Consider the following 72,089-nt stretch of genomic DNA (forward strand, 5'->3'; position numbering starts at 1 on the left):
TCTGAAAGGGTTCACTCCACTCTGCAATGACACTAAGTTACAACTCAACATCCTGACTTCTCTCTTCTTGATTTTGCCTTTAAAGCACACCATCTTCTCATCATAAATCACTGGAGAAGTCACCAGAACGATAGAGGAAGACAAGGCCATGTGGTATTGAGGAAAAAAATAAGAAAATCATACTTTCCAAAGACAAGTAGCAGAACGTAACCAAGAAATTTATGAAGTTTTTTTCCATTCTTTTATGGTAAAAAGAAATAAAGAATGACCATCTGTACAACACTTCTCATGCATATTTTTACAGCTACAAAACGGGCACTATAATACCCCCGTAGTTATAGATTAGAGATTTACCTACCTAAAATACAACATTAGCTCACATATGAGTGTTTAAGGCAATAAACAACTACATCATTCATTTCTAGTTCACAATTATGAGTGATTAACTTTCTGTCTCTAAATGCCCATAAACTCTAAACTATTGGAATTGAAAACAATGTATCATTGATTTGAGCAGCCTTTTAGAGTATAGGGATAATGCTTTGAGGCATTTTTAATTATCTAAACTCCAATAAGAGCTAGTGAGGGCTTTTCAAAAAATAGGGCATGATGCAAAAGATACAAGGTACCTAAGAAAATGTGATTCACTTTGGACAAATTTAGATTCCATAGCAAAAAGTGTATCAGTGATACTAAGAATTGGGTCCTGTGTCTCAGAGGAGACTAGACAGAACTTTCAAGAAAAGCAGATGAGCACTCTTTGCAGGAATTTTTATATGTAAGTAAATGCAGGCATCTTCATGGTTACAATTTTATTATCTGCATATGTCCAGGACTATTGGAAGTCATAAACTCACATCCAATGACACTACATCAAGCATGCATATGTGTTACCTTTTCACCTCGTATCCATTTGTGTGTTAAACAGCTGACATGATGGGCTTTTTTTCCCTCACACCTATAAGCCCAAGTCATTGTCCTGTCAGAGCATAATGATTTTGGTATTTTGGAGTGCTCACCACAGGACTTTTCCACTGTGTAATGGATCAGCAGTCTTATCCGTGGTCAGACTTAATGCTTGGGGGAGGGGAAGGAAGAAAAGGAAGCTGGGTCCAAGACAAAGAAAGGAAAGAGGAAATTTTCCACCTTGATTGGTGGACCTGAATCCTCAGCAACAGCTCCTCCGGACGTCCTGGGTGAGCTATTTAGCTTCTTCTCTGATATTTCAGAGCCTGAAGACTCATCAAAATGGCAAATATGTTTAAGTGGGCCTCTCACCCCTCAAATTTCTGAGAGTTGAGCCCTACAGGAAACTGATATGCTGTATACCTACCCTCAGATTCCACGGCAGTGTTTCCCTAAGCCCACTTTTGTCTGGTTCCTAATCCATCGGGTGTTAACGTTAATCTGATATTTCTGAAGTGCTTACTGGTGTTTGTCCGTGAGAGGGGCTGAGGAAAAGCAGACTGATGGATTGGCTGTGGGTTTGACAGGAATTCCAATTTTGAAAACACCAACCTCCTTATCCGAAAGTGCCAAATAACCATCATATGTTTCCCTAATACAAGAACCATATATAAAGGATTTTAAAAGACGGTGACACTAATTTCCATGTGTGCTGCACCATTTTAGCACTCCCGTAAACCCGTAGTAGCTATAACAGAAATACGACTGCGTGGGGCATATTTCATACTTCTGCATGCAGCTCTAATGAATAGAAACTTTAACGTGATCTTAGTGTCTGCCTCCAACTAGGCGAAGTATTTAATAGATATACAGCGCACATTCTACCTTTAATATTCCGAGGGATAATGTAGTGCTGGTTGTGTTTTATAGGCTCAGGACTAGTGTGAAAAGGGGACGTGCTGTTCTTAGGATGAAGGTTTCTGCTCCAATTACAGCCTGACCATACACATTTACAAGAGTTGTCCAACTCAGCAGAGCTCCATATATTGCACCAAACATGGTAATTTTACCAAAGCAGATTTTTATTTGACCCCCATTCTAAAAAATTTCCAGATGACAGTCCCCACTCCAAGTCTTTAATCAAGCTGGCCTAAGAGGCCTCCTTAGGGACTGCGTTAGCATCTCCATGTTGAAGTATGTTAAAGGTAAAGCCTCTGAGTTTTTATTTTTCTCAGAAATGAAGCTGGTAGATTGAACACAAAGATGCTCATATTAAAGTAAATTTTATGTGAGCGAGGCTGAAGTATTTATATAACAGTGAAGTATGTATGTGAAAGAATATCAAAGGAAATCAAAGGTATGCTATTCTATTAAATGTAAAATATGCATTGCAAAAGTATTATATCATTTATCAAAAAGGTAGAACAGTCAAGTAAGTCAAAAGGAGAACTATGTGGCTAGGAAAGTTACTGAGTGGTAGGATGCTTGCTCGGGATACATGAAGTCCTGGGTTAGATTCCCTGTTCCAATAAAGAAAGGCAGAGGAGGAAGAGAGGGAGGAATATGATTACAAGTAACTTTTTTTTTTAGATTTATACATATAATTCTATATAACTCATGTATGTATGTATATATGTATGTATGTATGTAATGAGTACAATAGAATATACAAGGCCTAAGCTGAAATACTTGGTTTTATTTTTTTAGTCTTTTTCCTTTTTATCTGTACCAGGGATCGAACTCATGACTGCCTGCTTGCAAGGCAGACGCTTATACCGCTGAGCTAAATCCCCAGCCCCTAATACTTGGTTTTAGATAGTGATTTTGGGCTACACAACAGTGTAAAAGTACTATAAAAGTACTAATGCCACTGACCTGTACAATTAAAATGCATAAAATATTAAGTTTTATGTCTATTTTACTACAATCTAAAAAAATACCATTTTCAAAATAAAATGAGATTATAAAGATTGAGCTACTATACTTGTTTATTAAGCTATTATTTTACCAGTCTCAATCAACACAACTCAAGAGGCTCATTTTGGTGTTTTGTCTTTTTATTTTGTTTTGTTTTTTGTTTTTGTGCTAAGAATAGAACTTGAGGCCTGCACAAACCAGGCAAGTAAAAAATTCTGTACCCCTGAATGGCATCCCCAGCCCAAAAGCATCAACTTTAATGGCCATCAAATATTCCACTTTGTGCACAGATATTTTAGATTATGGATCGTCACTCTAGCTACACATACTAATTACTTGCAAAGCTTATAAAATACTGGTGACCAGGTCATACTTTACAAAGGTCTGATTCAGCTGGTCTACAGAGGGATTTGGATATCGATATTTTTTTAAAGCTTCCCAAATGAATCTAATAGTCAATGTTGGCAAACATTCATTTACATTACCTTTTCTTAGGTGAGTCATTTCTTCCTTCTTACAATGATATGCAATCCTGAAAAGATTAAGTTTCAAAGGATCTTATAGCACACTTTCATAATTATATATCCATTGCTGAGTGTGAGGTCCATATATTTTACATAGCATCTAACCCAGGAGAGTTGTGGGAGTAAAATAGGACACTAGGATTCACTGTACAGAACAACAGGTGTATATGCCAGGCTTATCTCTGGTGAGTGGGATCATATCATTTGCTAGTTCTTACTATCCGAAAACACCATAACAATTAAATCAGTTCTCAAAGTACCTGTAGCCCAAAATCTGCCATGACACTGAAAAGTATATTTAGTTTTACAACTGTCTTTAACAATTATTGTACTATGTACCAGCTATTCCAGATATCAGAGGTAACTATAAGGTGTTATCATTTTCATGAATGTCAGAGATTGCAGACATTAATTGTGCATATTTCTGCTTTTATAAATTAATCAATTATGTTTTTCTCATTGTTCTAGTGTATATATTTCAAGTATTTTTTTAGTTTATACTTTATTCTAAAATTTGTTTATGGGGTTTCCATGGAGCAACACTTTTGTGTAGTAATACCTGTCTATGCTTGCTTTAATACTTCGGAGTTTTAATAGAATACTTCATCATTAATTCATGATTATTATATTTGATGTAAAGAAAGATAAGAGATTTATCTTAATGATCCAAATAAGTAAGCAATTACCCAGCAGCATTTGCTTAAAAATTAGCCAGGCATGGTGGCACATACCTATAATCCTAGCACTCTGGGAGGCTGAACCAGGAGGATCACAAGTTCAAGTTCACCCTGGCCATTTAGCAACTTAGGATCTCTGCTTTAAACTATTTTTTAAAAATGAAAAAAGAATAGGAATATAAGTCTGTGTGAAGACTGAGTTCAACTCCTAGTATGACTAAAAAGAAAGAAAGGAAGAAAATAGTTTTTTTTTTTTAATTACTTACCCCACTAATCTGAAATGCTGTCTTTAGTATGCAACATGATCTCACAGATGTGTAGATTTGAGTCTGAGACTTCTATCCTTTGTCTTTTCTCATAAATTTATCTCATTAATTTAACTATGTGATGTTAAACTATGTTTTAGTACCTGATTGTGCAAACCTTCCCATTGTCTTTTACCTTTTAAATATTTTATTGATTAGTTTTGTGTTTTAAATTAATTTATTCAGGTAAATTTCAGGTTCACATTGTCAAGTTCCCACAATAATCCAACTGACATTTGATTGTTATCTTGTAATAGATACAAGGTGGATTAACAACTTTATAAGATTGATGTCCACCCAAGAATTTAGCATGTTTTCCCATCTATTTAAGTATTCTTATATATAGCATTTATTTTTAATTTTCTAATTCAAGGTTCTCCTTAATCTACATATTTCTAGATTCATTTTTAAGTATTTATTTTCTTGCACATAACTATGTATGCATATGCATGTAAAAGGGGTTTTAAAAAGTTGCATTCTCTAAGTGATTATTTTATCCTACTTAATTTTTCCAGTCCTTTCTGGGAGTATACTTCCATTCACATAAGTCACGTATCAGCAATCTGTATAGACATATCCTCCTAGTTTGAATTATTTTGCCTTATTTTCATTAAAATTAAAAAAATCTGCAGCAACCATCTGGATCACTTGAGCCTCAGCCTCTGCTCTGTCCATTACTTTAGTCAGAGATATCACCAAGACCTTTCTTTGCCTGCACACTGAGCTGGGTGTAGAGTTGTGAAGGAGGAACTGAGGGATGGCACCCAGCTGTGGTTCCAATCAGCTCTGGCTCCTCTGAGAACAAGCCGAGGCTGGAGGAGGCACAGGATTTAACCAGGTAAAAAGGAGGAGAGGAAAGGTTGTGGAAGGGACAGCAGGAGAGAGCTGTGAGCATAACCAGACGGGGAGTGGGATCGTGGCTGTGGGGTACTCAGGACACACAAGGTTTTTAGAGCTGTGAAAGCAGTAAGGAGTTTACATAACAGACATTCAGTGTGAGAACAAAGTTAAGAAGAAAACGAGAGTTTTTAGGGACCATAAAAGCAGATTTCTAGAGTATCCACCTGAATTCACAAGGTGAACTGAAAGATGACTCCATTAGACAGGAAGGAAGCTATAGACAGAAACCAAGTTACGGGTTAATGAGGCCTTCAGTAGACAAAACCAACAGGGTGTGTGTATTTTCTTGTGGACTATGAGAATGACTTCCAGGGTTCTGGGCTTGAGCCTCAAGCTCCTTGGAGGTGTCCTCTGTGAGAACACCCAGAGGGTAGTGAGAGTGAAGGGACAATCTGTGTTTCCACTTTGGAGTTTGACAGGCCGAGGTCCCTGTGAGATGCTAAGTAAATGCATCGGGTGGACAGCTGATACATGAGGACTGGACTCGTGAGAGGCTGAGTGGAAAAATAGGTTTAGGCTTGTGCTAGTCATGTTTTCCTCACTATGACAAAATTCCAAAGATAAACAACCTGAACGGAGGAAAGATTTATTCTGGCTCATGATTTCAGAGGTTTGACTCCATGGTCACTTGGTCATGTTGCTTTTGGCCCTGTCACATAGTAGAACTGTGTGGCAGAGGAAAGACATTTACCTCACAGAAGCCTAGAATAAAAAGAGGAAGAGTTTGGGGTCCCAATAATATGTTCAGGAACATACCCTCACTGACCTAACTTCCTTCCGCCAGGTTTCATTTCATAGAGGTTTGCCCCCTCACGATGGCACCACAGACTGCTGACCAAGCCTGTAACCACCCGGCATTTGGAGAACATCCCTGATACAAATTACAGCAAGGGTCACAAGCACATAGATAGTGATTGGGATTATCCAGGTGAACAAAACTGCCTGGCAGCGAAAATCACAGTAAAAGGCCTAGATCCTGAGGGATTTCAAGATGGAGCAATCAGGCTCAAGATGGGTTAAATGGGGAAGAAACTAAACTAGTAAAAACTTTAAAAATTTAGAGATTTGACAACATAAGCAGGGAAGTAGAAGCTTATAAATTTTAATTTGGTGATCTTTACCTACTGTAAAAATCTTAACCATTTTATTACATTGGTAATGTATGTATTTGCAATTTCGCAGCATATTGTTTTAATTCCCCCTGGTGTAACACAAAATCCCAGCTCCAATTGTGGTAGACTCTAGCTGAATCAGCTCAATAAACTCTCCTGTAGGGCTGAGCTAATGGCTCAAAGGCCCTTTCCTGCTCAAAGGCAACCTGTCTTCCTTTGAAATTGTTCATGATCTCGTCCCATATCCCTTTCCTCCCCGAAGAGGGCAGGGCTGGATGTACTTCCTCAGAGTCATCAGCACAGGCAGGAATTAGAGCACACCCGTACCAGCCATCTGGTGCCAGGGACACACTTCATTTTAAGCAAACAAGGCACATCGCAGAAGTTAAAGGATGCATGCCATTATCTAACGGTTTTTGTGTAATGCAATTTGCTTGATAGGTGCAAACTGATGTTGTTTTGGAGTTACCTGCAAAATGAGCGATGACACGTAGATAAATAAAAATCAAACTAGTAGGGAAAAGTAGACAGCATAGTCTGAGATATGGAGCTGCTTCAAGGGCCCTGTGTCATAATGCTATCACAGAGGGACAGGAAGAGACAGGAAACGCCCCAGCGGCTCTCGGCCATCATTTTAGTGACTGCAGTGTTGCATTCTGTTGTTCTTTTATTCAACAAATAGTGGTTGAGTGACTACAGGGTACCAGGCCCTGTTCTGGTACTTGGGGGGACAGGGAATGTAGAGTTGATATTCTAGTGACGGACAGACAAGAAACAAGGAGCAAATGATGTTTTAGCTAAGGAAAATAAAATTGAAGGATGGAAAAGACTAGGGGATACTCTGTTTGGGTTAAGGAAGTTTTCTAAACTTCTGATTAGATCACTTATCTGACAAAAGTCTAGAAGATGGAGTCTATAGTGGCAGGTCCCGCCCAACACAGACTTGGTCCAAATTCCAACCTGACATAGGATCCTAAGCAAACTGTTTGAAATCTCTGAGTCTTGTCAAGCTGTTCAACATCCTTGAGTTTTAGCTTCTTCAGCTGAAAAGCAGAGCTAGAGCACCCAGATTTCAAGATATCTGGGATGATCTTAATCCCAACTCTAAAATCATAGTTTGTAAATTCATAATTTAAATTCTTTATAATTTCTAAATTCACAGAATTTTTAAAATCATAATCTCAGACCCTGACAGTTGCTTTGATGAAAAAAAAGCCACGCCTACCTTACAGATATATTTTGAAATACCAGAACAAAAAAAGTTGAGCTTGAGTAAAAGGCAAAGAAAGAGCAGTCTCTGCAAAGATTTGCACACCAGAAAAAACAAAGGTGACTCTTAACAGCTGACTCTGCTACAAAGATGCCACCAACCCATTTTTGTTGTACTTACGGTAATATCAGTGGTCATCAGAGCATGGCATTCTTGTTCAATCTATCACTGTTTATTAGTGAAGATAGAGACTGAAGTTGCTATGACAGTGACTCAGAATGCAGGAACCTAATCAACACAGGAGTCGATTTCTCCCTTATAACAACTGTCTCAGAATTAGTATTCCAGGACTGGTACGGAAATTCACAGCTTTGACCCCAGCCTTTCTCTAGATGCTCACTCACTCAGCCCTGTGTCACTGCCCTCATCTGCACAGAAGACGGTATTTGGCAGTTGGCGTGGCGGCTAAATTTGACCTCACCTGCAATGCATCGTGACAGCCAAATACCAGGGAGAACTTCATCCCCAGGCTGGCTCCTTGTAAGTTCCTCCAACGTGTAGTTTTGCATTGTTTTTTCAAATAACTGAATTCTTTCCTGCCTTTGAAGTACTTCATATAAACAAAATCGCTTTTTTGGCCAGTAAACTCTTATTTATCATTAAAAGTTTTGTTCAAAATTGCTCCTAGTTGAAATTATCGTTAGTAGGGCTGGTTACTCATGCCTCTGTTTTCAATAGCACTCAGTGTAGTGCAAACTTTGGAGGCTTAATGTACTATATGCTAATTGGTCATTTACCTGTAATCTCTGCAGGTGCATTCGCGCATGTGATTCCCTTGTAACAGGATTCTTGGGCCTCATTCTGATTATCTTCTTCACCCTTGCATGCCCCCTAGTGCCTTCCACTAGTGGCACCCAGTTAGAGGCATTTGTTAAACATGCAAACAAATGAAAACCATTCCATAGTAAATAACTTAGGTTGTGTCTCCAGCTTTTGATTTTCCTCTAAAAAACCTGGGGATGACTGAAGCGTTCTCTGCAAACTTAATGATTCTATGCAATACTGGGTAGGGATAGAGATTCGAATGGAAGAGAGACTGGCAAGTCCTACAATAGAAAGAAAGTGTGCTCAAAGAAACAGGAGTAAACAAGGTGACTTCCTTCCAAAGACAGCACTATTGTTAGGAGCTCACCTTTCTTTACGTGTTGGACTAGCTCTTTCTTCTGCTTGGTTTTGTAAATGCTATTTCTAAACACCAGCACTTCTATTTCATTAGTGAGAGCAAGGTATTAGGGTGGGAGGAGGGGGGAAAAGGGGGAGAGAGTTAATATTATTCAGTCTGGGAACACATTCATGAAAAGATTATCCCCTCTCCCAAGAAACAAAGTTCTTTAATGCAATTTAAAAAGTTAGCACTTCTGAAGTCCTTAAAATTGTTAAAGATGGAAATTATTAGTTAACAATCTAATTTGCTGATTAAAAAATCACAAATGCACATAAAAAGAAAAATTAACACCAAATAACCTCATCTGTGCAACCTTAAAATTCCCTCCACATGGCTCTTGTAAAAGCAGTATTTTGAAATACTTCTGTTGTAAGAAAATTATTTATGCCCTCAAGTTGGAAGAGTGACCTATCTTTCTAGAAAATCAAGATAAAAAACTAGGATTGCCAATTTCGGAAATGTTTTTTTCTTTCCTTTTTTTTTTTTTTTTTTTTTGCAGAGGGTGGGAAAATGCCTCAAGCAACCCAGGCAACTTTCTTTACCCCTGCCTGTCTTTAGAATGTGACATTTACCCGCATTTCCTCAATGCGCGAGCTATTTCATTACCTAAGCACAATTTGTAGATCACAATCTTCCACCTGGAGAAGAAGAAAGACTGCTGGGCGCGGGAGGCCAGGGCCGGAGGGAAGCCTGGAGGAGCCAAAGGGACCCCTCTCCGTCGCCGTCGGCGAATATCAAGGAAGTGTGACAAACCCCCCCTGCAGGAGGAGGACCCACAGGAATCCCCGTGACTGCGCCCCACTTCTTTTGAGCTCAAAAAGATCAAGGAGTTCATGGCGTGTTTACCTATTTGAGAATCTCCAACACACCACCTCCGCAAGTTGTAAAAAAGAAAAACAAACAAACAGAAAAATCCGCTTGCAGCAGGGAACCCCCAGGTTTTACCTGGCTTTAATGCATGCAGCCTTTTCCAATTGTGCCACCCCGGCAGGTGTGTGCCCGCGCTTTTGCGGAACCTCGGTGCTATTTTACCTGCTTGAATCTGTCAAAAACCCATTTGTATGCGCCCGGCTAATGTGCTAGAAATAAAAGCCCCGACCTGTCAAGTAAACTCTGCACCTGTACGAAGCAGTTAAATTGTTCCATCTGCCATTATCCCGGGAGATCAAAGGCCCTCCCGGGAGGGGCCGGGAGGCTCAGTGGAGGGCGCAGCGCTGGTCTGGGGCTGCAGGAGCGCGGCCCGGGCGCGGGGTGCGGGGTGCGGGGTGCAGGCTGCGGGCTCGGGGCTCTGCTACCTGAAGGAGCCTTTGTTTGTCCCCAGCGCGGCGGGAGCGCATTCTTGCACATTAGGAACCACAGGGGAAGACATTCATTCGCTCCTCTTTCTTGGTGACGTAGCCCGGGCATTCATGTGTTTTTAACCTTGAATAATTTTTGTCTCTAAGCTCCAAACAAGTTTCATCCTGTCCACAGGTCAGTTTTGTTACAGAGGCCAATTAGCAGTGCTACCTTCGCCTGCGGCAAAAAGCCAAGTAATGGCGGGGCCAGTCCTGCGGAGGGCTGATGAATAACTCCGGAGGGCTGTAATTTGAAAGGGGGGCCTTTGAAGCATTTACCTTACATGGGACGCCATTGTCACTGCAGGGTGTTTGATCTTAAAATAATTTACTTAATGATCTCACCATGGGAGCAATTGGCAGAGCAAGATTAGGCTGTAAGGCCTAATGGACATGGGAAAAGTTAAAATTGCTCCGAGAAAGGTATGTACTGCGCTCAGATCCGTCCGTGTTGTGTGTTCATTACTTACAGGGGGTGAAAAGCCCGGCTGACTGCCATCAGCTCTGCACAGCTCATCAGAGAAAATCAGCAGATGCAGCTGCTCCTGGGATGTAGGCTGGGCGCCTTCCCCCGTCCTGCACTGCAGCGCTTGTGGGAATTAATGATCTTATTTTGTTTTTACAATTTACCCCCCCAAACACCGCCCCGTCCCAGCCGCTGCCTTTGGGCCTCTGCCTTGACAATGCACACAGGAGCCGCGTGGCATCCCCAGGCCGCGTTTCTGAGCTAGAGTCAGAGCTGGATGAAAATCTGAATCTGTGTCACGCTTTTGGGCCCTTTAGTGAGTAAACAGCACAAGCAGATCCAGGACGATTATTTAACCTCGTTGTCTTGTGCCTCAATATGCCTTTGTCCTCCAGGAAAGAAATGTTTGAAAAGAAAGCCCCAACTGGGTGTGTTGGTAACTCCTGCCTACTTTTCTTTCTTGTACAGGCGCTGGCTGTGCTTACGTGACAGCAGAGAAAGGACTGTCTCAGGGTTGGATTGTACCTGCTTCCCACCACTTTGGAAGCTCTTTGTAATTTGGCTCTTTCAACTGTTCAATATTTGCATATTGCCATCTCTTTTTAAAAGTGCCTGATTTTCTCCAACTGTGGAATTGGAATACCCATCCAATTCTGGGTTCCAACTGGAATAGCCGTATGTAAACATCTAAGTGGGAAAAGAAGCATCCTAGGAACTGTTATAGCTGTTTATGGATTTGATGTTAAGGAAGTGTGAGGAACTATAATATGAATAATGAGTGAACGAGCTTCCTCTGTAACGCAGATTCTGAGTCATACTAGCCTACATATGCAGAGGGGCACCAACGCAGAGAATGTATCTAAATAGATTACAGAGAAGATTTGAACACAGGTTATTTGTGTAAAGCCCAACTCTGAGCTCAGAGTCCATGAATCTGCTGTTCAAAGATCTGTCATCTTTGTCTGTGTCTGATAGGACAGTACAACAAAATAGTAATTCTTGCAAATCAAGTCATTACAAGCATGCATCCCAAGTTGCATGTGCAAATTTGAGGCACTGCATGTGTTGCCTAAAAGTTTGGGGCTTATTTGAAATTTAGCCTCTGCAGTTCGCTTTTGAGTAATCTATTGAGATATGAGACCCTCCTTCTGCCAAAATTGAGATTTTTTTTGAATTGGTCTTTTATCTTTTATCTCTACTGGGAAATTAATATTAAAATGTTTCAATGATTTTTGCTCTAATATATCACATTAAAGGAGCTTTACTAAAGGCTGACTAACGCAAAACGTCAGTGGAGGCTTTGCTCAGATTTTCTACTTCTCTGAGTGTGGCGCTCATGCTGTCTGATAAGTCCACCAATGGCAGCAGATCAGGATTTGCATCTATGTGTCTTAACTGTTTTCAGTTAAATAAAATGCTATTTGCAACTTGTGACAGCAATCATGTAGAGGTTAACGTGACATCATGTATGGAAAATACCTAAGACCAACACAGAAAGTAGAAACTCAGTAAAAGTTCTCTCCCACCCTGTGCTCTGGAAATGACTTTAAACCTCCATACTCCACCATTCTCTTCCATAATTAACCTTTCCCCCCTTTTTCACTAGTGATTCAGGACATTATTGAAAGGGTTTTGGCCCAGGCTGGATACTGTAGCCGGTAAAGCCAAGGAGCTCCTATCTCCCTCCACCCTTAGGTGGAGGAATTACCTCTGGCGCCAAACTAAGACCAATGGGCTACCTGTGCATCCCTAATGCCCCCTTAGGATCCACCCCAGGCCGAGGCTACTTATGTGCCTCACTCCAGGTGTTCCACGGAGAGATCGCTGACCCCAGGGTGGAGATGCCAGGCCCCAGGGGATGGGGGTGTCTCTCCCCGCATTCCCAAAATAAAGGTTATTTATATTTCATACTTCTTATCTTTTCAGCCGCTGCCGGTCCTCCTCCTCCTCCTCTTCCTCCCCTCCACACTTCTATCAATTATTACAGTTGAAGCTATTTTCAGCAGGTAAATTAAAATACTAGATTGTTTATGAACTTCTCAAGTTTCTGGAAAAGTTCAGATCATCCCAGGTTACGCCACAGCCATGAGCGTGAATGCAGGGTCCCCATTTCCTGGATGCCTGGGCTACATACATCTTCCTTTCCACTTTCCATCTTCCCGAACGCTGTCTTTAAAAAGCATTTTTAAACATTCATGGAATTTTGGTTACGTCTGTCATAACTAGTTATTATAACGTGGAAACCAAGAAAAGAACTATGTTGCCTTTATCAAGAGATAAACTATTGTTAGTTAGAAAACAGTAAAAAAGAACAGAAATGAGAGTTGAGTGTTTTAATGTCAAAGCCAACATTTTGAATAGCATCATCATAAATTACTCATCAATTGATCTCCTTTGTCTGTCTCTTTTGCTCTGCTCACTCTCTTTCCTTGTCTCCCTCTCTCACAACCTCTCTTTCCTTTTCTCTCTCACCTTGATCATGTTTTCATTTGCCCCCTTCCTCTCCTCTTTGGAGCCTGTGTCTCTGTCTCAGCCTCTTAATCTCTCCCATTGGGTTTCTCCATATCTGTTGGTTCTTTTTCTTTCTGTCATTCTGAAAATCCAGGTTGAAAGTTAGAAGATCAAAGCTGAGCACGTGACTATTAGCTGTCTTTTGTGTAAATGTGCATGTGATCAACAGTCTGTAGTGATTTGCTTTTCCAAGTTAACGCTATGAATTGGCAAGCTGGCTCTTAGAATCCCTCAATCTCCCAGGGACTTGGGAGGTCAAGGAGCACTTGACCATCACACACACAGCAAATACAGAGCCATCTCCTGAGCTCACACAGGGAGGAGGCAGTCACTCTGAGATGCAGCATTCACGCTAAAGACCGATCAGAAGGAGAGGGGTGAAAAGACTCGGTCGGGGTTGAGGTCAAGTCACTTACACACCTCCTCCGCCCAGCTCTCCTCCCATCTTGTACTGATTGCAGTGCTGGGTGTCAGAGGTAGATCCCCTGGGTTAGAACCATCAGCTCTTCCAGAAGACACATAAATTCCACCTATGTAGTTCTAAAATCACCAAGCTGATCATTCAATTTATATACAGTATCAAGTGTTCATTTCAGAGCTTCTATTTCAGTCCCACTGACCTACCGGCCCTTGACATGTGCTTTGCCGGGGCCCTCCAAGATGTAAGAGTAACTTTTTAGCACTTGCAGAAAAAGCAATTGAAGTTCATTTCTCCCAGATTACCAGGCCCCATCAGAAATGAAAACAACATCAAGCAGGCATCAAGCAATTTTCAAATATCCATCCCTGTCAGTGGAAAGTGCCTGCTACAGCGACCAGTGGATCAGACCAGTCCTGGAGCACCAGTTTCTGTTTCTCAACACGTTATGCTGCATTGTGTGAGGGTCCCCGAGAGCATGTGGATGTCACCAGGAAATGGAGACATCTGGATGGATCGGCATAAGGTTTTAAAATTTTTTTTTCATATCTCAAATTTTTCATATCATTTTTACATAAACCAGTGCCAGTTTCAGAGGGCGACTGTTGGTAGCTTATCCCACATTATCACAGTTTTCAAAAGAGGGGAAGATCTGGACTTCCTAGAAGAAGAGCATCATGTGTCCTTGAAGAGGAGATGCAGAAGGGACCTGCCTAGTGAAATGTGCGATTGCCTTGTTCAGGGTCCTGTTTTCAGATTGCCTCAGACCATGGCGCCCTCTGAGCTGCACCTACTGCTTCCTCCATCCCATAAAGCTCCCCCAGTGGTGTGCGTAGCTCCTATCTTCTGTTCTCTGCTTCGCCCTTCTTTCATTTCTTTCCACTGCTCTCTCTCAATCAAGTTTACAGGAAGTAAATTTCTGTTTGAGCACTTGAAAAAATGGATGCTCTGGCCAGTAGCCCAAGGTCAGTTTAGAGACAGCACAGTATTGTTAAAGTACTGTGACCTATATTTTCAGAAATTTCTTCTCTATGATGATAGGAACTGCTAAGCCAGTCCTTGTGCCTAAAGCTCAGTGTCGGGTGTCTCGGAACTTCACAACCTCCACTACAGATCTGAAAAACAAATAAGATTTGTTACTATGTGCTTTTTAAAAATCAGAAACAAGCTAAACCAGGTGACTCAGATATGTATCCCCACAATTCTGGGAGACTGAGCAGGAAGATTCCAAATTTGAACCCAGCCTGTCAACTTAGTGACTCAGTAAGACAGGCAGGCAGACAGATGATAGGGCAAAGGCTGTATGTAGCTCAGTGTGAGGACATTAGGTTTAAAAAGGTAAAGAAAAAGAACTGCCAAAGACATTAAAATAGCCTGACTCTTTCAGCCATATACCTTTAAATAATCTTCTGTCTCTCCTCCAGCTATCCCTTCTCTCCCACCTCTCTAGGATAAATATCAGTAGTAATGTGGCTTTCATTTATCCCAAGTAGATATTTAATCACAGATAGTGTCTTAGACATGGTGCACAAAGCAAACCACTTACAAGACTTGCAGAAAAGTATACACCAGTGAGAATCGTGCTGTTAAGTTCCATAGTTCCTGGAAAATCTGATTTGGGTGTTGTGGGAAGAAGGGCACTAATATTTTATTGTTTACACGGTAATAGGCAATCGTGTGTGAGATGTGGGATTTGAAAGCTTGTTCGCTCTGATGGTCCAGGTGGGGTAATGCTCTCATCCTCCCCACCCTGAGGTTTGCATCACTGGGGGAAGGCGCCGATGCTTGGCTGCCGTGGATGCTGCAGGGCCACCCTGAGTGCTCGCACAGCTCCAGCCCCTGGTGCCCATCCTCTCCTGCTGCCCACATTGCCTGCTGCCACTCTCAGCCAAATCTCTCTCTGGAAAGTTTTGTTCTCAGATTAAAAGAATGACATCTATTATTGGGCATGGTGGCATACACCTGAAATCCCAGGACTCTGGAGGCTGAGGCAGAAGGGTCATCATGAGTTTGAAGCCAGCTCAGATTATGTAGTGAGTTCAAGTCCAGACTGAAATTAGTGAGACCCTCTCTCAAAAATTTAAAAGAGAGAGAGAGAGAATGACCTTTGTCAAGGTTAGGCCCCTTCTGGGTGAGCAGTTATATTCAAAATCTAGTGAATTGGAGAACCATAAAAACTGTGTACACCTCATTTGGCATTTCCTTTTAAAATGACAAGAAAATGGTTTCTGCTTCTTATGTCTTCACTCCAGAGCACAGAGGTGGTGTCTGGGGAGACCAGGGCAGTGAGGGAAGGGAAGTGACACAGTGGAAGGGGAGGTACCAAGTCCGGGTGGGAATCCTGGCTGACCAGGAAGAATGGCTGGAAACTCCGCAGGTAGGGAGCGTTAGGTTGGCCCTGCCCATCAAGGATGAGAGATGGATTCGGACTCAGCATCCTGCCTCCCAGCCCGCTATTCCTGCCCTCATCACTTCCTTGAGGCTTGGGCCTCTTGCCCCAACTCGAGGTGTCCTGAAGGGCCAGCCTGCCCCAGAGATCCCCATGGACTGGCCAAGGCCTTCATGCTCCCAGATTGTAGTTCTTTTCCTCCATCTGTGCAGCTTTCCTTTTCATCTCTACAAGTACAGCTCCTAAGAGACTCCTCTAAGTGTCCTGCTTGTGAATTCCAACTCTGGAGGCTGCTGAAGACACTCTCATCTGGTAACGTGCCAGAGTTGTAGAGTGCCATTGCTTGCTCCCAACAAATGAAGCTCAGGAAAGTCCAGAGGCTTTCTCTGCCTCTGTTTTGTAGGGGTAATTCCTGGGAGGTATAAAGGTGTCCATAGATGGCTATTCCCAAACACATTTTCCCAGAGACTATTCCTCCGCTTCATTTCACCTTCCATCATCCATTATTATTCCCTGACCACAAAACTTGCTTTTCTCCCTCAAACCTGCTTTTGCAATGCTCCCGTTACAGCAGTGAGGGAAGGGACAGGCAATATATGTCACAACCTAGGCACTTCCGCCTTCACTTTGTCTCTGTACTATAGCACGAAAGGTGGTAGTGACAGAGGGACATCAGACAGACCCTGGCCAGCACCTTCTAATGCTCACACATCTGGTTTTCAAGCAGAATTGCATCAGCACCAAAGCGCCAGTCTCCTTTGCAGAAGGCAAGATCCTCAGGTCAATAACTCTGCAAGCATAGGGAACACTGCGACCTGAACCACTTCCTGCAGACAGTGAGAAGGTCCCTGGACCCTCTCCTCAGATCCACAAGACCCTCAGAATTCTCCTGGACCCCCAGTCCCATGGCCAAGCAGGATGCTCTTCACTTTCTGCCATGAAAGCTCTCTGAGGTCTACTCGGGGCTTACTGTGCCAGCTGCCAAGCCCGGTGTGCCACCTCACCCGGACAGTTGCTGGCACCAGGTGACTCCTTTGCCCAGCCTCAGGACAGGTGTTAAGGAACCGAAGTTTCTTAGGTACTGTGCTCATTTTTGATCTTTGTTTTAATTACACTTCGTGTTCTGAGCTTGACTTTAAATGACCTGTTTTTGAAAAAAAAAAAAAATAGACTTCTCATTTGCTTGATGAATTAGTCATTTATTTTTGTTTTTCCCAAAGCTCATATGACATAGATTTGCCTTACAAGTGTCTTTAATATGCCAAGTCTACTCCCTGGAGTCCAGGTATGCTCCTTTCAGATCACCTCCCATCCTGAGGGAAGGGTACAAAGCATGCACTCAGGAGCAGGATCCCCCTCTGCCAGTTATCTGAGGCAGCTTCCTAAGCTCCACTCATTTGTACAATGGGGGTCTTAGTAGCAGGACTTTTGTAAAGAATTAGCAAGAAGGTTGATGTTGAAGTTGGCATATTAAATGTACTCGACGTGTGGATATTATTTTCCAAATATCATCATCTGTCCTCAATCAGTTACAGCCCAGAAATTTTAAAACAACTGTCTTTTGTGTTGCCTGATTATATTGTGGCAGGGAACAAAGAAAAATCCTTTTTAACATTTGAATATCACCCCCTTTCACAAGCAAATTTTTCTGCCTGTTAAGGAAGGGAACTGGAAGGTAAGTGCCCACTGTTCTTAAATTTGGTGTGAGATATTTCTCAACAGTTTGCAATTTGCTTCAGCGTTTCACCCCAGCTGCTATTAGGCGTTACTGAATGTCTAAGAAAGAGGTTAGTGTTGTGCATAAACCCTGCTTTTAAAAAGCTCGTGCAAAGGGTCAAAGACCAGGCAGGGCTCTCGCTGTAATTCTCATTTCCAGCTGAATCGAATATGGCAACAGGAATGTGGGCCTGAATCACATTATGTTCCGGGAACCTGTAACAGCCTCATAATGACCTGCGGCCCAACAGAAGCAAATTGCAAGTGATTTCCAAAGGATAAACTCTAATTTATAGTAAGCCAGTATTACAACTTAAACAGCTCATTTTGAAAGCCAAACTAAAAAGCTCATCGTCCTTGTGACGCTTTCTAATGCACCCCTTTGCACAGTACCTGGAAGCTGCTGTTTGCTGACAGGTTAAGTGTGTACTGTACACAGAGCGCCAACGCTCCTCTTTGTACCATGCAGCAATCAGGCCCGTTTTAGCAGCATTCTTATTATTTTAAGCTGTCTCCATTGTCTTCTAAACACCATAATTAAAAGCTGAAGAGCTCACAGCAGCCAAACCCAATAAGGTCTCATCCCCTGCAGCTCAACAAGTGACCCTGTGAAGCTGGGCAGCTGAATGAAGCTTTCACCTTTCCGTGGGTGAGGCCTCAAGTGCGTCAAAGTTGTCCCTCTCAGTATCATTTAACAGCTCTGTGTAAGGTGTCTCTGGGTTATAATTCTGTTCTCACTGGCGTCCTTGTTTTATTTGTGAAGCACTCATTTTCCTACGGAGAAGGGCAGGAAAGAAAAGTCATCTGCTGTCAACAGTGTAAAGTAGCCCTTATATGTGGAGTTGTGTTTTGAATATGAGTTGCAAGCCAAAGTGATTCAACTGATTGACAAAAGAAAATGACAGAGGTGATATTAGCCCCTACTCCCAAAAAAACCATATTCCACCCGCCAGATGACTGTATTTTAATGTATTGCTTTGCATGTTTTTTCCATTGGACTCATTTTCTGGAACTTTGCCACATGGTGAGCCCTGTGGGAGATGTAATACATCTAGTTTACCAGTCTTTTTCACCTGAGTATAATGGAGTACTTTTTTATTCCCTCTGTCTCTCTCTCTGAGGGCAGAAGAAAGCAGAGTATTAGAGAAGAAAATTCAAAGAAAAATTATGAAGCATTAGAAAATAAATCTACTCGAATGTTTTACCTGGGACTGTAAATTTCTATTTTGAACCCCCAGGTTTTGCACGATGCTTTGTCTGTTCATGTTGACTCTGAACTTGGGAGCATTTGGTGAGAGAGAAATGAAATGTGCTCTGGCATCCTGTAGCTATTTCAGGAAATGCGTTCCCATGATTAAGCAGACAGGAAGCTGCTTGGTTATGCAGTATTCTCATTTTAGCCAAGCATGTGAAATGTGGAAATAAATCTTGGATTTTTTCTTTATTTTATATTCTGCTGATGAAACACTGTAGTCTGAAAAATGAGCATGTCACAACTGCTTTTAATAAATCTACTTACCTGTCATATGTTTTCAAGATTTCCTGACTGTTCACTAATTACCAAGCTGTATTTCTCTTATTTCTCTAATCTTTAGAACACAATGAAGCGTATCAATCAGCATAAGCCTCTGGGAAGTTGATCATCTCTTCAATCCCCTCTCAGTGGCTGTTGGATGCCACGGCTCCCAGGCCACGACAGTCCCACAGGGCAACATGTCCTCTTCCTGTCCTTACTACATGGAGGCTCAGCTGAGACCTCCTTCCAACACCCCCACCCCAGGCTAAGCTGAGCTTGCTTCTGAAGCCCAAGCCTGATATTCATCAAGCAGAAAGTGGCTGTCAGGGCTATTTTCCTTTCTATGTCCATGTGGTTCAAAATTCGATGTGAGAAGTGTCCCCTGTAAGAATCGAGGCAGGAGGTGGGAGGAGTGACCCACTGACTGAACAAACTCTCTGGACAGAGCTTGGAGACTGCCTTTGTGGCTCTGTAAGTGGTTTAAGCCAAAGAGCCATTCCTGGGGTCCTTTTCTCTAAAACAGAGAACACTTAGCATATGATAAAGTGGTTCCATAATTGCAAATTCTGTCTCAAAACATGGGCACATTCTCTTTCCAGTGCCTAAATCTGGCCCAGGATCAGGCAGAGAGGAGGAAGAGAAAAAGGGAAACTTTGTCCATCCCTTTTGTCCACTGTCATGTCCACTGTCAGTGTGCAGGGTCCCTGGGGCCCCACCCTCAGCCCCAGCTGACCCAACAGCTCGTCCATCACAACCCCAGCTTCTTACCGTTCAGCAGCCCATAGCAGCGCCCAGACACCACAGACAGTCTTTCTGCCTCAAAAATAAAAAGGATAAAAAAAGAATCAAAACCGCCATATCCCAGTTAACTTTAATTTTAAAAATAAATCCGAAGTACCTACTAAACTCAAGGCCTTCCTTTTTGCTCCTCCTTTCTCCACATGTTAATTCCATTTGGATGCTCTCTTCCAGCGGACCTGAAAGCCTCTGCAGCAAAGGCAGAGGCCACAGAGACCTTGTGAAAATGTCATGCACCTCTGCCTAGAAAAAGCCTGTACTCTGAACATTCAGGTGGAGATCTCATGTCACAGTCTGGAAGGAAGGGACATGGCAAAGGCTCCTTTAAAAAAAAAAAAAAAACAATAATAATAATTAAGTTTAATGGTAGACTTTAGATATACAAAATGATCACATTCCTCACAGGCAATTTGTATCACTACATGACACAACTTAATTCTTTTTTTTTTTTTTCATTCCCCTATTTTCTCTTCAACCCCTCTTCCCATCCTTATTTATGAAAATTTTGTTTCATTTTTTTCCTTCTTTTCTCGTAATTTTTTCCCTTCCTCCCTCCACCAAGTTCCCCTTCCAATTTGAATATTTTCTTCCTATTTCACAGTATCTGTTACACATTTTGTTCCTTATTTACACTTTTTGTTTTTTCACACTAGAGAAACAATGAGATGTTCACATGTATGTGTCTGATTTATTTTACCTAAGAGCATGGTTTCAAGGTATATCCATTTATCTAGGAATGTCTCAAATTTATCCTTCTTTATCATAGAGCAGTGCTCTATTACATAAAAAACTCACATTTTGTTTATCAATCAATTGATGGACATTTGACTGCTTTCAATATTTAGCTATTACAAACTGCTGTTATAAATATGAGTATGCGTATACTATTGTGCTATGATGCTTTTAAGTCTTTCGGTAAGATACCAAAAAAAGGAATAGCTGGGTCAAATGGAACCTCTAATCCTAGATTTTTGAGGAATTTCCACACTGATTTTCACAGTGGTTGTACCAGTCTATACTCCCACCCACAGTGCAGAGGAGTTCCTTTTTCCCCACAGTTCTGCCAGCATTTGTTATTGGTTGATTTCTTAATAATAGCCGTGCGTTCTGGGGTAAGACAGAATCTCAGTGTCATTTTAATTTGCCTTTCAACACTATGTGTTGTTTCTTCATCCTGTTAGTGGTTTCTCTTGCTGTGCTAAAACTACTTAAAATGAAATCCCAGTTGTTGATTCTTTGTGATAGTCCCTTTGAAATTAGGGTCTCTCTCTACACCACTGTTTTCAAGAGTTCTGCCTATTCTATCTTGTAGCAGATTTAGTGTTTCTTTTTTAATATTTAGATCTTTGATCCATTTTGATTTTAGTTTAGTGCACCATGAGAGAAATGGGTCTAGTTTTAGTCTTTGGCATTGGAAAACCAGTTTTTCCAGCACTACTTGTTAAAAAGACTATTTTTCTTTCAGTGAAGGTATTTCACACTTTTGTCAAAGATCAGGTGGATAAGTATGTCTGGAGTTGATTCTGAATCTTTTAATCTGTTAACTGACCCTTGTTTTTAAATTTTTATTATTTTTATTTATTGCCAGTACCATGCTGTTTTTATAGTATAATTTCAAGTCGGGGATTGTGATGTCCCCCACCTTGCCTTGGTTGTACAGAACTGCCTCTGCAATGCTAGGTCTCTTCTGGTTCCAAATGAATTTTAGGATTGTTTTCTTTAATTTTGTGAGATATGCTGTTGCAATTTTGATCAGAATTGCATTCAATCTGTGTAGCAATTTTGGAAATATGACCATTTTCACTATATTGGTTCTTCCTACCAAAGAACAAGAAATATTTTTCCATTTTCTGATATCCTCTTCAATATCCTTTTTCAGAACACTATAATTTTTAATGTAAAGGTCTTCTACTCCCTTTTTTAGAGTGATTCCTATTTCATTTCATTTCATTTTTTTTTAGAGGCTATTGTGAAAGGTGTTGTTTCCCTAATTTCTCTCTCAGTGAGTTTGTTATTCGTGTACAGGAATGCTATTGATTTTTTAGTGTTGACTTTGTATCCAGCTATGTTATGAATTTGGATATTAACTCTGGAAGTCTTTTGGTGGTTTTTGGAGTCTTGTATGTAGAATATCATGTCATAGGCAAATAATGATAATTTAACTTCTTTCTTTCATATTTTTATTCCTTTTATTTGTTTTTCTTATCTAATTGCTTTGGCTAATATTTTCAAAACCATGTTGAATAACAGTGGTGATAATCAACATCCTTGTATTGTTCTGGATTTTAAGGTAAAAGCTTTCAGTTTTTGTCCATTTGGTGTATGTTGGCTGTTTTTTTGTATCAGACTGAGACAAAGACCATCTATTCCAATTTTCTGTACGTTTTTATCATGAATGGGTGTTGGAATTTGTCAATTTCTCTGTGTCTATTGAGATGATAATGTGGATTTTGTCTTTGGCTCTTTTGCTAGGGTGTATTGAATTTATTGATTTGCATATGTTGGACCATCCCTGGGATTAATCCTAGTTAGTCATGATATATAGTCTTCTTGATGATTTGAGGAATTTGGTTTGCTAGTATTTTATTGAGGATTTTTGCATCTATGTTCATTAGGGAGACTGGCCTATAGTTTTCTTTCTTTGTTGCGTCCTTCTCTGGATGGGTATTGGAGTGATGCTTGAGTATTGCTTCCCTTTCAATTTCACTAAAAGTTTGAAAAGTAGCAATATTAGGTCTTCTCTAAATTTCTTGTAGAATTTTTGTGGAATCTGTCAAGCTCTGGGCTTTTCTTTGCTGATAGATTTATAATTACTTCTTTAATTTCATTAACTGATATTGGGTTATTTAAAATTTTTATATCTTCTTAATTCAGGCTTGATAATTCATATATATCTAAAACCTCCATATATTTATAAATCTCCATTTCTTCTGCATTTTCCATCTTATTAGAATACAAGTTCTCAAAGCAGGTATAGATAACCTTCTGAATTTCTAAAGGATCTCTGCAATTTCACCCTTTTCATTTCTAATTGCATAGTTTTGAGTACTTTCTTTTTTTTGATAAGGTTAGACAAAGACTTGTCAATTTTATTTAACCTTTCAAAGAACCAACTTTTCAATTCATTGATTCTTTGTATTATTTTCTTAGTCTCTATTGCAGTGATTTCTCTTCTGATCTTATCAATTTACTTCCTCTTATGAGCTTTGGCTTGACCTGCTCTTGTTTTTCTACAGTCTTGAGGTTCAACATTAAGTTGTTTATTTGAGCTCACTCAGTTTCCCTAACATAAGTTTCCTTCTTAGGATTGCTTTTGTTGTATCCCATAACTTCCAATATGTTGTACTGTCATTATTGTTTATTATTATTATTATTAATTATTCTTTAATTTCATTCATGACTCATTCATTGTTCAAGAGAGTGTTATTTGATTTTCATGTGTTTATGAAGTTCTTATAGTTTCTTTTGCCATTAATTTTCTCTTTTTGCCATTAATTTTCAATTTAATTGTATTATGGCCTGATGATATGCATAGGATAATTTCAATTTTAATTTCTTCTCATTTACTTAAGCATGTTCTATGAGCTAGAGTGTGCTCTCGTTTGAAGAACATTCTGTGTATAGCTGAGAAGAAAGTGTATTCTGTTGTGGGATGGAACACTCTGTACACATGTACTAATTCCATTTGTCTGAAAGTTTGGTTCAGTTTTCGTATCTTTTAGTTGATTTGTTTGTCTAGTTGATCTGGCTATTTGTGACAATAGAATGTTGAGTTCTCCCATTACAATCTGTTAGTGCTTATTTGATTTTCCATATGTGTTAATATTTGTTTTATATAGGGCCTGCCTGACAAGTGTGAGGTTGTGAGTTCTACGCCCAGGACCAAACTGTATATATTTGCCTTATATAGTTGAGTACACTTGTATGTGGTGCATGTGTATTTATGATTTTTATCTCTTCCTCTTGGAGTTTTCCCTTAACAAGTATGTAGTGACCTTCTTTGTCTCTCTTAATCAGTTTTGGTCTGAAGTCCACTTTGTCTGCAAATAGAATATCTATGTCTGCTTTTTCTGTGTTCCTATTGAATAGAATATTGTTTTCTACCCTTTGACTTTCAATCTATGAATTTCTTTTCAAATTAAATGTTTCTTGTATGCAGCATACTGTTGGCTCTTGGTGCTCAATCCATTCTGTCCATCTGTTTCTTTTGATCAGTGAACTGAGATCATCTGCATTGAATATAACTGGTATGTATTGACTCATCCTTGTCATGTTATTTTCTTCTTGCTGACTCCCTTTTTGTCCCCCCCCCCATTTAATTGTTTGCCTTTGCAGGTGGATTCATTCTGTTGGTATTCACGCAGTTATAATCTTTGTTATCTCTTAATAAAATGTCCTTCAGTACATTTTAAAGTACCAGTCTAATGTTTATGAATTTCCTGTGGTGCTCTTTTATTTCTCCTTCCATTTTGAAAGATACTTTTATGGAATACATCAATCTGGGTTGAAGGTTGTTTTCTCTTAGGGTTGAAATACTTCACTCCTCGCTCTCCTTGATTTGAGGGTTTGTGTTGAGGAGTTTGCCATGATTCTGATGGTCTTTCCTTTATAAGTGATTTGTTTCTTTTTGCTGACAGCTTTTAATATTCTATTTTTGTGTTGAATTCCTGTAATCATAACTACTATATATCTTGCTGTAGATTATTCTGGATCATGGTTAATCAGAGTTCTGTATGTTTCAATTATCTGTATGTTAAATTCTTTTCTCTGCTAGGGAAGTTTTCTTCATTGATGTCTGTTAACAGGTTTTTTATGTCATTTGCTTTTTCTTCAACTCCAATCAATTTTATGTTACCCTTCTTTGCATCATCTAGCAGCTGTTGGATTGATTTCTTGGGGCCCCTTCCTATTTTTAAGAATCCTTCTTTTTCCTGATCACTAACTGCTATCCTGTCTTCTATTTCTGTGATTCTATCCTCACATTGGCCCATTCAGCTGCATATAGTTTCAGTGGAATTTTTAATTTCATGGATACCTGTTTGAGTCTGTTTCATGGATTCTGTGTCCTTCCTGTGCTGAGCATTCATGATTTCCATCATTTTCCTAAGCTTCTCGATTATTTTTATCAATCTCTGCTCTGGAATCACTAAGCATGTCTTTTCTTATGGTTATGCCTGCAGTTACCTGAGAAATTATTTCTGATTTGAATTTTTCTAGAGCCTAGTTCATTTGCTTTGATGCTACAGGTTTGCCTTTGGTGAGCTCGATGTCTGTGGTTGCATTTTGTATTTGTCTTTTCACTTCATGTTTTTTTGTTCATTTGTTTTTAGTTTTTAGTTTAAATCCTGGGTCGATGCTTGTAAATTGCCTATGGTGAATAGCTTTATTGCTAGTATTTAGCACCTTTAGGAAATGATTGCTTCTCAGAGATGTCTTCCAGGTGTAGCTGGCTTTTGGTATTTTGATCTGATGCAAGATCTTACCTCTTCAATTTATTGGGGATGAGAAGCTGCTGCCTACTTGGCCTAGCCCCTGGCTCTTTGGCACTTGCCTATCATACAGTTTATGACCCTTAGGCAGTCTCATTCAGTATACTAAAAAGAACAATTGGTTAGAACAGTTATAACACTTAAGATAAAGTATAATCAACAATAAGAATATCATCAAACATAGCTTAGAAAATGAGAAACTGAGGTAATAATTTGCCACCTTTAACTAGATTTGTGTTTATATAACAAAATCTTAAAGCAGAAAATTGTATATAGTAAATAACATCTCAATATGGCAATTTTACCCTCAGGAGAGAATTTTTTTTTTTTTTTATCAGTACCAGGGATTGAACTCACAACCATGCATTTGCAAGGCAGGCGCTTATGCCGCTGAGCTAAATCCCCAGTCCCATGGAGAGAAAATTTAAAAGGAAGAAAAAATGGAAAAAAAGGGAAGAGATTACAAGCAAGGCTGGAAGACAAAGATGGATCAAAAAACTTTGGAAAATTGGTACAGAATGAATAAATAAAAACAAGAACAAAACAGAATAACAATAAAAACTAGAAACCATGTTCACACTCATGAAAAAAAAAGAGTGAACAATAAAGAAGAAACAAAACACAACAGCAAACAAATAGGAAGAAATAAAAAGAAAGACAATAAAGAATAAAAGATAATAAGAAAAGATGTCCACAATGTCCACTTCAAGTATATTTCTGCTCCCACTGGTAAACAGTGGGGGCTAACAGGGCCCAGCTCTATGTTAGTCAACCCCAGCAAGCTAGCAGCAGCTCCATGGGGTACAGATGATAATCCTTGTGAGCTCCCTATTTCCACTGAAGTTCAGGCTAGCTTCTGGCTACAGCCATCTCCACTTCCCCTGTGGGCTTGAACTTGGTTGGGAGCCATTAAATGGAACCCACAGCTGCTCAGGGTGCTGCGCTCAGTTGGTGCTTCTCTGAGATGGCTCCTGGCCATCCTCTCTTTGGGACATCTCACCAGGACAACCCACCAGCCATTGAAGTCCACTGTGTTCATCACCCTACTCCCTTTATAAATTTCTCTGCAGAGTCCTCTGGGGTCACCAGCAGTCACCGTGCACCTGCAGTTTTAAGCCCTCTTTCCCACACAGTGAGTCTGGGTACAGAGAGAAAGCACTACCTGTTTTCCCTTCCTCCTTTTTTATTGAGATTTCTCTCTGCATTCTCCCCATGGGCTTCAATTCTTGCTTCATACCCTTCCTGGGTCCCAGGGACCCACTTTCTTCCTGCTCTTCCTCATGCTGGTATATGTCAGCATTTGGACACCATATCTTGGAGGGGCTGTTTCTCTGCTGCTCACCACTCCTCCATTTTCCCAGAAATGTGAAGGCTCCTTCTTGCAGCAAGAACCCTCAGAGAGTCAAACTCAAGCCTGAGATCTACTGTGATCTCAGAGTTTCTCCAATGCATGTCATGGGAATTAATTTCTCTGGTTTGGCAAGAACTCTTGGAGGACCAGTAACCTCTTTCTTTCAGGAGAGGTCAGATAAGGAGACATTTTTAAAGAAAAAAAATTAAAATCAAAACAGTAAAAGGAAATGTGAGGAGGCAGCAAAATCTAGATACAGTAGCAATGAACTGAGAATATGAATTAGTGGTTTCCAAGATTTCTACTGCTAAGGATTCTGTATCTCACTTAAAAAAAAAAACTCCATTTTAAAACAAAACTATACTGCAGACTTTTGTTTCTGGAAAGATGGTCTTTTCTTTTCCTTCCTGTAAATATAATTTTAATTACAAGACATTTGATATTTAAAAACCCCATGAAGAGTCTAAAAGGTAGAGAGAAGGTGATGAGCTGGGGACCTGGGAATACCAGAGCGGGTCGCTTCCTTTGTGTTTCTCATGCCCTCTGAGATCCCCTATGTGCAGCAGAAGATCCAGTCTCCCAGAAACAAATCAGTGAGCACAGACCGAAGCCTTTTCTTTCTCATGAAGCACAAAGATAGGGATAACTTATCAATACAAAAATGCTTAAACATAGGAACTCTACTCCAGCTAAACACCATAAAAAATATGGCCCAGCCCTACCCTCCATCAGCAAAAGCTTAGACCTGTCCCCTGGTAGCTGTCACTAGGCACCCTCAGCACCACTAGAAGGAAAGTCTTCCGGGAGGCCAAGTGGAAGCTGAATCTCATCCATCCTGGTGCAGAACATACCCTCCACCCACTCACCTCTGCCAGAAGCTCCCATGGAGAACACGGTCCTCCAATTCCACCCAGGCACCACACTCCCTGTCTCCCCTGGGTAGTGTCAGCGGTAGAGTGGTGGAGATAAAGAAAACTCACCATCAGCCTGCACTAACATCTCCCTCCCCCACAATACACAGAACTCTGTGGTGATGGAGCTTTCCTCACCTGCATTGTCAGCATATCTGGTCTGTGCTATTACACTAAGGTATCACCACTGAGGGTAACTGAGTAAAGGGTACCCATGTCTTTTTTATTATATTTTTCAACTGTATGTGAATCTACAATTGGGTCAAATTTTGGATTAAAAAATAAACTACATCTTGTAACTCATTTCTCCTACTTTTAATTAATCAAAGACTTATTGGGTCTCCTGCTTTTATAGTGCCAGGAAATGGCCAGACTGTATTAAAATAATAAAATTCCAGGAAAAAGAGAATTTAATTGAGTCAGTGCTGACTTGCCAGGATAAACAAATGAGTTTTCTAGCCTTTTATAATATCAAATATGTCACAGACTTCTCTGTGATCTTTACACATGTTGGAGATTTCTGAAAACCTCAATGGGGAGAGACATTGTGGTGCAGGAGACCTGGCCAGGCACTGGAGCAGGCAGAAGGGAGTGTTGGCTTAGGAAATATAAATAGGGGAACCACCAGAGTTGGAGCTGAATGAAGTGAGCACCAGCAACAGCCAAATATGAGAACGCTGAAGAACTCCAGGTGGGTAAGGAGGAGCCAAGAGGAGTGAGCAGGTCCCTGGAGAAGTCCACAAAGGAAATTCACAATGAAAGAAACATGCAGGACATAGTTAAAAGCAAGAACAAGGGACAAGGAAGAAATCCAGATGTTATGGTCTATATGTAGATGTCCCTCCAAAGCCTCATGAGCTCATAGGTGAGGCTTTTGGGTGGTGGTTATTAGATCATGGGTTATTAGATCAGTGGAGGTGGGTCATTGGCAGCATGGTCCAGAAGGGTATGTGTATCTCCTTCTCCCCTTGATCTATCTCTTTATACATGTTCCCACTACCATACCATAGTCTGTTTGCCCTCTGCCATGCCGTCCTGCCTTGAAGCCTGCTGAATCTGGTCTAAAACCTCTACAAACTGTTAATCAAAATAAGCCTTTCCTTCTTTAACTTGTGAGTCTTGGGTATTTTGTCTCAGGGACAAGAAAGTAACTAACACCAGATTTTTTATGTCAGGGGCATCTGTCCAGGCACATACAAGGTAAAAATGCTCAAGGAGACAATGTTTGAGCAGAAGCTAGGAAGTTACACTCCAGACCTAACAAGTGAGGATGAGAGGTTAAAAAACTGTTTTTACAAGGGACTGGTTAGTGACCACTGTCCTTTGAATAACTACGTTCCCCAAAAAACATATATTAAAACCTAATGCCCAATATAATGGAATCTCAAATAAAGCCTCTTCACTAATGAAATTAATGTCTTTAAACAAGGTGTCCTGGTTACTATTTTCTCATTATTGAGATAAAATACCTGACATCCAAAATTAGGGAAGTAAAGGTTTATTTAGCTTACAGTTTTTGGGAGATTGCAGTCCATATTCAGCCAGCTCCAAGGCAGGGTGGTATGACTGAGGGGCAACCATACATAGGTGCCACAAACAGCAACAGCAAAAGGGCTAAAAGGTTAAAAAAAAACATGCCTTCTTCCCTTCCTTATATTGTATGCTGGCTCCGTCCCTGGGTGGGTGCAGCATTCACACTGTCAATCCCAGCACTAGACAACCAACCAATCACAAATGCTAGATTCAGCCGCCTCCATGACTGCATGAGGCTTGGGGCGCCACCTAGACACAAAACAACACAAGGCCCTACAAGCTGTCTTCTACCATGTGAGGACACAGCAAAAAGATGGCCATTAATATAAACAAGGACGCAGGTCCTCACACACACCAAATCTGCCAAACTTTTGACCTTGGATGTTTTGAGCCTCCAGAACATAAGAATAAGTTTCTGTTGTCTACAAGCCGTGCAGCATGTGGGGTTCTGTGATTGCAGCCTACATAGACTAAGGCGGTGACTAACAGGATGTGAGGTTGGTAGTACCCTGGCTAGGTTGCCTCGGGAAGCTGGACTGAGATTGAGTCTGCAGAACTTCAAGTGTATCATAGTCTCAGTCTAAGAGGATTTCAGTAGTTATTGCCAATCTATGATCCTCCCTCTATTAGACCACACCAAACCCAGTCAACTTTCCTCCAAGATTTCACAAATCCATCCTGTCCCTACCTATTCATTTGTGCTCATTGGTTTTCTTTTTCCTCTGCTTTTCTTCTCTTCTCTTCTCTTCTCTTCTCTTTTGTCTTCTCTTCTCTTCTCTTCTCTTCTCTTCTCTTCTCTTCTCTTCTCTTCTTTTATGGTAGTGGGGATTGAACACAGGGCCTCTCAGCCACTGAGCTATATCCCCAGCCTTTTAAATTTTGAAACAGGGTCTCACTAAATTGCCCAGGCTGGCCTCTAACATCGGTCCTCCTGCCTCAGCCTCTGGAGTAGCCAGAATTACAGGTATGTGCCACCAAACCCAGCCTGTACTTCTATTGTTTTAAGACATTTCTTGCTTCTTTTAAATTGGCCTGTCTGTTACAAGTCTCAGCACAAATCAGATCATGATAGCCCTTTGATTTTAAAAATTCTTTGAGCCTCCAAGATAAAACTCACCCTTTGACTGTTGCTTCTAAAGCCTGAGATTTTGGGCACAGCCTACAGTTTTCAGTCTGTTAGGCATATTTAACCAGTTAGTGTCCGAAACATGTTATCTAATATCTCCTTGTACTTGCACTCCCTGGTCTTCTTTCTGAAAATTTTTTTCCTCTTTTCTCTCTTCTTCACAACCTCTTTGCTAGTTTTTGAATGAATGAATGGTGAAAGATAGCCAGAAACTGTGCTGAGGAAAACTTAATTCTATTGCTAAGTTTTCACTATCACATTGCATAAACAGACTAATCTCAAAGTAGAGAACCCCAAAATAGATATGGATAATATTTACCTGATAGTAATATATACACCAGATGGCCCTCAGAGCCATCATACTAAAAACTGTGAAAATAGAAATAGTGAGAACTACCAGTGAAAACAGCTCAGACTAAGAAGAGTGTCCTTCCTAGTACATACTCTTCAGGTGCCAAAGAAATGAAGTGTTGACCAGTGAATCCAGAAGAAATGCCCTGGTTTTCACTCATAGAGTCGTATGAAACAGAAGGCGATTAGGACTAGAGATTTGCAAACTCCAAAACACCTTTCCAAATTATTAGACGTAAATTGGTCCCTTCCTTCCTCTTCTTCCTACCGTTCTGAGTTGAAAGATGTTTCAAATTCTTCTACAGCCTTGACATCATGTGATTCTGAAATCTACTCTAACTCCAAGCCCACAGTGTGTTTAAAAATTCTAATCCAGGCTTCAACTCCAGAGCCTTCCCAGGCTCAGGTGCTGCTATTTGGAAATGAAGGTGAGGGAGGTTCCCAGCTGCTCCAGCTTTTGTTTTTTCCAGGCCATTGGAGCTGCTCCTGCCAGGTCACAAAGGCCTCCCACCCCTGCCGAATCTGTGGTCTATTTTTACCTGCCTGACCCCCTGCACCCTGCACCTTTTGACATGTGACCACCCTATATTTCCAGAAACTTTCTTATTCTCTTTTTAATTCCTCATCAAATTCCCAACTCTTTAACACTGAAGCACTCTTTTAGAATTTCTTCTCTTTATCCGTCCTGAGTGACACATTCAGTCTTGGGGTTCTGAGAACTGTGTACATGCAAGGATCCCAAATGTGTCTTGATCCCCAGGGATATGCCTGAGCCACCTTGCCTGGTGCACAATCATTGCATTTCTTTCCAACCCTTCAACAACAGGAACTTCACACTGGCAAGTAGAAATAAGCCAGGCAATTTTACACCACCACCAGAGAGACGTCTTGGCCTTTCCTACTGACCTCACATGTGTGTATCCGAATGCCTACTGAATAACTCGCTTTTGGAGATCTAACTCAACATGACTCCTGTCTGCCACACCCCAGTCACACTCCCAGGATTTCTCCTCCAGTAAATAGCAAACCCATCTTTCTGCTGTTCAGTATCCATCTATCAATATCCATCCATCTACCCATCTATCAATATCCATTTTCTACTGCTATATAAAAAAATATATAATATATATTATATACAAATAATAGATGAAAGTATATAAAATCTATGAGGCTATCTGGATACATAGAAATAAAATGTATATGGGGTATACATATTATACCTATATATTATGTATACATATATACCCCTGTATACTGGATTTTGGAGATATAGGTATATCAATATATAGTCACAATCTTTGCACAAAGTACATTTCAGGATGTGTGGATTTTGGTGTTACCCAGGCTCTCCTGGAGTTCAAGGAAGAGAGGAAAAGAGGAGCTGTGTATCCTGCTAGACCGTACCCCTCTAGTCATAACTGCTTGATGCTCTCTTTTACTCAGTCTCCCTCTCTGTGGTCTGACTTAATGCTCACAGTAATAGGAATCCTGCTCTCTGTCTCTCTATATACTAGACTCCATCACAGGCCTGGTTTATGTTATTTTTTCAGAAGCAAATCAACAGCATGGATCATTTTTACCATTGACTTTCTCTCTCACCTATTTTTAACCACATGGGAACATGTATATGAATTATTTTTTTGTAGCTAAAAACTATTTTTTGGAGGATTTTTGAATTGTTTGTTTGGGACAGGGGCTTGCTGTGGAGTCCAGGCTGGCCTTGAACTCACTATGTGGTTAGAGGTCGCTTCAAACTCACAGCCAATCCTCTTGCCTCACCCTCTCAGTGCTGAGATTGTAAGCATGCACCAGCACACTTGTCTTTAAAACTTAACTATTAAATTTTCTTTTAATTGGAACATAAAAAATCATATGTATTAGTGGGGAAAATTGTGATGTTCTGACATATGTATACATTGTACAATGTTTAAACTAGGTGAAATGTATCTCTCTCTCAAATGTTTATTATTTGTGGAGAAAAGATTCAAAATCCTTTTTTCTGCTTTTTAAAATAACATAATTGTTTCTTATAGTCACTTCATTATAAAGAAACATACCGGAGTGTCTTTCTCCTAGCTATAACTTACGTCCACTGGTCAAATGTACCTCATTACACTCTACAAATGTTTTTATAGTACCCCAAGCTCATGCCTCATCAGGGTAAAGATGGACCTCCCCTCAACCTAACAAACCTTGAGCTCCCCCAGGCTTTCCTGTGTGGTTGGATAGCTGGGAGTCCTCAAGAATTCAGCATAAGGACCAGAAGCCAAGCTGTCACCTCAAGACAAGACCTCACTTTCTAAAATGGAGCTTGCGAATTGTATAATCTGGAAAGAAAGCTATCACATGTAAATGATTTTGAAGCATTTGGGGGAAGTTTTAAAGGCACTCTAGCCATCCCTTGCTATCTGATCAATGAAGTCAACTCTAATTTTATTTGTACCTTTCAGAGTTCACATTATACTGTTACATGTCCTACAAATGTCACTGACTCTTAGCTCCCAGTCAGAATAAATTCAAACCAATAATAGAGCAACTATCACCCCAGAATGTATTAACAGCATCAAATAGAACTTCAGAAATATCAGCCATTAATTCTCTTAAATTATCACTTCCCCCATACATTAGCATTCTAGAAGATTGCACTGCCTCCATCTGTCCAAAAAAGGACAGAGCAGGGCCCTTCCCCTGGAACACACACTAAAAGCCAAGGGGAGGGGGTACTGTTTTCCATTTTTAACAATTCTAGTTAGCTAGCCTTTGAATGGTTGAAGTGCAGCTGGGTCAACTCTCTTTAATGTAACTCACTATCCCTCAATAGTCAAGGACAAGATAAACAGATGGCTGAAGAATGGGGTGGAGGTTGCAGGGAGAAGGGGAGAGAAACAGTGCACACTGGAAAAAGAAAAACAACTTCGTTCTTGGTTTAGCAAGTTGTATGTACAGAACCCTGCTGGAAAAGTTCACAAGAGTTATACTTTCAGAAACACTGTTAAGATTGGATTACATCTTTAAAATAATTGTTCACTTAAATGGACTAGCACAGAGGAGAAACCTATATTGACTTTCTGTTTACCCAGAAGGGGGAGGAAAGTACCAAACAAGCTTTTCTTTAACTACAATGGCAATCTTCTAATAGCAGCACGGACTCACTCCAAAATACAGGATTCAGAGGCTGATAATCATCTTTCTGCTCAGGTTATTGCATGCAATTTTTCACATTCATTCAGCTTTCTTCATATAGCTCTTAGCAAGTAACTCCCTTAACAATAAAAGCTTTTATGGAGCCCATTACACTGGAGAGCAACCACTCCTCATTTTTTTTCCTTCTTCTTTTTCTTTTTCTTCATCTTTTTATTGGCTCCTTAGAGTATTTACAGCTGCTTTTGTTCTCACTGCAAACTCATACATCTGAATGTGTGTGGTCATCTTTGTTTTTATTATTGGAAAGTAAATGGATAAATGTTTGTATGTATATGTTTGGGTAGCTTCATTTTTGCACATGTGGTTCTATTTTTTATCATCTCACACTACCTCAGCTTCTTAGTTTTTAGCCACAGAAGGTTCCCTCCTGGACAGTTTTTAGCTGCATCACATAAACCTTTCTGGGCTGCCACCCCACTTCCTGATAAACAGGTTCTCTGAAGGAGCCAGTCTGAGGAAGAATGAGCTTCAGGAACAAAAGCTCTGCTCCCCAGGCACAGAACGAGCAGATTAAGTTACCTGGTAAAGAGTTTCACAGGAACAAACTTACATAAAAGGTCAAGAAGAGCAGTTCAGCCCAAATCAAGACAGAATAAGGGAGCTTGATTCACACCTGGGCCCCATGGACGCGGGCATTCTGTGCTTGTGAAATTCTGTTTACTGCTACATGAAAGGACCACCTTGGGCGTTTCACCAATGGTACCAAAATCTTCAAACGTTTATCGAACATTCCAGCCTTGCCGTGCCATAAACAATTCTTCCTGCTAGTAAGCCTATTCTTAGTAAGATGACAACGTAAGTTGCTGCTCTGTCTCTGCTACAATGCCTAGGGATCTCAGATGCCTTGAACATTAGTTTCTGTACCTGCAAAACTGGAACAAAACCTAATTTATTGCACATATAAAGAACTTAAAAATAGCCTCAGCCCAAAATAAAAGACCCAATCAAAAGTGGTCAAGTGAAATGAATAGATACATCACAGCAGTACAAATGGCCAATAAATGCATGAAGTGCTCAACATCTCTGGCCTTAAGAAAATACAAATTAAAACAACACTGAGATTACATCTGACTCAAGAAATAATGGCCATCATCAATAACAATAATCCCAATAACAAGAAATGCTGAAGAGCTGTATGGGGTGGGGGAGGCGCCCTTCTACACTGTGGGTGGAAATATAAACTAGTACAAATGCTCAGAAATTGGTATGGAGAATTCTCAAAAAACAAACTAGAAATTCCACTTGAGCCAGCTATTCCCTTTCTAGGTGTCTTTCCAAAACAGTTAAAGATGCCAATTATAGCAACACAATTCATAATAGCTAAATCAACATATGAATGGATAAAGAAAATGAAGTGTTTATACACAATAGACTATGACTCTGCAATAAAGAAAGAGAAACTTGGGTCGTTTGTAGGAAAATGGATGCACCTTGAGACTATCATGTTTAAGTGAACTAAATAAGGCACACAAGTTTAAATACCACTGTTTGTATTACATGAAAAACTCAAAGTATAAATACAGACCAAAGTAACAGATATATAATAGGAAGTAAGGAGATAGATCTTTCTCAAATGGGAAGGGAACGAAGGAAGGGGGGGTTAAAGGGATAAAAAGGAATTAAAATTTTATGCAAGCAAAAAAAAATTTTATACAAGCACCAACTCCACACACAAGGAATATAAACATTATACACTACAAACATGTATTAATAAAGAAAACAATCTTTAAAAATTGGAGTGATCTTTAAAAATTAATAGCATTTACATCCAAAGTTGTGAGTAGTAAATATTCTAGAACCCAGGGTAGCTCACAGTAAAAACTGAAGACGTTGGATCTTTTTAGCCACTTCCTAGAACGTAAGCTCAATGCAAGCGCAGGTTTATTTACTGCTATAATGTAGCAGTTGCCAATAAATACTTGCTGGGGCAATTTCTCACCAGGTCAGTGAATGAACATGTTTCTTACAGGAATCAGCTGCCAGGGGCCTCCCTGGATGTCTGGTTCCTGTTCTATGTCCCATTCACTGAGCATTTAACCAGATGAAGATTGGAAATGCTTCACCTTCGGATTTTGCTCCTATGTCAACAGCTCTCAAAACCACCCTGAAAACAACACAAGTGGTCCAAAACTCACAAACTTAATGTCTCTGATCCTCACTGAAAAATTAGTGCCCTTGCCTTTCACTTTAACACATCTCCTACTCATTACATTTGAAATCCTTTCTCCATCACTTTGTAGCTAGTTGACACAGAGCAATATAAAAAATTGAAAGTCCCTTCCTTCCCACGCACTGAAACCAATTTGAACATAAAACTGTTTTTGTTTGTTTGTTTCTTGCCAAAGAAATTGGAGGCTCACTGATCCAATGACTTTAAAAAAACATTTCTAAAATGAGTTCTCCCTAGCATATGACTACAACAGTGTGTTAATAATGGAACTCTTTCTGAATCAATTTCAGCTGAGGCCCTAAAGCACTAGTCAATAGGTGTCAGGTGCATGTGTAATTTTATCAAGCTATAGCTTCATCTCTCTAGGGATCATGCTTAGTTTCATAGTTACTTTAGATAACTGGATGAGTTAACAAAATTGGGACCCCCTTGGGTTCTTCCAGGCAGACAGTGAACAATACAGTCTATTAGGGAACCATAATTGGCTTTGCTGATGATGAATGGGAGCAGAAATGCTTGGAAGTTGACTTAACCTGCCCCCAGCCTTGCTCTATTACCCAGTTTCTGCAGAAAAATCCCTTGGATTTACTCTGCTATACATGTTAGGCACTTGCTCTGAGTTAGTTTGTTGTACTTAGCATTGTAGAACAGGCTGCTCCCAACCCATGCCAGCTCTAGAGAGTCAGGCCTTATTGCAGAGAACATGGGCTTACGGAATGTTTGTTCATCCTGGGGAATCTAGAAAATCATGATACCTTCGGTTAGTTCAGGACACATTCAGGAAAGAACTCCTTGCTTCTGTCAGTGCTGTAAAGGAAGTTGTAGGTCAGTAGAGAACGCTCCTGGTGGCCTGTGGCATACAACCAGCTTTGCCAGCACAAGCAAAGAGAGTGTTAGTAATTCTGGTTTACTCTGTCCTCACCTTGTCAGGACTATGATTTCAGGCCGTAATTGGAATATATGTGCTGTTGAGCCCAGTTTAGCATCAGCAGAATTGAAAAATACAGGTTCCTTGTACTCATGTGATTTATAGCTAAGAAAGGATTGGAAAAACCACCATCACTATTGTGGTTTGTGTCTAGATGTCCCCCAAAAAAACCTGGTGCAGTTATAGGTGAGACTTTTTCAGAGGTGACTGGGTTTGAATTGTCTGACACTCAGATTGATTCATGGTGCAATGTTAGGGTCAAGGGTAATAGGATTAAGAGTGCTACCGTCCTAAGAAACCTAGATCAGGGAGAGAAAGAACTGTGGTTGCCCCATGTTTGGTTTTGCTGTCTTCTGCCTGCCATGAACTGGGTATCCTGCCATGGAGCCTGTTCATCAGAGACTGAAACTTCTACAAACTGTGAGCTAAATAAGCCTTTCTCCTTTAACTTTGGGTGTTGAGTACTTTGTCTCAGCAATTTAAAAAAAGTAACTAAGACAACCACTTAAAGACATTTTCTAACCAACAGAGTAGCACATCTTTTAAAAAGAAGATACAAAGATTCACTATATGGGTGCTTCTTGTATCAGAACCTAAAGCACCAAGGATTGGGATTGGATCAAAATTAGAATACAACAAATTTGAGGATTTGTTTGCCTGGAGCCAGCAAAATCATCCTCACAAAACCATTACCCTTGTTGAGTTAGGATGAAACCTCACTGGAACAACCAATCCATGAAGGGTCTGTCAGAAGCCCTTGTACACTGGACCTTTGCTACAGCTGCAATGTACAGAACTGAAGAAGAAAAAGAAACAAAGATGCAAGTTGAACACATCTGTCTTCTCTTATAAAACAAGATGATGTTCCTATCACCTTCACGCTGTCTTCCTTCTATGTCTGAGACATCAACTTACCCTCATGTCACTAAGTTAGTTCAGCATAAAATGAAGCAGCTCAATAAAACTTTAGCAAAGTGCTGCTATGTAAATCCCAAATATTATGATCTATAGGATTATATTCAGAAAGTAGTATAGAGTTTCTAAAGCAGAAAAATGAAGTTTGGGCCAGCTGTCCACCATCTGAGATTTATCTTTCTCAAATAATGGCCAAATTAACTTCTCTAGTCACTTTAAACTGATTTACATAAGCATGCTGTGTTTTAGATCACAAAATAAAGGTCATGGTGATCTTCTCTAATCCGATGAAGATGTATTTTTATTGTTGTAATTTCTAGCAACAGCTAATTGATCACCAAAAAAATTTGACTTTGAGGAATTATGATTCTCATCTAGTGGCAGATTTTTCTACCAAGTCACATTTGGCAATGTCTAGAGATTAATTAGCTTGGTTTTTTAAAATTTTGTTGTTGTTATTGTTATTGATTTTTATTTCCAGTGCTGGGAATCAAACTCAGGGCCTTAGTCATAATAGGTAAGTGCTTTTCTGCTAAGCTAATACCTCCAGTTCTGTAGATAGTTTTAGTTATAACAAATAGATGGATCATCATTGCTGGACCATAGTAGGGAGAAGTTAGGGATGCTGCTAAACAAAAATGCACATGATAGTCCTCCCACAGCAAAGTATTATCCCGTACAGAATGTTATTATTGCCATATATGAAAAATCTGTGATAGAATATTAGGAATGAGTCTAGGCTACTGGCATAAAAATATTCAAGTAGTGAGCTATTGCAAAGAAAATTTCTCATTCAGAACCTCTTTTGCAAAATTGCATATTATTATAGCAATTGCAAATTATGAGGAAAGAAATCTATATTTTAAAAATCAAATTTAAATTAATTTTAATAAATGATAATGATTTTAATAAATTTTAATAAGTTAATAAAATTTTATTAATTTTAATAAATAAATTAAGAAAAATGTTGAAGACTTTATAAAAGCATAGTGCTATCCTTAACATAAGGTAAAGAATTGCAGAGTAAATCCGCCTCTCCAGTATTAATTCCCCAGTCCCTAGATGGAGACCAAGCATTTTAAAGTTAAGACAATGTGTATTATGTGACACACAACTTATTTTCCTGTGGATAGTAGATTGCACGTGTGTAGTGTCTATGATATGGATGTCAAATTATCCAATTCCACAGCATTCTTTTCATTTATTGAAAAAACAGAGTGCATGACAAGGTTGCTACATGTTTGGGAGCAGCTCTGAGAGGGATGTAATGCATTCTGAAGGCAGCTCTTCCTTGTAGAACTGTCTCCCATCTGTGCAAAGTCTATCCCCCTATTCTTTCTGGCAGTTTCAAGACATTGCTCTGATTACATCAAATGATGCTCCAGCTTCTTACTCTTAGATTTTAGTTACCTGATCTCACTATAAACACAAATAACCGGGAAAAAAATCTTTACCTTTAGTCTTCTTAAATGAAGTATATTATGTAGTCAGAAAAAAATCACATCACTATCACACTCAAAGTGCTGCATTGTCAACCACAGGTGCCAAATAAAAATAATTCCTAGACAATCAAATATATAAACAAAGAGACAATATTTATTGTGGAGTTTTACATTTTTTAATCTTTTTTTTTTTTTGTACTGGGAATTGAACTCATGATCCCGCACTTGCCAGGCAGGCACTGTGCCACTAATATCATGGGGCATATCATATAAGATGAAAAGGTAAATATTACCTTCCAGTCCAATGGCTTAGTGCCCTAGAGAACCATTAATGTTGCTTTTGCAGGTCTACTAAGTACAAAGAATAGTATACTATTCTCTGATAGCAGTATACACATCTGTCTAATTTATATTTATCAAATACCTTCCACCTGTAAATGTTGTACTGAAGCTATACAGCATGTAGTTTCTACAAATAATTGGAAACATTTTACTTATGACAGATCAATTTATGATCATTATAATAAACAAAAAAGAATAAATATGTTTCATTCATTCAACATATACAGTTATTCCTTGGTATCTGTGAGGTGATGATTTTGGGATACCCCCTTACTCTCATAGATAACAAACTTTGCAGATGCAGAAGCTTCTTACTCCATATAATCTATATGTATCCTTTCATCTAGTTTAAATCACCTCTAAATTGCTTACAACTAATGTAAATACTATATTAATAAAAATACTTTTAGTAAATGATGTATGGTATATTTAATACAGATACAATTTAAAAAGAATATTTTTGATCCATGATTGATTAAATTTATGGACACAGAGTTCTGACAATGTTTGTGAAACACCTGTGTGTGTTCATAGTTACACAAAGTAGGAAGAATAGTAAGACTTCTTATTAATATAAATAATTTTTTATCTGAGTAAGACATACATAAAGGCTCTCCAGGATGAATGGAACAGCCATGATGGACAATGCAGTATAGCACTCATCTATCTCAACCTCCTTCTGCTTGGCCTTTTCTGTCCTAAATGCCTTTTGCCTAGAATCCCTTGCAGCTAAAGTATTGAAAGTCAGTTAGACATACTCACCACAGGCCAGGAGAGAAGACTGAAGGGCAAGACACTTCCTCGCTTCATCAGTTTTCTGCTAGCAGTTTCTCACGGACCAACCATGAGTTTCACAGAACTGAAAGGTACACGTACTACAGTGGCAAACCACAGATTTCTCACCCTCAGATCAAAGTTCCAGTTAAATTTAGTGGATCCCAAATCCTTTGTTGTGGCAAAGTAGGCAGGCAGTTTCCACAATGGGCCAATTTTGACATGTGATTTCTGCAGGCCCAGCTAAGAGGCCATAAGTGTATCCCTTCCAATAATTTCATAACTCTCTGTATCCCATTCTTTCTTATTTCTTTATTTTTTGGTGTAGGGAGCTCATGACCTTGTACATGCTAAGTGCATGCTTTACCACTAAACTACACCCCTAACGTCACACATTAGTTTTTAAAATAAACACTTTTTGTTCCCTACAGCAAAACTCTGGCTGAAAAATGTAAACACACGGTCACACACACACACACACACACACACACACACCAGATATAAGCCCTCCACGATGGAGGCCAGAAGAGAAGAGCCAGGACTCATTCACCAGTGTTTATGAATATGAGTCCAAAGGAAGGATTAAAATCTGTGAGGGCTGCTGTGTTGGGTAAAGTATATTTCTATGTCCACGTCTTTCTTGGAATTAAGGAGACTTTGCAAATTTTGTGCTAGGGAATGACAGAGTAATAAGACTCTAGAAAATACTACACTTTGTTCATTTTGTATTCTTGTGTCCAGCAAAGTACACAGGACGCTTAATAAAGATTAGATGCAAATTAAGGAGAGAGAGGCTGAGAGCCATTGGCATAACATAGGCATGAGTTTAAAAGGGGTAGCATGGAAAGTATTTGAACAAGACTTATTGGGTATTTATGACTATATTAGCCAAGGCTCAACCAAAGAAGCAGGTCCAGTATAAGATATGAAGAGACTGATTGCAAGGATCTGGCTCGTGTGATTGTGGAGGCTAGCTAGCAGGTCTGAAATCTGTAGGGCAAGTGGTTTAAAAGGGCAGACTGAACCTTAGGGCTACAGGTGGAGGCTGCTGCCAGCGGGTTTCTTCTTCTTTAAGGAAATCTCAGCTTTGCTTTATACAGCTTTTGAAATCATTGAACTACGCTCATGGGATTACCCAAGTCAACTGTTTGCTTAGATTACAGGTCAGTGGTAGGGTGTATGCTATGCTTGGCATGTACAGGGTTCTGAATTCAGTCTCTACCTTGAAAAGAAAAAATACAAAAGTCTACCGATTATAGATTTGAATTATATCTACAAAACACATCACAGCAACACCCAAGTGAGTATTTGATTGAAAAATGAGAGTGCAGCCTAGCCAAGCTGACATATCAGAGACCATCACAATTACAAGATGAAAGAAGAAGTAGGGGAAAAGGGCAAAGCATAACAGCCGCTGCCTCCGCGTTCTCTCCTCCTCTCTCCTCTTCTTCCTCTTCCTCTTCTCCTTCTCTCTGTCCCTCCTTCATCCTCCTTTTCCTTTTTCTTCTTTTTTTCGGTAGAATTTTGTTGTACTGCCTGGTTGGTCTCGAACTTGCAGGTTCAATGAGTTCTCCTCCTCAGCCTCCCAAAACCTGGGACTTGAGCCAGAGGCCACCATACCCAGATCGTCTATTCTTCTTGATGACCCAACATATTGAAATATTCAAAGCTCAAATTGTAGCCTTTTCCGACTTCTAAAATTGGTAGAAGTGACTTACAGCTGAGGCTACTAACAAATACGATAACCTCGCTTTTAAAATTAAAATAACCCAATAATGTATCCAAGCAGAGATAATATTACAAATATAAAGGTGTGCTTTGAATAATTCTGTTAAGACAGGCTCAAGCAACCTAAATATGTTTCCTCATTCAGTTCAGAATGCTATTGGTCCATCTTTTAACTCACATGTAAGGTACCTGCTAACCATTTTGAGGGTCTTCAGAATTAAGGGGGAATCCCATTAAATCTAAAGCTTTGTTCACTGTTCAATATATACACGAGACAATTTTATTGATATTGGAAGATATTTTTAAAACAATGACTTGTTTTCTTGAATAAGTTGATTGTTTATAAGTGGAAATACTACTGTTGCGAGGACTGAACCCAGATGCTTGCAAAGGATGTGCTCTATCCTGAGCTCCAATCAAAGCCTAGGATTCTTTTTAAGGAAACATTTAAAGGATAAAAATGGTGAACAATTATTTATGCCTTCATGTGACCAAGGAGGCAGCAGGGTACACCAAGAACTTAACTTCTGAGTACACCTACCTGGTTTAAATCTTAGCTCCTTTCCTCTTAGTCATGTGAAATTGGAGAAGCTGGTTAGTGTCTTTATTCTTGGTTTCCCTACCTATAAAATAAAGGTAAAAAGAAAGCCCATTTTAGGGGAGCATTTTGAGAATTATATAAAACAATGCTCATTCAAAATGGTTGACACAGTGCTTTACAAATAATAAATTTTCAGTAACATGAGCTAATACTGTTATCATGATAACAGCTATGTAATCTTTGAACCAAAACATCAAATAAGACTTTTTCCAAGAAACACAAAATGCTACCCATGTATTTATTTTTCTGACCACTACTATTTGGTAGTATTTTATTTCTTTTAAATGGCATGTCTATTCAAATTATATTATCCTGATGGCAGCAACATACTCTACCTGGAAATATACTTATGTGACAGAATAACCTCTCCCAAGGCAATGTTAAGCATCCTTCACAGTTTCAAAACCTTTCTCATAAATGTGGCTTTTATCCACGGAGTATAATTATTGAATATAGCCGCATCATTTGCAGGCATGATTGTAAAGCAATAAAAATAACCGTGTCGGAATAATGACATTTTTGAGATTTCTTCTGAGAGAAAAACCAGCAAAATCATAGCCCTGCTCAAGCTTACTAGAAATGATGGGAAATAAAATGGCCTTCCCACTATGCTATGTAGTTTATGAGACCATCTCTAGACAATTCATTAGTTCTAAAGTGACACGAAAAATCAATTAATTTTAATGGTCGATAACAGATTACAGTATTTAATAGTTCATCTAATTTCATGAGGCAAAGTGAATTAGACAAAGCAATGTAAATCTAATAAGAGTTGCGAGAGCTCATTTAACTGTTTGTCAAATGCAAAAACGAATGGGCATATCAGGAATTAGATATAAACTAAAGCATTATATAAATTGTGCTTAGTTTATATACAGAATTAAGTTATAATCCTTAAGGAACATAAAGCATATGTACTCTGTTCTCCTTTATCTTACTCTTACCTTCCTCATTAAGCACTTACTGTCTAAGTGATGATGTGTCTGCCCAAGAAAATAGCACGTAACAGTGTCTGCAGTCTCCCTGCCCCTCCTCTTTTATTTTTTATAAAAATAATTCGAAAATTTGAAGGCATTGGTGCTAAGATCTTCATGAAGTGCTGTTTATGAACAATCAGATAAAGACCCAGATTCTCAGTTTCCATTCTTCTGTGTATTAGTAAAAATAGCCTAACTTCCCTAATGAAATAGTTTTTATTTGAAATAAGTCTGCGTTAACTCAGACAAGTAATGGCTTCTTTGCAGGTTTGGCACTGTTAAGACTTTTGGCTAAAACCCCCTCTCTTCTCCAAGCAACTCAATTTACAGCCCAATATCTACCCCCAGGAGGACAAAAAGTACAAAGGCAGATTCACTAGAAAGTTCCTTTTTAAAATGCTGTTAAGTGGTGGCTTTGCAATAGTTATGGTGCTGCAGGAAAGGACTCGCCAGGTCAGAGATGCCTGGCGTCTATCGATTCTCTTAGTTAATAAAGAGTTAAATGGTGAAGTGCGGTCTTTTATTTTTATTTTTTTAAAAAGAGGCATTTTGAAGGTGCTGGAGAGGGAAGGCCTGGTACTAAGTGGTCATGTGGCTACCGCCATTCATCTTGGTAGTGACTATCTGTCAAAAGTGGCAAGAGTCCCCGTTAACAGCCCTGACCTGCGCCGTAATGAAGGGAGAGTGCACGGCAGAGTGTCCATTATCAGCAGGTCGGGAGCAGTAAATTGGAGCAGTTTGCTTCAATCTTGCTGCAAGTTGAAATGTAAGATAGGTGGGGATCAGCAAGAGGCAATTTTGTCCTATGATCATTTTTGTCAGATCACATCAGAGTGGCAACTTAGTTCGATGCATGATTTCAATTAACCAAGTCTGGCCGAAATATTTCCCCAGCTTGAGGAAGCTCTTTTCCAACTCTGGGTTCCTCATTATTTATTATTTAGTCTCACCTGAGCACACACAGGTGCAGGAATCCAGGATTAGGAAAAGGGAGAGATGCTTGTGGGTGGCCACAGGTGCCAGCAAACCTGGCCATGGCACAGCAAGGACCAGAGTTTCCTCCTCAGTGGTGGGAAATACCACCAGCCTTATTGACAGATTTTCAAACCCCTCCATCTGTTATTAATGATCTTCAACACTGGATTTTAATAGGCATAAACTTACACATTGTAAGGAACTCGCCTTTTTGGTGGCAGTTTTTAGGGAGGGTTATCTCATGAGACTCGACTCTTCTGTTAAGTCACAGGAAGTTGCTCAGAAAAAAGAAAAAGCAGGGTCACGTGGGAGGCTGAGATTTAACTCTTCAAGGCCTGAGAAGAGTTAACTTGAGGCAAGCAAAAACTTGACTCAGTGATTCTACAAGACACGTGCATGTGTTCACATGTGTTCACGTCCTCTCTGTTTTCAAGAAACTTAGGATTCAGGAGGAGAAATAAAACATGCGTTATTAGCAATAACAAAGGTAGGGAGTGTCATCAGAGGGAAACAAAGCCCTGTAAAGATTAGAGGACAGGACATCACTTTTGGTTGGGGAAGCTGCACACGCATGAAAGTGATAAACACTCCACGTGGGTCTTGATAGTAGGAAGGGTGTTTGTAGGTGAAACTGGAGAAGGGCTGCATTTGTTTTTGTATTGCCTTCTAACAAAATACAGCAAACGTGGCTGCTCACCACACCACTAACTTACTTCCTATGGGTCAGGAGCTGGGTTCCTGGCATCCTCTGCTCAGAACTCAGAAGGCGAAAGGGAGGAGTGAGCCGGTGCTATGAGCTTGCTGGAGGGGGATAGCCTACTCCCCCTCTAAGTTCTCTGGCTGAATCCTGTTGGCTGCATAACATTTCTTGCATTGGAGCACAAGGGCTCCCTTTTTTACTGCCAAGTAGTCCTTGCTGGGAGTTCCCAGCCCCTAGAGGTTACAGGATGTTGCTTGGCATGTGTTTCCTTCATAACATGGGGTTTGCTCCCTGAGACCAGCAGAAGGGAAGATCCTCCAGCTGTAAGGAGCACCCAGTCCTCCCTCCGGGGGGCCCTCTGTCCCAGGCCCCAGGCTAGACCAGTGGCTCGCTAGGTTGGTGACTAAGTCCACCTGGAACTCCTTTTCATTATTCTTCTTTGTCCTAGTCCATGTTTTCTTATTCTATGTTTGTCTTGCTCCTTAGTTTACCAAAGTGTTTGGCTTGCTCCTTAGTTTACCAAAGTGTCAACCTCTGGTAACTTGAAAGAGAGAAACTCAAAGTACACGCTCTGGTTTATTCCATGTCTGTGGAGACTATCCTGACCTTTGATTTGTACCATGATTGAGTACAAAATGTAAACTTAGAGATCGTTTCATTCAGAAGCTTGCAAGTAGTGTATTTCTAGGATTCTATTGCTCATTAGAAGTCTGCTTATATTCTGAATTCAGATCCTTCAGATGTAGTCTCTTTTTCTCTCTTGAAACTTTAGAATTTTTCCCTTATTCCAACTCCTGGGTTGTTCCTCTAGTTTCCTACAAAACTTCTATCCTTTTATGTTTTATTCTAACTTCATAGAATTTTGTGGTGCTTGTTGTTTTTCTCTTCATAATATTTCCCAATTGAAGCTTAAAGCATTTTTGTTGAATTTTATATTATCAAAAACCTTTCTGTTTTTAGTATTTTGTTCTAGAGAAGGAAAAAGGGAAAAAATTATATGTATATAGGCATATATATGTATTTTTATAAATATATAATACATACACTCACACAAGATAAATAGCTATACTATTGGGGCTGGGGATTTAGCTCAGCAGCATAAGCGCCTGCCTTGCAAGCAGGCAGTCCTGAGTTCGATCCCTGGTACCGATAAAAAGGAAAAAGACAAAAAAAAAAAAAAAAAAAAAAAAAAAAAAAAAAAAAGCTATACTATTAATCTCTGTTAGTTCATCCAAAAGAACAGTTTGTACTTTCATTGTTTGATTATTTTTTGTGCCTAAATCTCGTAACCAGAATAACTACTTCTAAGATAACAATATGCAATATACTAATTAGTATTAATTTCCTACTTTTTTGCAATTCTATTCTTTTTTCTCTTTTGCTTTTTTAAAATAAAAAACATATTCTGTTCCTGTTTTATAGGCCTGAGGAATGGCTGTCATCAAGAAATCAATTAATCACAAATGGTGAGGCAGTAGGGAAAAGGGGACCTTCCCTTGTTGATTGGAATAATAACTAGTACAACCACTATGGAAGGCAGTATTAGAGATTCCTCCAAAACTAAAACATTTTCCTGAAAGAATTAAAGACCTCATATTGCAGTGCTATGTGCACACCCATGTTTATAGCAGCCTAATTTACAGTAGTTAAATCTTTGAAATGACCTATCTGCCCATCAACAAATGAATGGATAAAGAAAAGATGGTAGGTATACACCACAGAGCACTGCTCTGTCATACAGAAGGATACACGTGAGTCATTTGTAGGAAAATGGATGCACTTTAAGATCACAATAATAAGTGAAATAAACCAGACACACAAATATTACCTGGTTTTTCTTATATGAGAAACCTAAAACATCAATAAAGAGCAAAGTAAACAGTAGGTAATAGGAAGTAAGGAAACCTTTTTCAAATGAGAAGTGGCACAAAGGTTAGAGGGAGGGGACAGAAAGGGGATGAAAAAGAATGGAAAAAGAAAAAATGAAGATTGAGCTTTTGCAATGGGAGGAGGACCAAGAGAAGGAAGGAGGGGGGGGGTGAAAGACAGGATACAAAAAAATAATTAAGATGTGTGTACCAAACAGACAGTTATGTTACCAATCTCTATTAGTTTATCAAAGAGAACAGTTTGTGCTTCCATTGTCTGATCATTTTTTCATGCCTATATTTTGTGATCTGAGCAGCTACTTTGAAGATAACAATTCGCAATATATTAACCATTGGAATCTTCTATTACTTTGTTTTGAAATTCTGTATCATCAGTTTTATTCTTTTTTGCTTTAAAATGTAAAAAAAAAAAAAGGTGTTTGTACATTTAACAATTCCTCATGATAAATGTCATCCTTATGTACTGCAAACATGTACTAATAAAAATAAGAAACAGCATAATCCCCACATTTTGGGAAGCTGAGGCCAGAGGATTACCAGTTTCAGCCCCACCAGACAACTTAGTGTTTTAGGGATATGCTGTCTCAAAATAGGGTTGGGGAGGTAGCCCAGAGTGAATCCTTAGTACTAAGGAGGTGGGGGGAAGCTCTTTGATGAAAAAGTTGTAGGCCAAGTACAGTGGACTAGTACTTGATCACAAAAGACAACCAACTATTGATAGCTGTAACAACTCAGCAACTTATCTAGGGTCTTATGCTAGATGCAAAAAATAAAATTTTAATGAGCTACCTGATATATAAATTTAATTTACATACTATTCTCAAAATGGCACATATAGTTAAAGAGATCAGTGTTTGCAAAAGATTAAGGCTAGAGTGAGCATCTAACTAAAAAGGCAAAGCAAGAGGAAATTTTCTTCTGTGGTGATGGGAAAGCTTCTGTCTGGATTATGGTAGAGGTTATGCACACCTATATATGTGACAAAATTTCACAGTACTATACCATCCAAGTAAAAGACTGTATGATATGAAAACTGGTGGTCTGAATAAGGTGTGGGCCAATGGCTATTTTCTGATTTTGAAAATGTAGTGTGTGTGTGTAAAATACTATCAATAGGGGAAATTAAACAAAAGATGCTCATTATATTCTATTAGAAAATTTGGGCTGGAGATTTAGCTCAGTGGCACAGGCACCTGCCTGGCAAGCGTGAGGTCATGAGTTCAACCCCTGGTTACAAAAAAAAAAAAAAAAAAAAAAAAAAAAAAGAAGAAGAAAATACAAAAGTCTTCAATTATTTAAAATAAAAAATAAGAAAAATACCAAAATTTGAAGAGTGTTTGAGGTACCACATGCTATTCCTATGAGTAGGTTTAAAAATTGCCTTTATTCGGAGCACAAACCTAGAAAACACTCCTTTATAACTGATATTTAGAGTAGACTTGAGTTTTATCAGGCCTTTAATAAATTCCTAGAGGTAATGTTAGTTCCTGATTTTAAAATATATATTGTATGTAAAAGGAAGAGGTAGATGTTACTTTTTAATGGTATGTATATGTTTAAAATGTGTACATGTAAATAATTTGGAAAACATCCATGATAGGTCCAAATGTTAAAGAAATAAAAGACAGCTTTTATCACAAAGGTTAAGACAGCTGACCCATTTGGTGATAAATAGAAGTCCTTAGAAAGGAAGTTACCTTAAATGCTGCCCCATCTGGTCATTTGACCAGAAAGTACCCTCATAACACCCCAATGGAAAATTATTTTATTTTTGTTAAGTAACTCCAGAGATGGGGAATCCACTGGTTTATAGATAGCTCATTTTATTTTTGGGTGGCTTTGTTGTTAAGTCCTTCACCTTATGTCACTGTATGCTTTTTCATGGTGTATCTCTACTGCTCTTTGCCTGATCTCTGGAGCAAAGCCCACCAGATCAAATTTTTCTCAACATGGAAGAATTTTAGACAGAGGGAATTTCCATTGTGTGTGACAAAATATTGCTGAGAATCTCACATATTTAAAAGTAACGGTGAAGCACTAGGTTGCTGAAACTGTCATGCTTTGACCTGTATTATGTTGTTATGTCCTCAATCTCTCCCTTATTCATTAAAAAAATTATTTAGTTATTTTTTATGATTTTTTAATTAAGGGGAAAAATCAAAAATTAGGATATATTATAGTAACATTTTTGATTTGCTATTAACTTGATTTGAAGTCCTGTATTATGCCCACTATTTTGTTTCGACTGATTAGACTCTGTTCCATTCTGTTAGATAGTATCAAGTTTGAGGGTATAGGCAACTACTCTGAAGGCAATAAGATTCACTATGATGTCCATTCTGTTTTGACTATTATCTTCTCTGGAAGTCCTGTAATGTTTACAAGGTTTAGGTTTTATTGGTCTTGTTCTCTACTGTTTTGTTCAACTTTATAATACCTAATGAGATAGTCAATTCTTTTTAAGGAAGCAAGAGGCATTATGGTAACCATTGTTGATAACCTTGTACTCTGTTTTTACATCATGTGCTATGTCTATCCTTGGTTTTGACTGACAGCTTTGTTTTGCCATATTTGACTTTATTCTCTTCCAAAAAAAAAAAAGTAATAAGAACTAAGGAGTAATAAAACCCAAAATGTGTAAATTGTGTTGTAAAAAAGAGAGGGAAAAAAAGTGCTCTAAAGGATACAACTGCAAGTGTGTTTAGGGGTGTTAAATAGATGACCATATTAATGTTGTTTTTGGTTGGATCATTGAACACAACTGTTACAGTCTCACTGTTTGAATGTCCACTTTGTATGCTTTGATACTGTGACTTGAGCAACTATCTCTAAGATGATAATGTGTAATCTATTAACTGGTGATTTCTTACTGTTTGGGGTTTTTTGTTTTTGTTTTTTTGTAGTTCTGTATTACTTATACCTTACACCGCTTTATTTTGTTTTGTTTTTTCTCTTTTTCCTTTTAAATAAAATTTTTTTAAAAAAGTAATGGAGAAGTAGACTAATTATGATAAAAGAGTATGGATAGTCTGCTACTGACTAAAGTGATGCCTCCCTGTAGAAAAAAAGTACAATTTGTTGACTTAGAAGCTTGGAATTTACACAGTTCTTGATTTTTGACTGTGCACAGTTGCTTTCAGAGAATGATGAGAGCTGTTTCAAATTGACTTCACATGGGAGAGTGGTCTACTGATTTGAGGGGTGAAAATCCCAAACCCTTCTCCTCAGTATACACTGTCATCTCACTAAAGCTTTTCGTTCCAAATCCTTCAGCCTATAAGAGCATCAGTAAGAACACTAACAGACACCGTATTTGTCTTAGTTGCCTTTCTCATTGCTGAGACACAATACCCAACACCCAAACTTAAAGCAGGAAAGATTTATTTAGCTCACAGTTTATAGAGATTTCAGTTCATAGGCATAGTTGGCTGACACCAAGGTAGGGTGGCATGGCAGAAGGGCATCACAGAGGAAAAACAGTTCATGGAAAGTGGAAGGTAGAAGGTGGAAGGCATCAAGTCTTTGATCCCAGTGTCACAAACCCTAGATCTAGCCACCTCTCAAAACCCCACCTATGACCACATGAGTCTTTGAGGAAACATCTAGACAGAAACCGTAACGGGTATTAGTCTACCAAAGGAGTCCATGGCACCTGTGTCACTGACATCTATGAGAACAGGAAAGGAAACTCAGGCAAGGGATCCAAGGATTTGCATATCCAGAGGGTAAAGAGTAGACCGTGAGACCCAGGAGGAAAACAGGAGAATTGTGAATTGTTTCACCAAATCTCCATATAATAATAATTTTCTGTGGTTATTTCTTAGCCAGGATTTTACTAAATAAAGACAGAGTTTAAACATTTCCATCTTATACACCTGAATTGTTTTTGGTATTTTCTACATTGATGGACAAAACTGTACCCAAGTAGACTTAGTATAACAATGAACAAACTAATGTACATGGAATGAAAAACAACAAATGACAGTGGGAATCATATTAAGTGAGATAGAATAAAAAAAAGAAGGCTACATTCTAGATCTTTGGGGACAATGTTAGTTTTCTATAATGTTTTGAGGAGGGAAAATCCCAAACCCCTCTCCTCATTGCCTCTCATCTGTCTAACATTTTCCCCCTAATCTCAATTTTTTTTCTCTAATGGAAGTAAGATTTATTGGAGATTTAAACCATTGACAGAAGCTAAAGGGCTATACAACTGTCTTTTCCTAGAAGTTGATTTCTCTGAATTTTGTTGGGGTTGAATGATATTTGGTTCTCTATACAAAGAAATACTAGTTTTATGTCATGCAAGTGAAGTAATGGTGTTCAAGGGTATTTTCACACGTTATCTTATTTGACCTTCACGACAAAAGTATGGAAGTTAAAAGGAACACTTGGTTGGCTGGTAAGAGCACCTATCCACTGAAACTTGTAATTGACCATAAATATGATACCTTCACATGTATTTTCCCATTATATTGGGTCAGAAACATTAGCAGTTAGAATACAGAGCAAGTTTAAAACCTAAGTTCTAAGGCACTGATGCACCAAGTGTATAGCCCCTGGGCCAGCACTCCCTTTCCTTTATCTACGTTAAGTAATCTTTCTCATGCTCTTACTGTTCTCTAAAGCTGTCCTCAAGGAGTTTACATCCTAAAGGACACCTAAAACTCAGGCATGTTGGCTAAGTACTCTCCCAGTTGTGGCCAGGGAAGGTATATACCAATAGCCTCTAGGTTTAGAGAGGAGTATTAAAGAAAGTTTGAAGGAGATTGTGGGTGGCAGGCAATCATAGGCTCCTGTGTCCCAGAACTTCTCTGGATCTTTGCAGATTTTATGGTCGTTGTTACTTGAATTAAATGACAGTAGATTGGGCCAAGTGGTCTGTCAGGATTCTCTTTATCTAAAATACTGTTATCATTACATTCAGAACATACTAGTAAATTCTAATCAAAGCAGCGTGTTTCTTGAGCACTGGATAATTTTGTTCATATTTGTCTCATCTTTAAAGCTCTGACTGCCTCTGAAAAAAATGTTATGGAAATTTATCAAAGGCTGTCTTTGGTCTGTTGCAGAGAAAAGTGACTCATTTAAAGAGCAGTACAGAAGAGTCTTCGGTAGAAATTTTGAGAGGTAAGAGATCTTTGCCAATAACCTTTCCAGTGATCACAGATACTCTCTCCTTAAGATCTGCTTCCATTTTCTCAACAGGTGCAAAGTCACAAGAGAGTGTGTGTGTGTGTGTGTGTGTGTGTGTGTGTGTGTGTGTGTAATAAAGCTCAAAGTTCTTCAAAAATCAATGTTAAATATTTATGAAATTTTATGTGTGATAAAAACATGTTTTGAGTGTAGTTTGGGAAGGGGTAGACTTGGCAAGTCTCATTTCTTCATAGATTCATTTATTGTTTCTTTGTTTTTTATGCACACATCCATTCACCCAAGCAGCCATTCTTTCACTCATCTGTTCTTTATCCTTGTAGCATATACTCAGGGAAAGGAAGAAAAGCTCTAAAAACAAAACTTGCCAAGAGCCATAAGACATACAGGTTAAAAACCAGAGACTATGGAACTATGGAAAAGGAGCAAATGGCCCAGTATTTAGAGAGCTGACAAGATGTCAGGAAAGAAAAGGATTGAAAATGGTCTGTAGGGTGAGAGACGAGGACTTTAGCAAAAGCACTGGAATTTAGATGAGAGTTTACAAAAATGATTCATGTGTGAAGAAGTAGAATCTCAGTATAGGAAACAATGAAGGAAAAGAAAAATAAAAGTTAAGACATTGCAAGAATTTTAGAATCTGAGAGGTTTTTTTTTTAAAATCATTTTAATGAGATAAGATCACGGTTAACAAGAAGAGTCCTTAAGTAAGAGGAAAGTTGAAAGCACCAATAAGGAAAAGAGAGACAGACTATGCGACTGCGAGTCTTTGAGAAAAGGGAAGGAAGCAACACGTGGATGTCTTGTGCTCCTGGCCTTGGAAGGCAGAGGATGGCTTTCCACAGTGCTGGGAATTTTCTCACTTCTCTTTTTGAGAAAAGAACTTCACCATGTCTTTGGTGCTGGGTATTGAACTTATGACCTTGTGCTTGCCAGGCAGGCACTTACACAGCTCAGCTAAATCCCCAACCCAACATCTCTTGAATTAATAAAACATATAGGTTGGGGACATACAGTACTGCCGCCTCCAACTCATCCACATATTCACACTCACACAATCACAGTCACACATATTCAAGGTCATAAAGAAGAAGCTAGAGCTGCAAATGACTAATTTATTCCACTTTGAAGCAAAATATACCAACAAGAATAGCTATGACAACGCTAGGACTGAAATCCATTCCTTCATGCTCATGCTTAGTGACTCACCTAAAAGAAAGCACTTGCCTAAAACTTGTTGCAAAAAGCTTTAAAAGTAATGGATGAATGAAGGTGGTTATTTAGTTCCTGCCCTGAGATATGACCACAGGGGGATGAGCTGTATAGCTAATGTGGAAAGTCAAACTTTTCAATTCTGTTTCCTTGGCATTCTTTGAAATGATGTGTAAATCAGAACCAGCTGAATTAAACAGGTGATGCATAGCACTTGAATACAATGATTAATAGTGCCTACATAGTAATTTATGGAAAAATGCTATTGAGCTCAGATATTATCATGACCACTTTTACCACGAACTGTACATGTATAGGTCAATACATGTATAAAATAACACCTTTAAAAAACCAAATTTACATTACCTATTTTTCTCTACATTATCAACCTTAGGAGACAGACTCTCCTAGCCATTCCTGTTATGAAGCACCATCCCGTTGTGTGTATGTGATCATATGTCTTGTAGAATCATGTTTTATGGGATCATGATGGGAGGAAGGTAAAGATTAGAAGAATTTAAAATACAGAAATCCACACGCTATTTATGCAAGTCTATCGTTCTTCTCAATGGTTTGCCCAATTCAAAATAAAAAGTTGTACAACATGTATGTGGTTTTGAATTATTTTCAAAAATACAGATGGAAATACAGAATTAAAAATAGCCCCAAATAGTTTTTTCATTGCTACCTCTTTCTGTATTGATTTTTAAAAACCAGTACTAGTTTTTCATATTTACTTTATTCCATTTAAAGACTTAGTTCATAATATACAAAGAAGTTTATTTGATATATTCAGCAGAGCCATAAACCATATTTTATGCATAACAGTGATTAAATGCACGGTTGATATATTTTACTAAGATGGAAACCATGTCGAAAGCCTTACATTTTGATAACTTTCCTTTTGGGGGTATTTTTAAATTATTTAAGTTGAAGAATAAAATGACTTGTTTGTGAATTTACATCTTCTTTTTAATCATCTTTAGGTAATGCTGATATGGCAAAGACATTAAATTACAGGCAGCGGTGGGAATCTACTGTGCAAGAGATGCAGACTCGTTTTGTGTATGAGTCCATGAGGAATATCCTGTTCAAGGAATGGAGATGTAAGAAAATTACCTGACTCACACGCCACACATTAGGAGTGTAGTCAGCTGTTGTAAATGCGTATCCAACAACAAACCATTATGTATCTTTGGCTTAATTACACGTGCTTATTACACACCTGTACTGCAGAGTGGTGGCTGCTATTTGCATGACTTGTGGTTTTCTCTATCAAAACAGCATTAGCATTACATAGCTTATCAAGGTTACGGATCATTTGTCTGGCTCAAGTGGTGTAAGTCCCTTTTTATACACAACCTAAACAAGATGGGGCGGGGGGAGGGGGTGCTAGGAAGTATTTTAATCATTTTAGCCAAGAATTTCTATATTTAGAAAGTCTGTACATATGGATAAGCAACAGAAAACTACTAAACTTTTTAAAATCAACTTGCTGTACAGAAAGGGAGTAAAACAAAGTTAGATGAATTAAAAACTTAATTCTTTCCCTTACAGCTCTATCTTAGAGGGTATTCATTATTATGGTGATAATGGGGATATTTACAGAGTACTTTGGAATCAGGAAAAGTGCTAAATTCCAAATAATTAATGATGCACTGTTGTTGTACCTACATTAAATTGATCAATTTAGTCAAAACTATTCTGTTTGAGAACATCACAACTAAATGGAAGTATTAAAACATTTATGTGAAAAAATACATTTTAAAAATCAGAATATCTTCTGATTTTTTAAACTTCAACAGACTATAAATGATTCAAAAGAAGAATTTTAGAGAGCAGTTGATTTCGATATATCAAAACACACCACTTTCACTAATCAGATTCCCCTAATGATTGGAACACACAGTATATTTATCTTTAAAATGCCTATCAGTCATTAGTTCACATTCTTTAATTTCACCTCTGTCCATGCTTAGGTTAATCTTTCCACAGCCCTCTTTTAATCCCATGATCCTTCCCTTCCAATGAGAAAAAAAAAAAAAAAATGAGGTTATGCTCAGGAAGACAACACAGGTCCTGATGCAGATAATCCTATTATCCTAATGAAAATAATACCATTTCAGAAGAATAAACAGCAAATGGTGCCCAAAGCCCAGAGAAAATTAAAATTCTATTTGGGATTCCCACAGGGTCTTGGGCCAATCCCACAGATGAAGTTTGATAGTTTCTCAGGAAGACAAAAGCTTACTAAAATAAAAGGTTTGGGTCCATGAAAAATATCATAATAATAGCAAAAGGAGATGGACTAAATAATATTATTGATTCACAGGAGACGCCAGGAAGAAGCAGATGGTAGTGTGGGAAAAATTGGCATTTTAGTAGACACCTTTCAATACGAAACATAATTTGTATTTTTCACAAACCACAAACTCTAAAAATACAAATGATTTTTAAAAATATAAAAATCTACAGTAATTTTCTTCTTAGAATAAAACATAGGGCTAAGTATAAAAGTAAACATTTTTCTAGCTCTTATTTACAATATCACAAGGGTTCTTTATCCCTCTCATTCACAAAATCAGAGACACTTAAATAAATTGGTCACTTTTAATATTATTCTATAAGTCATCAAGTTAATTTTGATTCATTTGACTATTATTTAGATAATTTACCAACTGTATTTTTAAAAATCACTTTTGTTCAACTATTGCAGCAAAATTTTTCCTAGGAGCTATTTAACAACGAAATCATCTGAGATGACTAGAACAATGAGGTAATATTTTAGAATTTAGATTATCTCTACAATGTCTATTACATATTTTTGCAAGTCAGCAAATTATTTCATTTTTCTCTCCCTGGTATGGAAATTTAATCTAGGTATTTACTTCATTTTCAGTAACCTATTGGAAGAAAGACTAACTACCCTTCAGTATACAGTATTACATTATGCATTCAAAACTGATACTATAAATTATGCAATCCAACAAAAAATTATTAATGATTTATGGAAGGGGCAACTATGGAAGTTCAACTGCCAGCAGCAGAATGTAATTTTTCCCTGTTTCACTGAAAGGAAAGGACTCCAGTGTGTCTGTGTCTAAACAGTTCCATGGCCCCCCACTCACGTTAGCAAATGTCACTCAGTGCCGGTGAGGAGAGATAAACTGTAAGGCCGCGAAATGGGCTTTAAATCTGCACCACCGACCCTCTTCAAGCAGCAGTAAAGAGCTATCCTTAAACTACAGCTGCTTATCCTAGCTTTTGTCCTGAGTTTCATTTTAATCTGTACTTTGAGACAGTAAGACAAAGACAGAATTGTTATTCTGCTGTACCATATTGGCAACAGCATTTGCCAGCTATTTTTCCTCTGCCATTGTTACAATGCTCCCCCCAAATAGAACGGTTTGTAATAATTAAATCGTTTAATGTTATAAAGATTAAAATCAGTGAGTATAGATTCTTATGTCTTCTTTTGGCCATTTTAAAATTAGCTAAGTTACAGAAAGACCCTTTATAAAGTTCACCATAAACCCTGGTGAAGGTTTGGATTGGGGGTTTGCAGGGCACCTCCGGACACAGCGGTGCAGGCTTCCCAGAAAGCGGAGGTCCCGACCGACGCTGGACACCGGTGAGGTTGGGTCACATAGCCTTACACCCCCTTATTTTTCTACACCAAAATTCTAACTTCAAACTGCTGATCAGGTTTTACAAGCAATGATTCAAGAGAGAAAATGAAGGCTACTAGGGTTTTGCGATGGATCACAGGATGGGAGCTGACCCCCTAAGGATGCCAGACACCCGCCCTCCCTTACTATGTCACCCCGGTCTTCGTGGCCTTTATCACAACACAGCGATGCACCTTAAACAATGTAAACCTATAGGCAATATAATTCATTTTACAGAACTCTGTTTTATAGGGAAAAATTAACTTCTAAAGACATTTTACAAAGAAAAGGAACCCCATGTGAGACATTCAGTAGCCATTAAGACAAATTTGACTACAGTTTCTTGAATTTAGAAATTATATGATGTCCTGAAGTCACAGAAAAAAAGACAGACTTTAAGCTAAAACAACCTATCAAAAATGAAGCTGAATATGTTCATATTTTGCTTTGTAGATTCCATTGAGTTCTATTAAAATTCACAACTCCCACATTAGTTTTGCTTTATTTATTATGTTCACTTACTATAGGATGTGCTTATCTGTATTCTTCATTCTTAAATTAGTAGATTAATATAATTCTTAAATTTATGATGAGGACAGGATCATAGGACACATAAAGCTACTCTCTTCCCCTTCTATTGTTGACATTTAATTTGATGTTGGTTTGGGATCTATAGTGTACTACAGGACATGATTTATTTTCATGTTTTTGTTTTGTTCAATAAAGTTTTCAGTATTTTTGGTATGAGGTAAGGAACTCTGGACAGAATCCTTGCATCATGAGTGAAAATAAAACTCCTTTGAAATTTTAATTTTTCCCATAATGATACTGGAAATGCATAAAATAAACAATTATGTACTATACAGTGTCTTGAGTTGATTTTTTTTGTTTGTTTGTTTGTTTTGTTTGTTTGTTTGTTTTGTTACTGAGGATCGAACTCATGACCTCGCACTTGCCAGGCAGTTGCTTACACCCCTGAGCTAAATCCCTGGCCTTTGAGTTGAGTTGTTGCCCCTGAAAAAGATGTGTTCAAGTTTTCTTTCCCAGTACTTGTGAGAGTGACCTTATTCATAAGTAAGTTATAGGTGGAATCAAGTTAAGATGAAGCTTTAGAAGGTGAGGAGGGTAGACCCTAAATCCACTGATTGGGGTCTTTATAAGAGAAAGAGATGGAGGTTTGGTACAGAAACTGAGTGCATGCCCCTGGGAGGTCATGTGACAGTGAGGACAGCCTGGAGAGATGCAGCTGTAAGTTAGGGACAGTCATCCCTTGGATGTTAGCAACCACCAAAAACAAGATACAATCTTGGGACAGATTCTTCCTTCAGATTTCAGAAGGAACCAACCCTCTAGACATCTTGAGTTTGGACTTTACCTCCTGAACCTTGAGAGAATACAATGCTCTTGCTGTACAGCACTCAGTTTGTGGTTATTTATTATGGCCACCCTCGGAAACTAACTCATGCAGGACATGTAAAAGTGTGAAATAATCACACCTCACACTGTTTTCTGACATAAGAAGGGTCAGCATGACCAGGACTTCCCTGCCTTTAGAGACACAGGAGAGAAAAAACCACTTTACATTTGGAGAATTCTTTTTGGTTATCAAAAGTCTAAGGATGTTGGTTTACTTTCCTCATGATTTAGGTTTTTTATTTTAATGTTATACTTCATGATACACTTTTAATATATCCTTGTTGTCAGCTAAAATTACTGACAGTTTGAAAGGAAATAATTACGTTGAAAATTGGAAGCTAGAATTGTTTGTTGTGGAATTTGGGTTTTACAGGAAAACATTCATCTCAGGATGGAGGCTGTGACTTTCCATCTCCAGTTGCCTCCAGATTAATTTCTATTGTAAATGGGAATGGATTTTTCTATTAAAAATGAACATGTCAATCACTCAATAATATGAGTGTGTTGAAATTCTAAAGACACACACACACACACACACACACACACACACACAATCAGAAAGAAAAAATACCTTACAGTATGTAAACCAAAATGTTAACAGAATTAAGACCTTCTGGTATTCTTGTTTTTGGTTGTACAATTTTCCTACTTTTGCTACAGTGAACATGAAATGCTTGTTGATGATGGGAAGAAGGAGAGGGAAGGAGAGAGAGAGGGAGGGAGTAGGGAGATGCCTAGTGCCTGGAATGAAATTTGCATTTTTCTAGGTCAGTTTTCTCTGCCCTTGTCAGTGGTACCAGAAGCAAGAAGGCAATGGACCTCCACAGTCTCCTCGCCTGGGAATTTTCTTGCATGCATTCATGCACACACACACACACACACACACACACACACTCCTATCTCACTAATAGAAGAGTGTAGCTTTATCAGCAATGAGATGTAAAGAAGACATAAATCATGGATGTATCTGACATTTAGCCAATTTGGATTCCTTTCACACACTTCCAATTTCAAGAGTGTCCTTTGATTCTCCAGTTAGAGAAAACAAGACTGCCTCTGGATGAGAAAATGTGTGAGCTGCCCCACCCCACAGCTTCTGAAAGCCACTGAGTCACACCCGAGTGTAAAGTGAATGTGCAACCCCAAACCCGGAAGAGCCTCACGTGACAGCCCTGGGTCTCATCCTGCTCTCTGAAAATACTCAGAACTGTATGACGTCTGCAGCTGAGAAAAACATAAGAAATAGTCCTGATTCATGACATTACCAGTTTTTAAAAGCCAAAAATATTTCTAAAGTTCCTTTTAATCTGAGAAAAAATAATATAATCCAAATGACCCACACAGCCCTGAACCATGCAGAACTACTTCACTGGCCACATCCCTCCCCAGAGCCCGCACTCACTCCTGACACTTAGGTTTCATCCACCCCCTCCAATATGCCACATTCCTCCGGCACAAAGGTGTGTGCACCAAGTGACATTAGTACTCCCTTTGGAAGTTTTGCTTGGTGTACTTGTAGTTACCCTCAGTCAACTACAATCTGAGGGTATTACATGGAACATTCTAGACATAAGCAACTTACAAGTTTAAATTGAGCACAGTTCTGAGTAGCAGCCTCGTGCTGTTCTACCTCTGCCTACTTAGGAAGTGAGTAATCCCTTTGTACTGCGCAGCATGCATGACCCACACATTAGTCATTTGGTAGCAATCTCTGATGTGAGATCGACTTATGTGGCATTGCAGTACTTGTGTTAGAGTAACCATATGTGGTTACTATGGTGTGTTAGACATAGTCTAACAATACCTGTGTCATTCACCTCAATTCATGTCATCACAGGAAGGGTGAAAACTCTACAATAGTTTGAGAAAGCACATTAGCATAACTTTTATTACAATATATTATCATAATTGTTCTATTTTATTTTTGTTAGTTGCTTACTGTCCCTAATTTGTCAGTTAAACTTCATCTTAGGTACCCATGTATTACAATCTTAGGTACCCATGTATTGTCTGTGGTTTCAGGGAAGCACTGGGGATGGCACTGGGGATCTTGGTATGTATCTGTCAGGGACAAGGAAGGACAACTGCCCTGTCCCTTCTTCCTAAAATCTTCTTCCTCTCCACCTCTTTACCTATGTAATTCCAACTCATATTTTAAGTTTGTTTCCTGAGAGTAGGAAGATCTTTGTTCCTTGATCTTCTTTCCCTCTCCAGGTAATGTTTCCCCCCAACACACACATACACTGTGGCCCTCCTGAGGCATTCCTTTCCCTCCGAGTAGCAGCCAAGGATGATGTTATGGTTTGTGTCTAGGTGGTCTCCCAAGCCTCATGCAGTCATGGAGGCAGCTGAATCTAGCGTTTGTGATTGGTTTGTTGTCTAGCACTGGGACTGTCAGTGTGAATGCTGCACTTGCCCAGGGGCGAAGCTGGCCTACAATGTAAGGGTGGGAAGGAGACATGCTTTCCCTTGGTTTTGCCCTTTTGCTCTTGCTGTTTGCAGCCGCCATGAATGGCTGCCCCTCAGCCACACCATCCTGCCTTGGAGCCAGCTGAGTATAGACTGAAACATCCAAAACTGTAAGAAATAAACCTTTCTTTCCTTCATTTTGAGCATCAGGTATTTTGTCTCAACAAGGAGAGAAAAGTAACAAAGATAGATGCGGTTTACATTTAGTATGAGGGTGATATTTGTGTGCACTGTAGCTTCCCAGCCACTCCTCAGTTCAGGAACTTGAATTCCTCTCTACCAGAACTAGGACTACAAAGAAAGAAATGACTTTAGACTATAAATGCTTGTGTTGGCCTTGTCAGCACTGGTGATGATTTAGGGGACTGGAGCCTTGAATATAGCCCTGAAATCTTCCTGCACTATGAAGGCAGTTACCAGGCTGCCTTACCAATACAGCCATGTCCTTCTCACACCTCTTCCTGCATCAAGTTCCACCCAAAAAGTAAGGAAACAGGAATCTCATCATATATTTCAGAAATGATATTGTAAGTTAAGCCACCTGTTCTCTGAGACACAGGGATTTATCTCTCTTGTTTTAAGGCAGTAGCCTGTGTTTGGAAGTCTGATCAGGTTGCAATCTGCAAAATCACAGCCCTCAAGATAGCTCCCTGTTCAATATGCATCTAAAAAGACCTGAGTATATTATTCCTTCAAAAGTCAGCTACAATTGAAGCCTACTAAATTGACTCCACATCTTTCTATCTTGGGCAGTGACAGAGGAAGAGCAAGTGTTTGTTTGTTTGTTTTAATTTTCTTTTTCTAAAACGCTTAATTTTGACCAACCCCTTGTTTGAAGATTTCTCTATCATGAATGCCATGGATGTGATCTCTTCTTTATAAAAAAAATGGCAGAATATCAGCAAATCAATGTTTGAGTCCAGGGGCTGCCAGTGCCTTGAACACTTATCTAGCAACTGTGTCCTTCTGGCAGCCATATCATGAAGAATTGAGGACAGAATTTATTGAAAATGTAAGAGGACCAACAAGAGAAGGAAATGTGTGTGTGTGTGTGTGTGTGTGTGTGTGTGTGTGTGAGTGTGTGTGTGTGACAGAGAGAGAGAGAGAGAGAGAGAGAGAGAGAGAGAGTTAGATGTAGACACATGCCTACCTGTCTGAAAAGATGTCCAGAAGATTAAACCACCACTTGATGGTCCATACTAATTATAGCCAAAACAATCATGGTAATTAATATCTGACTACAAAAATGCATTTCCACTGTTCACCTACACCAATCCCCCTAGTAAGCATTCAGCAATGAGCCAGTGATGCATTTCTTTTTGTTTGTTCACTGTACTATCTCCACGGGGAGCTCATCAGCTTCTCACTCTACACCTGTCTCTTCTCTACAGAATCAGCCTACACTACTGTTCCAGAATGATGCACTGGTGAAAGGTAGAAAACTAAAGGAAGGAAAGAAAAAGGAAATGTAGAAATTGGATAATCAGACACTGAGTCAAGCTGGTTTATTTAATTCACAAAATGAAGTACTCCTTCAGTAAGACGCTTTCCCAAAGGTGACTTGTGTCACACCCCAACGTGGTTATCCTTTAATGAGTGATCACTACATGACAAGCAGTGCTGACAGCTGTCGATGAGTCAATTCAATTTCCACCAGGCCTCTGAGACATAGTTGCTATCATGCTCTTCTTACTGCTGCAAACATTAGGGCTTTGAGCTTCAGAGAGGCTAAGTAACTTGTCCAAGGTCAAATAACTAACAGATGACGCTGGGTGTGCGGTATGAACCTGACAGCATGAACAGGAGCCCATGCACTTAATTATACTTATCTGGGCCTTTTATTTTTAGCCTTGAAATCCCAAACTATTTTGTACGATTTAATAACTTATCACGAAGAAGTAATACAGAGCCAACAATGTAAGACCTATTTACGGAGGAACTTCTGAAGACAAACAAATATTCTATAATTATATAGGCAAAACCTTGTGCTCTGGAATGTGAACCTTTGTCCTTATCCTTTCTATGAACTCCATCCGTGGAATCACAAGATAGGGCCCCCAGAGCTCAGCGTCAATCCTTTGTCGCTACAAGCAGCCAAGATTTAATCATTCTACAAAAATAAAGGGATTCTGCTATAAATGTTCTTCAGAGGTAGAGCTTAACCAGGAACAGAAGAAGTGTGTTTTGAACTCACAGTTCCAAAAAAAAAGGAAAAGGAAAAGAGGTATGATCAAAAATGCAGTGAAGATATGACTTTAAAAATGCATTGTATTCAAAGAAACATTGCCACCAATCCCCCTCCAAATACCCAGCTCACTCCAAACACACATCTCTCACAGTTCTTGCCACTTTCTGAAGCAGTTCGGGAGTCTTCTCCTGTGAGTGTCTTTAGTTCTGCTCTCCTGGCTGCCTCGATATGCTGAATTGATTCAAACTTTTATTTTTATGGTCATTTGGACTTTTGAGAAGAGTCAGAAGGTGCACAGTGACAGATTCAGTGATAAGGTGGGTGAGAATGTACTGTGATGTTTTTACGAGCCTGCCTTTCTATCCAGTGGCTCTTGGCAATGTTCACTGTATTTTTACCTCACTTCATGAACCGTGGAAAAGGACTTAGAACTGCTTCAGAAAGTGACGAGGACGATTTGGGATAAGTGTGTGAAGTGAGACAGAGCACCTTGAGGGGCATTAATTAATCTTTAATAAGATTTTTTTTAAATCTAAATGCCTACTGGATTATTGTTTTGTTTTTTGAGACATGGTCTTGCTATGCAGTCCAGGCTGGCCTTGAGCTCATGGCGAGCCTCCTCCTCCATCAGCCTCTTGAGTGCTGGGACTGCAAGCATGTACCACCACACCCAGCTGCATACTGCATTTTTAAATCAATTCTCATAGTACTACTTCTCAGAATGCAATTTCACAAGTCCTGTTTTCCTAAAATTTATTCTGAGGTCCATAAACATCAAATATTACCCCCTGTGGGGATATCATAGAGGAAAAAAAATCACTTGCTTAGCTGATTTTGCTACAATTCCCCTGGTACTTGTTGAACTTGCTCAATATGAGAGAAATCAGCCCTCTGGATATTTGTTTGATCAGGCTGTGAAAAATGACCAGGCTCAGCCAAGCCTGTGAGACTGACCGGCAGTCACTGCTGTGCTCGTCTCCCTTGGTAAGTGCAGCTGATTTATAAAATGATTATCGATCACACAGACAATCAGACTTTTATCCAGTTGTAACCTGCGGGGAAAAAAATTAAAAATTATCTGTTTGTGAGTGATGTGCAGAGAATGTCAGGAACAAGAACAAGATGTTTAGAGACTGCTGCTTGTTATAGTACACCTTCACTCTGTATTTTGAGAAATTCTGCTTTGATTATGAAAACAAATTGAATCTGTTCATATATGTCAACACAGATGTCATAAAGGGGCACCAAAAGAGCCCTTTTTAGAAATGATTTAGAATATTCCCTCGAAGCTCATCTGAGGGCCTTTCAGCTGGCTTCTTGTTAAATTTTTATTTTACCTTGCCCTCTTTTGTTAAGATTCTGCTCTTTGAACCCATCTCTGGTTTAAAACTTTCTTGGCAAAAATTATATAAGCAGCATCTGCTGCTAGATGGACCTTTCAAACCATCCCAAGGTGAGAAAATGTTATTTTTCCTTTTTATGTGTTGTGGTTCATTGGATAATATTTGTCATCTTGTCACATAATGGCAGTGACGTTCACAAAGTTGAAATATACCCTTAGGACGTTGCATGAACAATTACAGAGCTGCAGCCTTCACCAACCCCTCCAGCACTAGGTACTTGAAGGCTTATATGTTTCCCGCCAAGAACATTTTCCTTAAAGAGCACCATTTCATTCTGATTTGTCACAAGGGTTAGGTTCACACCAGAACAATCTTTCCTTTGGAAAGGCAGAGGGATAATTGGATTGCATTTTGGATGCCTTTACCATATTTGTACCGACACTTGAAAAAACATGAAAAATATGCTGACTATACTATTCCTTAACACACACACATCTATGCACACTTATACACACACACACACACACAATGCTGTCAGGAAGGGCAACTCAATGAACAGTGTTCATGTTTATGATGAGCACAGCTGTACTGGAGTTGTTGTGATAATACAGAGTCAAGGGTCTCCTGCAGGTGCCAACTGAGGGCCTAGTTGGAGAAGTAGCTTGTGCTCCTATTTTGAGGTAACTGCCTCATAGCTCTGGGGAGCTCATTCCATCTTTGTAAGCCTAAATCCATTGCTATATCTCCTTTGGGCAGCACAATGCCTTTGGGGTTTCTTTTTACCTTCACAGGTCACACTGTGACTCATTTTGTCTTTTCTCTGTAATTACCTGCTGTCTATTCAGCTAGCTAGCTATCTCTGGCTGTAGGGACAGAAGACAGGATAGTTTCCTGCTGACCTGTCCCAAGCAGGATTATCCTGGGAGAGAGAGTTCTGCCCACTGACAAACACACATTTCCAGCTGGTTCTGGAGAAGAGAACAAAACAAAAACAAAAAACCTTGTTTTGCAAGTGATTTTAAAATCTGTACTCAGGAACACAAAATTTAGAAAGTTTGCAAGTATTTAGAAGCTGGTGAGTCAACCAATAGTTTTTGTAATATTTCTGATTTCTCAATTTGTTGTCAGTTTACTACTGCATTTCATATCAAGATTAAGTTAAGAGGGGGGAAAGCTATAACACACTTACAAAGGCTTAGGAGTTTTCTCCTATTTGGCTGTTGTCTAATCTACTATACTTGGAAAGATTCTTCTACAGGCAAAGACAAAAGAATTTTCAAATATTCAAAAGATACAATCTTATTATCATGATCAAAATATGTTCAAGAGGAACACTTGACTGTTCTATCTGATCATTTATCCAAAACTCTGTCAATTAATTTAAAGTCAAAAACTTGCATCCAAGTTTAAATTTATTTATATTTACTTATCAACCCAGTCAATTATGTTGTACTTACTTTCACATTAAGAAGCAGTACTCCTCACAGCAGTACTCTGAATGCTTCCATGAGATGGTATCAAGGTTCCTGTGGTATATTTGAGTACATGCCCCTTCAAGATTTTCCTGATAAATTGCACTCAAGGTCTATCAATGCAATTTATCAGGAATCAATTATCAGATATCAATTTAGTTATCATCTGTCTGCGAAATAAAGTGATGTAAATTATTTTCTAAGAAGCTTTATGTTGCTTCTGAATAATGCTTTCACTCCTAGGCAATCCTCGGTGTGCCTTTTTCCCCCCAAACACATTGTTTTTGCTAGGTTCCATTAATTTTGTACAGGTATGCCAAATCCTATTTCTAGGTTAACTTTCTGTTAAGGTGTAACTCCAGATTTAATTGAAAACAAAAAAAAAACAATCAGATTCACTGTTATTGTTTAGATCTGGGATGCCCCCACCCAGCCTCATGCATGCAATGATAAGGGGAGCTTGTGATAGGTGACCGGGTGAGGGGGGTACCGCATTTGACTTACTGTTAGGAGGTGTGGCTTGGTTAGAGGCAGGTCACTGAGTGGACTGGAAGAGTGTATGTCCTTTCTTGGCTCTACCCTTCTCTGTCTGCTTCCAGCTGCCATGACATGAGCTGGTTTCTCTACCCAAACCATTTTACCAAGCCTTTATTTCCTTGGAGCCAGCTGTCCATGGGCTGAAAGCATGACCCATAATCAATCTCTCTCCTTTAACTTGTGGGTGCCAGGTATTGCGTCCCAGTGACAAGAAGGTAACTAAAACATTTACATAATTCTCAAAGAGAATAACCTCAAATCCATAGCTGCCCGATACGCAGCAAAAGCTTTAAAAGGTGGAGTTTAAGAAGGACAATTTAAAGAAAGTGAGTGAAACCCATATCCTCTAAATAGCTCTGGACATGAGTTGCCTTGGAGGTAAGGTTGCTTACCCATGCCATCAGGCACAAGATGCTGGCCATGTGCCTGTCCTTCTTATATTGCTGAGGTCATGATAGTGCAGAGAATTCCATGTGTAAGAAACTTCGTCGAACTTAGCATATGGAAGAACTGAGCATCTCCAGAATAACTGTTCATTTTGTTGTCAGGGCACTCTTAACTAGTATATTATTGAGTGCTTAGTAATAGGTACTCACTAATATCAAACCAACAGGTGTGGTGGCACATACCTGTAATTCCAGCACTTGGAAAGCTGAGGCAGGAGCATTGCCATGAATTCAAGGCCAGCCTGGGCTACATAGTGAGTTGAAGGCCAGCCTGAACTACATGGGCAGACCCCACATCAAAAAAAAAAAAAAAAAAAAAAAAAATTCATGGGATTTCAAGTCTTCATATTTATTTTATGCCTAGATCAATTTAAAATCATTGCCATTGTTTTTCCTTCTTCTGCTTCTAGTTGATCTTGTTTTGCAGTGTTTTAAATAATCTTACATCTGATGTTTGTGGAAAAGAAGGTAAATACATCAGTATTGCCATTTCAGGGAAAGTTAGGATATTGTCCCAAAGTTTCAGAGAAAAATTATGACTTGTCTTACTGTTTAAATTTCAGAAGATTTATATTTTTCCAAAAGGATTCAAAGAGTAAGTCTGTTTGACAAAAGAGCAGACAACTATGGGAAGAATCAAGCTGAGATAAATACAGAAATGCAAAAATACCTACAATAAAAAACTAATGCAAACAAGAATATCATGGAAAAATGTAAACTTGATTTGATGTCACATATAAACAGCATAAATAATTTGCAAACTTATGACTATATTGTAGCATATATACTATACTTTAAAAACTTACCAAGAAGCACAGTTTAAAATCTAGAGAAGTAAAAGACAGGAGAAAAAATATAAACAATATTTTCAGTCAGACTTAACATGGTTTACAAATTTAGAAACCAGAGTTGTAGTAAGTGAAACAATAGACATAAAAAAAAGACATAACAGAAGAAAAAACTTTCCTGAAGAAAAATCACAACTCCAAGTGATTCATCAGGATCCAGGCAAGTTTAGTAAAAGAAAGACAATACTTCTAAATAAATATCCAGAGTTTTAAAAAATATTCAAGAATGAGGGCTGGGGATTTAGCTCAGCGGCATAAGCGCCTGCCTTGCAAGCAGGCAGTCGTGAGTTCGATCCCGGGTACCGATAAAAAGGAAAAAGACAAAAAAAAAAAAAAAAAAATTCAAGAATGAGGTGGGGATATTGATTACTAAGCAGGTTACTCCAATTTTTCTTTTTCCATATTTATGGAAAGAAAAATAGAAGTGTGGCAGCTATGGGATTTTAAGATATAAGAAGCTCAAAAATGAACAATTTCATATAAAATCCGGGAGATATGCTCGTGCCTAAACTCTCAATCATCCAAAGTTTCAAAGGATGTAGGACACTTTCTTCTTTCTAAGAAGAGTAGGTCCTTCTTAAGGACCAACCAAGAAAAAATTGGAAAAACACATCAGAACACAGTATCACATGTAAAAACATTGAAACCAATGTAAAGTTTACTATTATACATACAATCACAGAATTCAATGAGAAAGCTTAGCACTATGGGGCGGGGGTTCAAGTGAACTGGACGTGGGGTGTGTGCCAGCAATCCCAGCACTTGGGAGGCTGAAACAGGACTGCTGCTAGTATAAGGCCACCCTGGGTTACATAGTGAGTTCAAACCTAATCTAACTATATAGCAAGGCTCTGTCTCAGAAAATAACCAAAAAAAATCAATTCAAAGAGGCAACATGACTGAATAGAGACAGGGCCATGTTGGAGCTACTCAGAGAAAATCAACTAAAAACACAATTAATTGAAAAGAAGGAAGGGACATACATCCTGAGGCCAAAATCAATCTGAAATAAGAGACTTGGAGATCCCACAAAGCACAGACATACAGCTTTATAAAAGGTGAACCAGCCCACAGGGCTGCGGATGGAATTTCCATCCGCACACAGAACATGAATCACCATTCTTGGAAGTTTCCAAAGAACTGATGGACTGCAAAAGTGTGGCCACATCAAGGACACAGGATAGATTTAGGATATAAGGCCCATTACTCCTTTTGTCTTCTTCCACACAGCGGATGCCATAGCCTGGCAGCAGATTTCACTGGCATACACAGGGGTAAGTGACCAGAAAACTGCTCCCTCATGACAACAAGGTTAGGAACTGTAGTGGGGGCTGTAAAAGTGAGTGGAGCATCATGACCCTTTCTGCCCTGTGATCAGAGGCTTAAGAGAGGCAAGTGGATGCATGGGATTTAACCAGCCTTGGACTGCTGGGGACCTCAGCACTCACCCTACTGCCGAGGAGGCTGAAAGGGGACTGAGCAGCCTTGAGTTGTATCTGCAGCAGCACCATCTATCTCCCTGCAACAGAATAGAGATTTTGCTGTGGGGATGGACTAGAGGAGGCTGTGCAGGGGACAGCTGTACAGGAGCCTGGGAGCAGTCCCTGTTTTGATGTGAGAGTATCACAGCAACGGAGAGAGTGATGAAGGGACAATCAGGGTCGTCAACACAGGCAGACCACCAAGAGACATCTGAAAAGTTGCTGGCTGAAGACTCTGATCCCGCTCCCACATCCAGAGGCCAAGATCAGCCCTGCAACCAGCATTAGTCCTACTGCAGACTTGGTGAGGCTACCCGGCCCAGTTTCAGACTCTGATTTAGATACTATCACAGAACTGTAGACACAGAGGAATTTTATTAATTTTTTTCTTTTTTCTTTTTTTTTTTGTTTCATTCTCTTTTTCCTGTCTAGTTTTTTTTGTTAAGCTTTTACTTTTATTATATTTTATTCTGTCTTCTTTTTCTTTCCTCAATTTTTTTTCTTGAATTTTTGATATTTTCACGTGTCGAACATTCTCTCTAACCTTTGATTTTCTTTTGCTTTTTCTTTAATTTTTTTTTTCTACTGGCCTCTGATCATACTTTCTCCACCAGGCTTACTTCTCCTGAATTTCTCCTCATTTATCTCTCTGTTTTGTTCCTTATCACTCTCAAACCTTGTCCCCAACAGGATAAAATCACTCTACCAAGAGGAGGAAACTCAATGCATACAAGTTGATGGTTTATTTGAATTTTGTTATATAATTGCAGATCTTGCTTCTATAGCTACAAGTACTGAATTAAAAGAAAAATATCTTAAAACTAGAAGGGGAGTATAAAAAACCAACCCAAGAGCTGCAAGATGATATAAAGAAGAACACTATAATTTGATCAGAGTCAATGAAAAAACCAGAGAGCACAAATGTCATAAAAAACTTGTTCACAAAAGTAATGGCAGAAAAATTCCCAAATATGGAACAAGAATGTGACATATTCATAAATGTGGCATACAGAACTCTAACTAGACATGATGAAAATAAATCTACAGCAGGGCATATAATCAAAATTGAAGAAATTCAACAGAAGAACAGAATATTATAAGCTGTTAGAGAAAAGGAAACAAATCACCTATTCAAGAAAGAGACATAGCAGACTTCTCAGCACAAACCTTTAAGCCAAGAACAGTTTGGAGTGAAGTCTATCAGGTTCTGAAGGAAAGCAGCTTCCATTCAGATTGGTGTACCTTGCAAAACTATCTTTCAACTCCCTGGCAATGAGTAAACAGACCCCTCATTGATAGTACTGTTATTATATCAGCCAGGAGAAGAGCAGATGACAGTCCTTTGTTCATCATAGTTTGATGCGTAGGTTAGTGGCCAAAAAAAATCTTTCAAAATCAATGGAGAGGACAGAGATATAGCTCAGTGGGATGGCACCTGTCTGGCAAGTGTGAGGTCCTGAGTTCAAGTCCCAGTTCCAAAAAAATACAAAGAAATATGCTATTTCCATGACAAAGAACAACTGAAGAAATTTTGACCATCAAACCAGCTCCCTAAAATAGTCTGAAGGATATTTTAAAAAGAGATAACAAAGACTACAATTCCAAAAACACTAATAGGAAAAAAACCACCAGGCAGGGCAAGCAATTAAACAGAAGGGAAAGACAGAAAGCCAACGAATAGCAGAAAGTAATGACAAGATACACCAACACGTATCATTTATAACCATGAATGTAAGTGGTCTCAATTCATCAATCAAAAGAAACAGACTGGCAGAATGGATCAAGAATCCAACAATATGCTACATACAAGAAACAAATTTAACTCAAAAAGAAATTCAAAGAATGAAAGCTAAACAATGCAAAACAATACTCCATGTGACAGGAACCTAGAAAAAAGCAGGAGTACCTATTCTGTTTGTAGACAGTGTGAATTTCAAGCCAAGACTGATCAAAAGAGACAAAAAAGATCACTATATACTTGCTAAGGGAAAACTCCAAGAGGAAGAAATAACAATCTCAAATATATATGCACCAAATACCAGTACCCTTGACTACAAAAAGCAAATAACAATGGACATGAAATGTCAAATAGGTACTAAAACAATAGTTTTGGGGTAATCTCAATACTCCACTGTCACAAACAGACAGATCAATAAGACAACAAGACCTCTAAACAAATGGACTTAGTAGATGTCTACAGCATCAGAATACACATTCTTCTCAGCTGCATGTGGGACATTTTCCAAATGGACCACATATTAGTCAATAGAACATATGTAAGTAGATGCAAAAGAATTTAATTTATCCCTTGCATATTATTAGACTCCAATGCAATGAAATGGGAAATAAATGGCAAATGAAACCACAAGAACTTCATAAACACGTGGAAATTAAATAACATCCTCCTTAACAACCAATGAATCAGAGAAGAAACTAAAGAAGAATTAAACAATATCCACAGTTTAGTGATAATGAAATACAGCAGACCAGAACTTACACAATAAAAGTAGTCCAAGAAGGGA

General features: G+C 39.0%; 1 long non-coding RNA gene across 2 annotated transcripts; it reads right to left on the minus strand.

Moving 5' to 3' along the window:
• Positions 1-17,075: 17,075 nt before the first annotated feature.
• LOC134473771 (uncharacterized) lies at positions 17,076-42,815 on the minus strand. Of its 2 annotated transcripts, none has more exons than XR_010044205.1 (4): positions 42,733-42,815; positions 20,032-20,249; positions 19,898-19,942; positions 17,076-18,387 (listed from the first exon to the last, which is right to left on the minus strand). It is a non-coding gene; the product is annotated as an uncharacterized LOC134473771 (long non-coding RNA). The 2 variants fall into 2 exon arrangements; XR_010044206.1 differs by having other exon boundaries at positions 19,898-19,946.
• Positions 42,816-72,089: the final 29,274 nt, after the last annotated feature.

This window comes from Cavia porcellus, unplaced genomic scaffold, assembly GCF_034190915.1.
Source record: "Cavia porcellus strain 051 isolate PalLab524CR breed Dunkin Hartley unplaced genomic scaffold, mCavPor4.1 scaffold_2, whole genome shotgun sequence".
Classification (NCBI taxonomy): Eukaryota; Metazoa; Chordata; class Mammalia; order Rodentia; family Caviidae; genus Cavia; species Cavia porcellus.